This window comes from Trifolium pratense, linkage group LG7, assembly GCF_020283565.1.
Source record: "Trifolium pratense cultivar HEN17-A07 linkage group LG7, ARS_RC_1.1, whole genome shotgun sequence".
Taxonomy (NCBI): Eukaryota; Viridiplantae; Streptophyta; class Magnoliopsida; order Fabales; family Fabaceae; genus Trifolium; species Trifolium pratense.
In genome coordinates, this window is record NC_060065.1 from 14,674,455 (window position 1) to 14,746,543 (window position 72,089).

Here is a 72,089-nt window from a genome sequence, read left to right on the forward strand (position 1 = left end):
TTTTAAACCAAATTGCTGCATTTAATTTAAAATTCATTGTCTTTTAAAATCCAATAAATCCATAAAGTCTTCCAAATCCTATAAAATCTTACCATATAAATCCATTGAAATTCAAATTAAAAATCTTAATAGTCTTTTAAAATCCTAAAAGTTATTAAAATCATGCACAATCTTTTAAAATCCACATGACTTTTTTATGCAAAAATTGTCTTTCAAAATCCTAATCCAATACACCCCCCTTAGACAATTTGTACTTGGGACAAAAAGTTTTGCTGTAATTTAGTGGAGGACAAAATCTTTTTTGTCTTGTCCATTGCCTCCCGATTTGTCCAGTTCCTAAAACAGTTTTACAATTAAGTCCCGATTTGTCCAGTTCCTAAAACAGTTTTACAATTAAACACAGTATAACATAGCTGTAATGTCCAGTGCCATATTTTTTAGTGGATTAAACGCATCCTTAAGTAATTATATCTTGTCAATATGAATTGGCGTTTTATGCCTTGAGCTTTAAATGTATTGGGTTTTAATCCGACTATGATGATGCCATAGTCAATTATCCTAACCAGTACCCAATTCCAGTGCTAAATATTGCTAAATAAGTCTTAACTATTATTTTGTGGTTTGTAAATTTTTTAACACGTCCGGTGAAGATATGATGTTAAATTGTGGTTGCGGATGCGGTAACGCTTGTAGTTATTGCGATTGCGATCATTATGGTTACTCCAACACGTAATACGATTATTGCAGCGTAAAATCATTTTTAAATTTCACAAACTATATAAAAAAACACCACTATGCCACAACACTATTAGTATTTACTCATCATTGCAGAGTCTTTATTTATTCCATAAGTACCGATTCAAATGTGTTTAAAGTACATGGTTAAGATATTATTAAAAGTAAGATTTTTTTATTAGATTTGACGCAAGTTAAATTTGGATTTGTGGTTCATAATTTTTTATTTTTTTCATGAAAAACATTGAGCAAACATGGCGGAAATTATGCGATGCGGCTTCTGTTGTAGTTACGATGCGACCGTACACGTGAATAAAAATCATGCCACAATTGTATATGATGCGGTTGCGGAGGCTACTACACCCACAATTTTGTATACAGACAGCAATTTAAAACCTTTAGTGCTTGGTATACAAACATATCATTCACTTTTCCTTTTCAAATTATAAGAATAGTGTTCTAATGGCGGTGAAATTAACTAACTATTCACTGCAATGTAATATAACTATTGACAAACATCGCCTATTGAACCAAACTATATTAGCCTCAACGGGCTTCTAAAACAATATCTATATCTGTATTGAATATAAATATTCTTTGATATAATTGTAACATAAACATCTTTCTTAAAACCCTGAAAATAAGACCAGACTTTATATAATTTGGTGAATGCATGTGATCTTGCAAACTTAGTTGCTTCCATGTTTTATATCTAAAGTTAAGTCACGTTCAATCGCAACTGAAATGGCTAGTAGTATTGTACAATTATAGGCAAGAGAAAACAACATATTGAATTTCTTAGAATTGGGAGTTAAGTCTAACTCAACCCTACAAAACCGACTTGTAAAGTGAAAATTGTTTCTGCTTATAAACTCGTGTTCATCACACCTCACATCAGGTGTAGGACTCTTAACTGAATTCAAATCAATTAGTAATCACAGTCTTGTGCATTGCATGAATAACAAATAATTTTCTTCTCATTTTATTGACAATGATATCATGAAACATAAGAATTAAGACAACTAAATAACTAGATAGGTAAATGAATCAAACACATACCTAAAAATGTTGAAAAATAGAAATCCCTAATGAAACAAAATACAAATGATAACTTAGTAAGTTGCGAGAGGATAAATAAATCTTAAACATTCTATCTAGCTAGGGAAAGATTTCTCTTGGCAAACTAATGCACTTCAAAATTCATTATATAATAAGCTCCAAGTCTCCAACAAGCTGAATCTGCAAAACCCAAATTTAGAGGCAATATATATGTTGTAAATCAGATACCAATAATAAAAAGGAAGCAAAGCAATTAGTGAGGCAAAAACAAAGAAGGCAAAAACCAAATTAGAAAAAATTGTGTTTAAAAGCTGAATGCACATTTACCTTGACAAATCTATGATTTTATACTCTGCTGATGGTGTGTTCTGAAGCAAAGAGTTTACAACTCCACCAGGTATCCATGTAGGGTTCAATGTTTTTACTTTCAGTGACTTCAAGTTACATAAGTAAGGGAAATCGACCTTCCCTATAACTGAGTCGAGAATCTAAGCAATGATGGTGAATTATTTTCAATTTAATTAACGCAAGTCATTTTTTTCTTAAAGGAAAAAGTTGTAGTAAAAAGTGAAAATTAAAATAAAAATGCAAAAAATTTCTTAAACCAAACATGCAGCAAACTGAGCAAAGTACCTGAAGAATATACAAAGAGACCGTCAATGACTCCATATTAACGAGCTCAGTCAGCCAATTGAGTAGAACCGCAGGATAATTTTCATCAATTGACCACATTGGTATATCAATACTTACATGTTTGATAGAAGAGAGATTTCTATTGCTCCCACCGAGTTTTTGAACAGGTTTGCCCTTAAAATCAAAGTTACAAAGACTTGGAGTATATAACTCGAGTTTGCAATAGTCATCATCAAATGATTTTATTGTTAAATTAACAAGTGTGACATTTGATACGAAGAGTTGTTCATCAAGAATTTCGAATGAGTAAATGGTCAAAGTATTCAAGTTGTTAAATGTCGAAAAGGGCTCTGCACGGCCATCATTACCACTGCCACACCCACAAAAGGCAAAGCCCTTTAGACACAAGCTGGTTAGCGCCGGCAAATACAGAGAATTGGGAAATATTGGTCGTTGACGATCAATAACATTGTTTGCAGAAAGGTTAAGAGACATTAAAGTGTGACATGAAAGCGACGAAAGGTAACAAAGTGAAAAGTGTTCAATATAACAAGCGGCAGATATATTTAATTGTTGGATATGATGTGAAACTGCGTATTTGAAAATTCTATTGAGTAAACTAGACTGCATGATACCTTGACTGTTAAAATTGAGAGCTTGCACCACGGTTCTCTTGTCCCGTAGAGACAAAAGCCGAGACACAAATTTGTTGAAACATCCAAGAGTTTTGAATTGGCTAGAATTCAATGAAAGAATGGAAAGTTGCTTCCAGAGATTCTTCCATCTCGTGGAGAGAATGCAAGTTTGAACGGCTTCCTTGATGTTCAAAATGGACAATATGTGAAGCAAAACACAATCGGATAAATCACTAAGTCTGTCTTTCTTTTCATCTGCATTGTTATTTCTTCTTTGTATTTTCATTGTCTTGATACTTGAGAGTCAGAACAAGCAATTGTGTGTGCGGCTGCAAGTTTTTTCCATAAAAATAAAAACAAAGTGAGAAATAAATAATACGCAATTGTGCAAAATCCCTCCTTACATTTTGTGCATAAATCTCCAAATAGACAGCGAAAATCTCAAATAGGATTAATTAGGATTGAATGATTCGGACAAAAAATATAATCATTAATTTTTAAGATTGGATGATGATGTCGTTCGAGAGAAATTCTTAGATGAGTCTTCACCTAAGCATTAATGATTAGGCACAATCAATCATATAATTAGAAATAATTAAAATATTAAAAAAATTACAAATAATTAATAGTGTAGTAATTAATAAAACCAAATCTCTTTAACAAAAAAAAATTAACAAAATCAAATCTTTATAAATAAGGAAAGGAAAAAATATAATCATTAATTTTTAGGATTGGATGATGATGTCGATCAAATATAATGTCATCCTCCAAATATTTCCTTATTTGTTTTGCTTCGTTCTCCTACGTACAAGCACAAGTATTTTATTTTAAGTATTTAAGATTTTTATTTTTTTTTAACTTTCAACTATTTTATTTTTATGCTTCAAAAAAAAATTATTTTAATTATGATAGAATAATGACGGGCTAAAGATATGACATGGACATGAATAAGAAACTAAATACCTAGAATGGTGATAGAATAAACATTTATCTTTATGCGTTTAGTGTAGACATGATGTCAGAAACATTATAGCATTATTTACCATTATAAATAATGTTTTTTTTATTTTTAACCAGGATAACCTTTATAAAACAATTACATATATATATTTTCTTGAAATTAGTTTTCAAATTTTTTTATAAGGCGAAGAGCATCTAGACATGAGGGAAAAGTAGGCTTCGCCTCCATCTGCTATATGGAGTGTTTTTATTTTTCGGCTTTCACCACCAGTTTAATCGGGTTCGAGAGTCGGTTTTGGTATCAAGTGGTTTCAGTCCCCTTCTGATCACAGTTGCGGGGATCGAACCGTGGTCCTTCCTACTAAGTTCAACGTCAATCACCATTTAACCGACTAACGATTGGTCCCATAGGTTGTTTGTTTAAAATACACGATCAATAAGTCAATCGTTAGTTGGTTCAGTGGTAATTGACGTTAAACTAGGTAGGGAAGACCATGGTTCGATCCTCCGCAACTGCGATCCAGAGGGGCCAGAATCACTTAATGCCAGAACTGACCCTCGAACCAGATTTAAATTGGTGGTAAAAAAAACAAAAAAAATACACGATCAGTACAAAATTGCAATCCAAAAGCACTTGCAATGAAGATGGTGAAGAAAATAGTGGCATGAACCACAATTGCAATCCAAAAGTACTTGCAATGAAGATGGTGAAGAAAATAGTGGCATGAACAAATGTGTATTATATTATGGGTGGTTGTGAGAAGAATATTTCAAATTGACATGTGTTCTTTTTTTCTTTTTCAAAACATCTAATATGGATATCAGGATATGGTCGGTGCCAACTACTCACTCCGTCCCAAAATATAAGGAAAAACGAGTCAAAGAAACTTGACGTATTTGGTTAAAGATTTGCACCAAATACATTTACTTTTGTTGGCCAACTTTTGCTTATATTTTAGGACAGAAGGAATACAATCATAGATATTCTGTCCTCATTTTGTCATTTAAGGAGTTTCGCGTTGGATCGCGTTGGATTCGACGTCTTTACGTGAGTTAATTTGTTATTTTTCAAAATATAAATATTCTATTAATAAGAAATTTAGGGTCCGTTTGGTGCACAGGATAAGAGACAGGATAGGATAACTGTATCATATCCTGCCGCAATCCAGTGTTTGGTGATACAGCAGGATATGATAAGTTAATCCTAAAGCTTATCTTATCCTGTCTCTCTAGTTATAATTCTTATCCTGAATTTGAGCTGGGTTACCAACAGGATAAGATATGAAAAAAAAATTATTGATTTATTTTATAAAATATATTTTAAAATACATAAAATAAAATTAATAAAATATAAATAATAAAATAATTAATTTTTAAATATATGTGATTTTCTCACAGGGATAATTTTGTAATTTATATTTCCTAAAAAATCAAAATTTTACTAAAATTACAATATTTTAAAGTAAAATGATTATTAAAAAATTGACAAATAGGGATATTAATTTAAATTTTATAAAAAATTAAATATAATTCTTTTGCAATAGTAGTTTTATTATTTACGTATGAGATATATCATATATTTATTTGGCTTATCTAACATGTATATATTATTGAGTTATTTATTTGATCATGATTCATATAAAAAATTAAACTTGATTATTTTCTCATGATTTTTATTTTAAATTATATAAAGTTATTTGATTACTTATTTATATTTTTTATTTATAAAATTTAAAGTATTACAAAATAATTTTAAAAAAATAACAATTGTTTTACAAGAGTAATTTTGTCATTTTAATATGTTATATATCTTATCATATTATTATGAGCAAGTATGTATTAAAAACAAAATATAATAGTTATCATGTTTGTTATCCTGTGTGCACCAAACACAGGATATGATAACTGAGTATAACTGTTATCTTGCTGTTATCCTATCATATCCTTATCCTGTTTTATATCATATCCTGTCACTATGTTATCCTGCGCACCAAACGAGCCCGGATGGATGAAAAACTTAGAATAATATTTTACACTTTTTTCTTTTTCTTTTTAATATTTTACACATGTTAGCATAATAGAAAAAGCGGACACAGAAGACATAGAAGTAAAGGCGATTTAATCCCTCCGTCTCAAATTATATGGGAAAAAACAAAAATCACATTTATTAAGAAAAACCAAAACATAATAATTTGGAGTGTATTTATTTTTGTATTTTTCTTGAAATAAGTTTCATGGGAATATATACAAATAATTTTCATTGGTTATTTCTTATTGATAAAAGTAGAGAGAGAGAAAATTAAATTCAATCTACATTCAATTTTATGAGAATGAGTAGAAATAATTCTTAGAAAGAGAAATTTTGGTTTTTTTCTCTTATAATTTGGGACAAAGAAATTGAGTTTTTTTCTCTTATAATTTGGGACGGACGGAGTATATTTTATCAACCGAAAAAACAAAAAAAAGTAAACGCTTCTTAAATGAATTAATTAATCCATGATTGATGGATTGATCTCATGAATGAATGAATAAGTCCATGGGACTGAATTTTCTTCTGTTGAATTTTCTTCGTACGTATGGTATAATGAATTTGCTTGGATCACGTTATTGGTTTTCAAAGTCTTCTCAAACAAATAAATCATGTGAACATATTATGTGTAAGATTTTGAAAATAGGATTGTGGACTAATTAACATGGCACAAAGTTCTGTCCTTGATTACTTGCTAATGTTCATATTTTATTGGTTGAGTTTGTTTTGTGTGAATGCAACTACATACAGAGAACTCCTACAAATCGGTCAATCGATCGGAATCTCAGACACAATTGTTTCCAAGGGTGGAAGCTACGAACTGGGATTTTTTACCAGAATCAAAGACAACTCCACCAAGTACTACGTTGGTACATGGTTTAAAAAAGTTCCAAATGACAAGATTGTGTGGGTTGCAAACAGAGATTATGCATTTCAAACTACCTCAGCGGCACTTACTATTAACCCTGCTGATGGTAACATCGTCATCATAGACGGACAGATCACATATCATGTAACAGGTGTTACAGACAACAACAATAATATTACCTACATGGCGCTCTTTGATTCTGGAAGCCTGCGACTGCAGAACAATTCGAACCAAGTGATTCTCTGGGACAGTTTTGATAATTCCACAGATACCATTCTTGCTGGAAATGGACTGGCTTTAGGAAACAGCTGGTCAATCAATTCATGGACAAGTGCAGACGACCCTTCCCCCGGACAATTTACTCTCAAGTATGGTGCTGTTCTTAAGAGACTAACTATCAACAATCGTCCCATTCATCGAGCAGGTTTGGAATTGAACAAAATTAAGGACTATTATACTCTACTAGATGATAGAAATTCCCGGTTGGTATTGGAAGTGTCTGGGGATCTTAATTACCAGTATTGGTCAGAGGAAAATATGCGTTGGGTTTCTGTACAGTCATATTCTACGTGTGGAAACAATATTACGTGTGGACTTTTTTCCCTTTGTGATCCGCAAGCTCTTGATCCTTGTCACTGTTTGAAAGGTTTTGAACCCGTGGATGGATCCTTACGCTACAATGAGTTTCAACAGAGCAAGGGGAAGGGAAGAAGGTATGCTGGCTGTGTGAGGAAGACAGAGTTGTTGTGCCACAACATAAGCAGTAATAGTAACGATCAATTCCTACGCTTTGATAAAATGGAATTACCTCCAGATGAAATGAGGCTGAAGATGGATTCGACAGAAAGATGTGAAAGCACTTGTGTAAAAAATTGCTCTTGTATTGCTTACTCTTATTATTTTAATAGTTACTGCATGTTGTGGTATGATAGTATATTGAGTCTGAAGAACATCTCGAGTGATATTGAAAATGGTAATAATAATCATCCAGCTTTTTATCTCAGACTTGCTGCTTCGGAATTTGTTACAGCATGTAAGTTGAAAGAACCTCCTTTCTTTTCCCCCCTGTTCCCTTTTTTGAGCTATCTTAATAAAAACTGTCCACATCAATGGTTTTATATTATTTTTAACACGCCTCCTTACGCAAGAGCCCACTTGGGCTTGAAGCGTGAATAATGCATAGGTCCATCTTACATATGCTTAAATTCCACTTTTTAATTAGAAAGTAAGGGAAGCGGGGATCGAACTCTAGACCACTTAGTCATAGAGGCTCTGATATCATGTCAAATAACCGATTATCCCAAAAGCTTAAGTTGTTAGGATATATAGAGTTATGCCTAAAAAAAAGGATATACAGAGTTATCTATTGTACCTGTACATTGAAATTTGATGGGTATACCATAGAATTTCCCAAAACAAATACATCTTCAAATTTAGACCCTTGTAAACTAGCACTCTTTAATAAATAGTATAGTACCTAAACTACATAGAACCGGTCAATTTAGTTTCTAAAGTTTTAAAAGCAAAGAATAAATTCAGGATATTTTATACTTTAGTTTGAATCTAGTGTGATAATGAATTATGAGATCATATGCGTTTATTAAATCTAACGGTGGATTTAAGCAGTACACCGGTGAGGACTTGATAGAGCCCTCACCCTCTACCCACCACTTACATATGATATGTTATGTGTGTATATTTATAGGACTAAATTGGTCAGAGAGAGTGATAGTATATGGACTAAATTGATAGTTTATTCTAACGAAAATATATCATACACGCGGAGACCCAAAGTAAATGCAATCATTGGACGGGTTAATTGACAATTTTGTTTTGCAGATTCTAATACAACGAAAGCGGTTGACAAACATAGAAGCAGGAAGAGAAATCTACTTCTAATTGTTATACCGATCTCAATTCTTATAATGCTTTTACTGCTGTGCCTATTCTTTTTCTGGACTAAAACTCTAAGAAAGGAAGGTAATAAATAATCTAGTTTGCATTGTAACTAACTCGTTAGTGTATTTATCAGAAACAAGTTAAAGTTAGATAACTTATCAGTATATCATCCACCAGCTCACTTTCATTTGTAGGGGATGACTTGCTGCATTTTGAAGTAGGCATGAGCGTTAAAAACTCGGTGTTTTTTAAAGAAGACAAGGGTGCGAAACTTAAGAAGAAGGAAGTCAAATTGCCATTATTCAGTTTTGTGAGTGTTTCAGCAGCTACTAATAACTTTTCAGATGCAAATAAGCTTGGGGAGGGTGGCTTTGGACCTGTTTACAAGGCATGATCGGCAGCAATATTTCATCAATTATAATAAATAGTTACACTCTATTAGAATGTTATCGATGTAGTTTTGTTGAATCCAATTTTTACATTTGTGCTGCTATTTTACTTTTATACACTAAAAATATAATCCAGGGTAAATTATTGAATGGAGATGAGGTTGCTGTAAAAAGACTATCTCGAAGATCAGGTCAAGGATGGGAGGAGTTGAGAAATGAAGCAACGTTGATTGCAAAACTCCAACACAATAATCTTGTTAGACTTTTGGGCTGCTGCATCGAGCGAGATGAAAAGATGCTTATTTATGAATTTATGCCTAATAAAAGCTTGGATTGTTTTCTATTTGGTATGTACTTTAATTTTTAGTCTAATTTTTCTCCTAAATATGCTGCATTCTTCTATTTGATTTGGAAATCATTTTGATGCAAACAGATGCCACAAAAAGAAGCATCCTAGATTGGAGAACACGAGTTCGGATAATTGAAGGAATTGCTCAAGGACTCCTTTACCTTCATCAATATTCTCGATTTCGCATCATTCACCGAGATTTAAAAGCTAGCAACATATTGTTAGACATCAACATGAATCCTAAAATATCAGATTTTGGGATGGCGAGAATATTTAGTGCAAATGAAGTTCAAGCAAATACAAATCGAATAGTTGGAACTTAGTAAGTCCCACAAATAAATCGTATTTTCTGCCTGTAAATTCAAATTTTCGGATGTATGAAGTATGATCAATCAATAAATAATATTTCTGTTATTGGATTTCAGTGGTTACATGTCCCCTGAATATGCAATGGAAGGCCTTTTCTCAATTAAATCCGACGTGTTTAGCTTTGTGGTCCTTTTGTTGGAGATTGTAAGTGGCAAGAAGAATACCAGATTCTTTCAAACAAACTCCTTGAATCTCCTTGGTTATGTATGTTTCTATTTTCCACATAACTGCTCTTCATTTGCAAAATTGAAAACAATCTTATAAATTGTAAATTTAATAATAATTTTTGTTTTACCGAATATCGAAGGCTTGGGATCTATGGATAAGCAATTCGGGAATGAACCTGATGGATTCAGCTTTAACTGATACTTACAGCAAGCATTTAGTGCCAAGATACGTAAACATAGGACTTCTGTGTGTACAACAAAATCCAGCAGATAGGCCTACCATGTCTGATGTAGTATCAATGATCGGCAACGACACTGTATCCCTTCCTTATCCTAAGTCACCAGCATTTCAAAATGTGAGAGGTATTGATAATTCAAGACTCTCTAGGGTCATAGATGAAACCTTTTCTTTGAATGTTATGACAGAGTCACTCATGGAACCAAGATGAGTTTTGAGAGCAAGACTTGTAGATATATTACATTTCATAGTTTGTTACTTGTTTAGGTAATGCAAAGTGCAAACCTTGTTTTGTGAATGCTTCGATTGTTTTCCTTCCTTTTTATATATACCTCAATGTTCTTTTAATAAAATCATTTTTTTTTTTTTAATAAAATCATTGATACAAACGTTTGTATCCTATAACATACTTTGTATCACCGTAATACAAATTCAAACTTTGTGCAAGTCATTCATTAGTGGCAACAACTTATCGTGTGAGGCAGGAAATCCTCTAGTAGTCTGAGATAGGAAATCTAGATTTTTTTTTTGCCAAAAGTCCTTAAAAATATTTTTTTTACAACAATGTCCTATTTTGCCAAACAATTGATGTAATGTAATGTCCTACTTTTTGGACAGAATCTGTACGTCAGTACTATATCAGGTGGCGACACAGTCACTTCCACCATTCATGTGCAGATGGCGACATTGCCAACACACCTGCTTTTTTTTTTTTCGTTTTCTCTTTCTTCTTCATTCTTCTTCTCCATGGATTCCAGGAGAAACCAAGAAGAACAAAAGAGTAATAACTCCAATCGAACACTCGAATATCAGATTTTTAAGGTGAAAAAGATAGAGAACCAAACAGATTGTGGGTGGAGAAGAAGAATGAAGAAGAAAGAGAAACGGGAAAAGAAAAGAAAAAAGCAGGTGTGTCCATGGCGACACTGCCGGTGTCACCATCTGCACATGGATGGTGGAAGCGGCAGTGGCGTCACCTACGGTAGTACTGACGTAACAGATTCTGTCCAAAAAATAGGACATTAAAGCAATTGTTTGACAAACTAGGATATTGTTGTAAAAAAAAAAATTAGCGACTTTTGGAAAACAAAATCGGAAATCTATCTATATTCTAGTGATTGTAATGGGGTGATTATAATTGATGAAGTCCTTCTCGGGTAGGAGAAAAAATCACTCTGCATGGGTGGACTAAACTAGCGTACTAGTTGGGTATGTAGTAAACCAGTATAGAAAAAGGAAAATTCTATGTTACATTCCTTAGTTGGAATGTTTTGATACATTCCTAATCTGACCAATGAGAATACAGTGTTGACTAACTTTGAATTATATGGTACAACAACATATATGGTACTTACCATGTATCCTTACATCTATTAATATTTCAACTAAGTCCCTAACATATTAAAAGTTTCAAAATTACCCCAATGTTTAAATTGATATTAATTTTAATTGTGATTTGTGATAATTAAAACAAAATTACAACTAAAATTAAATAAAAAACAAAACGTCACAAAATCATATCGTTCTTTTCTTTTTTTCTTTGACGCAAACTTCATGGTTTACAACTTTTGAACTTTCGTTCTTCGCCAACAAAAAAAGTCCAAAATGGCTTCTTCCATTCCTATTCCAAAAAAAAAAAAATTGTCTTCTTCCATCACCAACAAAAGAATATTTCTTCATCCTCATCCTGATTAATCAGATCTGATATTAAAGGAAGTTCATGGTGTGATCTAATAATTCAGCTTATTAATGGAAAAAAACGTAAAAGAAAGTTACAAAAAATAATATATTTGAGTTTATTATAATAGATCTGGATTTAAAGTTACAGAATAAGAACGAACATACCACTTCATTAACAAATCAAATGCAACAAAGTTTGGGTAACGGCTGAGTTGTTTTCAAACTTTTGAAAAATATGATTTTAGGTTTTTTTATTTTAGACCATTTGAATCAAAATTAACATCATAAATGTATTGTAAATGATTTTTGTGATGCTTCTGGATAATTAATTGTTATTTTCGATGTTTAAATGGACCTGAAACTGTCGGGTTAAAGCTTGGGATCGCGGGTCTGAAACCGGGTCGGAGTGACCCAGATGGAGGTTGAAGATGAAGCTTAATATTTCTATCAATCGTAGTTGTATATATACTAAATACCGCAAACAATATTAATATTTATACACCTGGCCGAGCGGTTAACCTGATTGGCAATTGCTACCATGTTGCGGGATCAAATCCCTATTGCAACATTTTTTGAATTAATTTTTTTAAAATAGCCTTCAAACTATGGAAAAAGAAAAAAAAAATCGTAACAAGGGTTTCAAAATTCAAACCAAAGACCTTTAGAAAGTGGCAAATAACTCAATTAGTTAATGTTACGATTTTTAAGAAACCTTTAATTAATTAATTAAAGAAACCTTTTTGTTAAATATTAAAGAAAATTAAAGAAAGGTTTCTTTTTATTAAATATTTTTTTAAAAAAAAATGTTTTTTATTCTTGAAAAAAATAGTTAAAAACAAAAACAAAAAATCTCAATTATTAGAAAGATTTGATTGGTTAAAAAACGTTTTAAATTGGTAAAGGAAATATTTTGAATTCATAGAACATTTTAAATTGTGAGGGAAAATTTTAAAAAAAATTGTTTTTAAATTTTGTTTTTTTTCAAGAATAAAAAACATTTTTTTTTTAGAAAAAACAATTTAATAAAAAAAAATTGTCAAGATTACTCTCTCACCTCCTCTCCATCTACCTCGAACCAAACAGACCCTATATATATATATATATATATATATATATATATATATATATATATGTGGTGTTATCATTTTAATAATGTAATTATATGAATTAAAGTTTTTTTTAAGGAATTATATGAATTAAAGTTAATTGCTTAATGTTTATGCAATTTAATTATCCATCTACATCTAATATAATAAAATCAAGGCGAAGGCTAACATGGACGGGTACCACAAGTGGTCCATGATGGACTATGAGTTTTCAAAAAAAAAAATTTCAATTTCAACCATTGGATTGTAGAAGTGTATAGAGATTAACATAAACTTTCAACATAAACTACAGCACAAATATAGAAAGAATAAAATAAATAAAACAAAAATATTATACATTAATCTATGCATAAAAATATGAACAAAACAGAAACAATAAAAAGATCGTAGAAAGCTTAGTCAATAAAAAAAATTATAGAAAGAATAAGATGAATACAACAAAAATAATATATACATTAAAAAAAAGTAGTATATATTTAGTCACAAAAAAACAAAAAACAAAAATGGTATATATGAATCTATGCATAAAAATAACACAATATATTCACTTATATTTTAACAATATTATATAACAAATTTTTAAATATTTTATTCCAAATAAATTCATACCTTAATATAATGACAAACTTAAATATCGAATAAAAGTCAATAGACTCGTGTGAATGCTTCGCACGGGTTTGTTAATTAGTTATAAATTAAATGTCAATATGAGATTTTTTTTTTATAAGCGTCAATATGAGATATATAGTTTTAATTGATTAGAGAGTAGCCGCAAATCTTTAATTATGTAAAATTATTCTGAAGCACTATTGATTGTGATTTTCGACCGGTAGTTATAACCCGGTTGAAGTTAATTACTTAAAATTATTCAAATCAAATTTAAAATTAACTTATTATTTGACTTAAGATTATACTCCGATTGACTTAAACACTATTAACTCTAGTATTTGCCTAATGATTAAACTCCAATTGAAGTTAATGATTTAAATTTTTATAAATAAAGTAATATTTAAAAATAGAATATAATTTGACTAAAGATTATACCTCGATTCAACTAAAGCACTATTAACCCGAGTATTTGACTGATGATATACTCTGGTTCAACTCAAGCACTATTAACTCTAGTCTTTGATTGAGAGTTATACTCTGGTTTAACTGAAAAAATATTAACCTTAGTCTTCGACTGAGAGATATACTCCGGTTGAATTAATGACTTAAAAATTAAAAAAATAAAGTAAAATTAAAAAATTTAATTTAATTTAACTTTAGATTATATTTCGGTTAAACTAAAGAACTATTAACCTTAGTTTTTTGACTAAAGGTAATACTCTGGTTGAAGTTAATGACTTTAAAATTATATAAATAAAGTAAACTTTAAAAGTAAATTATAATTTGACTTAAGATTATACGTCTGTACATTTGAAGCACTATTAATCCTAATGTTTGACTGAAGATTATACTACGGTTCAACTGAAGCACTATTAATCCTAGTGTTTTACTCCGTGTGAAGCTAATAACATAAAAATTATAAAAACAAATTAAAATTTAAAAATAAAGCATAATTTGACTTAAGATTATACTTTGTTTCAACTGAAACACTATTAACCTTATTATTTGACTTAAGATTGTACTCCGGTTCAACTAAAGCACTATTAACTTAGTCTTTAATTGAGTGTTTTACTCCGGTAGAAGTTAATGACTTGAAAATTATAAAAATAACTGAAAATTTTAAAATAAAGTGTAATTAGGCTTAAGATTATACTCCAATTCAAATGAAGCACCGTTAACCCTAATATTAAAAGATTATACTCAAGTTCAAATGAAGTACTATTAACCCTAATGAGTTATACTCTAGTTGAAGTTAATGACTTAAAAATTATAAAATTCATATACTGTAAGCAAATAATTTTAATTCATATAATAAAAATTATTACATCAACCAAAAAAATAATATTACAGCCGGATAAACCGAAATATATAATTATGTAGTGCATAGTGTAAAACCCGACGATTTATGGTCATTTAAACGTCGAGAATAACGATTAATCACCCAGAAACATCACAAAAACGATTTGAAATATATTTATGATTTTAATTTTCATTTAAATGATCTAAAACAAAATACCTATACTTAAAATTTTTAGAAACTTCAAAACGAGATCTTGCCACCGCCGCATATTCCACCACTAATACTACTCGATTTAGATGAATCAAATCCATTAATAATACTCGATTTTATTACTCTGTTTCAAAATCTTATGAGTTTGATAAAATTTTCTGGAAACAATGAATCCTGAGATTGGAATTTTGAGTTTGAAATCTTATGGAATTTAAGATTTTCTGGTATTATACAGCAAAGTTGAATAGAAATGAATGGTATACAACAAAGTTGGGTGTTGAGGTTTGATTTATTTAAGATTTGGCTTGGTGTTGAGGTGCTAGTTTTTGTAATTGTCGCAGATTTTTTGTTACCTGCTTGTTTTTTCCTGTGTATATCTTGTACCAAGGTGATTTCTAATAAAATATGATGCTTCTAAAAGAAAAAAAATTGCAATATAATATATACTTAATATTAACTTAATGAGGGATTGATGTGCAATAAATAAAAGTTTCACAGGGTTCACCATGGACTTGCGCTGATGTGGCATAAGTTGGTATTCTATTGGTCAATTAAATGGACTGCACCAAAACAGTCCAAAACTGGAATGCACCATAGAAGCTCCCATAATAGTTTGAGATTCGATTCGGTAATTAATTCGTTGAACTTGGCTCATGAACCAAATGAGTCAAACTTGAGTTGAAAATTAAACTCGTTAAATAAATTATTCGAACTTGAGTTATGGACAATTCGACTCGACTTGATTTAAACCCATTGGAGCGACCCGTTTGACCCACCATTTTTAGTTGGCCGGACTGAGTTTTTTGGCTCAATACCTTAAGTTGACCCGTCCCACCTAACCCGCTTAAAAAAGAGGCAATGTCGGGGCAGGTTTTGCCCGCGAGCTTTTTATTTATTTTATTTCTCACTTCGGTTTTTGGAAGTATTGTTTCATATACTCTTCCAAAAAAACTAGGTTTTCTTCCTTTTGGTGTTACTATTTTTAGTTAAGTTGTTTTTTTTTTTTTTTAGCCAAAAAGAAAAATATGTTAAATAAAACAAAGAGATATTAGGGGACATTAGACCTAACCCAGGTATAAAAACACATCATGATAAATCAAAAACAATCCTAAATCAAACGTAACTGATAAACACTCTTCTCTAGCGTAACACAGCGAACCCGTGTACGGGCACAAAACCAAGTTATAAAAAAAGGAGAAAAGTGTGGAAATCTGCAGCGAGCATCCAGGATTAAACAGGCGAATGAAACGACCGCCAACACGGAATCTAGAACCACGTACCAACAAGTCAACAACTCCCTGAACGAATCAACAAGCATCAAAGCTCTTTCGAGCCGCCAAACAGTCCGAGAACAGTCACAAGGACTGAAACGGATAAGCACCTGGTATTGGAGTGGAGGAAAACTTACGCCTCGAGATCTGCAGATCTCAACAAATCTAGAGCATCAGAGAAACAAAGAGAAAATGAATCCAACACAACGAATAACACCATTAAAACCAGAAATCAGATGTGTGAACCCAGATCGAGGGATGGGTTTTGTTTATGTTGAAGAATATGACATTAACATTAAGACTTTTGTAATTCTATTATGCGAAGTTAAAAAATATCTTTTGTCGGTCTCTTTGGTAATGATTAATTTTTTTTTTATAAATTATGTAGTAAATCAAATTGTAAAAATAAATAAATAAATTTTTGACAGTGTGACCCGTCAACTTATCAACCTGTCAATAAACTGAAGCAGGGTGGAGTTTTGAACCCGCACACCTAAGTTGACCCATTCTACCGCGCCTCAGTTTTGACACTGTCTTAAACGGAATAGGTAGACGGGTTCCCAGCTTTGCCGCCACCCTACATAGACCTTTATGAAAATGTTGTAGTGTAGGTAGACGGGTAAAGAGAAACATATATCTATTTTACTAATATATTAAAATTGATTACCACCAAAATTACTTATTTATCGTTATTGCTTTTAACCACGTTGCAAGTTTTATATCTTTATTGTAATCTCACAAAAAAATTTTAAAAAATAGAATGAAAAAATATAAGATAAAAAGAGTCGGGCTATCGGGCCGACCCATTAGCCCTATCCTTTTATACGAGCCGGGCTTCATATAAAGAGGGCCGGGCCTTATCGGGCCAGACCTTATCGGATCAGGCTTTGTCATGGGCCGGCCCATAGACTTTTGGGCCGGCCTCTTAAAGAATTAAAAAAATTATTTTAAAAATTTTTATAATCTTTTTATTGTTATATTTTGGTCTTATTTTTATGCATAAATTCATATATAATTTTTTTTATTTTTTTTGTTGTTTTATTGTTATTATTTGTGTTTTGTTCCTATCTATAATCTGTTTTATTCCTATTTTTAAGCATATCATCTTTTTATATTTTTTTTGTGCAATTACAACGAATGATATAAAACTTGGAATATGGTTATTTTATGCCTATCATCTTTTTATTGTATTTATTTTATATTCTTTCTATATTTTTGTTTTTTTTACTTATATTACAATGGATGAATGTAAGATATAAAACTTGGATTTTTTTTTTGTAGTAATAATAAGAGTAATAATAATAATAATAATAATATGGCAAAAAATTTATTGGATTAGAATGAGATTATTTGTTAGAGATTTGTTTGTTTGTTTGATGAGGATAAAGAGAAAGATATTGTTGTTTGAGAGATTATTTGAGAAAATATAGGGATACGAATTACTTTCTTGAAGATTTAGTTGAGAAATATAACATAAATTTAGTAGAATATGTTTTTTTTTTCAAAAAAAAAAATTCTATGAAAATTAGTGGGCCGCCCATCGGGCCTTGTAGGCTTTTACTTATCGGGCCGAGCTAAGCGAGCAGGGCCATGAAGTTAACGGGCCGGACCGGGCCGGCCCCATATATATATATATAAAGAATATAAGATAAATAAAAAAATGATATGCTTAAAAATAGAAACAAAACTGATTATAGATTGTATCAAAACAAAATAATCTATATTCATAAAAATAACAACAAAATAGACGAATACGATGAACTCAACAATTTCACTAAAAAAATTTGAAAAAAAAACATAAAATAAAAGATGAATACAATAAACAGATTATATACTTAAAAATAAAAATAAAATAGATTATAAGAATATAAAAATTGAAACATAAACAATATTTTTCATATAAAAAAAACATAAACAATATACTATTAACTATTAAAAATAATAATATAATAATAATAATACAATATAAAAGTTAATTACTATCAAATTTACTAAATTATCAAAAATATTCCCAATCAAATTTCTAATTTTTCTTATTAAAAAATTAGCGGGTCAGGTAGACGCGTGTCTAACTTATGTTAAAAAAAAATATGTCTTATGCTATGGTCAGTTTGTTAATAAGAGATTTTTGCTGCTAAAAAAAACAAGATGTGTCTTATAATATGATGAGTTTGTTAATAAAAGATTTTTGTTACTACTAAAAAAAATCAACGGTATTGTTGGTATTATGAAAAGTCCACACCAAAATTCATGTATTTTCTTTATATATAGTATAGAAGTATAGATAGATATACACTGAACCATTATTTGTGACGAATACATAAAAAATTGAATAATTTATCATTGATAATTATAATCAAATTTATATATTTACTAGCGGGTCAGACAAGCGCGTTCCGTGTTTGCATGTGTCTAACTTATGTCCAAAAAAAAATGTCTTATGTTATAGTAAGTTTGTTAATAAAAAAATTTATGCTAAAAAAAAAGACGTGTCTTATGTTATGGTGAGTTTGTTAATAAAATATTTTTGTTGCTACTAAAAGAATCAAGGATATTGTTGGTATTATGAAAAGTTCACATCGAAACTCATTTATTCTCTTTAAACTAAATTTATTATAAAAAAGAGAAACATATATTAAAATTTTAATTTTTTTATAATAAAATTTTAAAATCTTATATAAAAAAAAAGATAATAAAATTTTAAAAAATTAATGTATCAATATATATTTACAAGTATTGTTTTAGAAAAAGAAAAAAGTACTGTATTGTTTTTTTTTTGTTGAAAGATAGTACTACTGTATTGTTTTAGAGAACGATACGATATGTGTTCACTCAAATTAATACTACAGTATTGTTTTAGAGAACGATATGATATGCTTTCACTCAAATTTGGTAAGCTAACTTCATTAAAATAAAAATTAAAAAAAAAATTGGTAAGCTAACTAGGGCTGGGCACAACCGACCCAATCCGATTGAAACCGTTCGGCCCAAACCGAAATAGAGCATTCGGGTCGGTTTCTGTGGAACCGCGGATTGGAATTGTGTAAACCGTGGATATTAAGGCATTGAATGGGTGGTTTACGGTTGGAAGGTTTCGGCCCATCGCAAACCGAAACCGAACCGTTATTAATTTATTATTATTATTAATTATTAATTATTATCAAGCATATAGCTACTAACAGCATAATCATTTAAAAAAATAAGTAATTAAAAATTTAGACCAAAGATTTAGACAAGATATTTGGATAAAAAAATAGAAAATAATGGGCTACGAATATGGCTAAGTTTAAAGGCCCTGAAATTGGGAAAAAAACGTTTGGACAAAAAATGACACAAGTAACCTGCAATTATATTAGGCCAATTTTAATTAAAAATTAGAGAAAAACAAAATTTTTTAAAAATGGTTTAAACCGTTGAACCGAACCGAAACCGAGTCAATCCGAGAAACCATAAACCGACCAAACCGAGTATTTAATTGGTTCGATATGGTTATGCATATGTCACCCATCGGTTCGACTGGTTCTAAGGTTTGAGCCCGAAACCGAACCGAACCGAACCGATGCCCAGCCCTAAAGCTAACTGACAGTAAGGTCCAACGATTCGTAAAAAAAAAAAAAAGATAAGTCCAACAATATCTTATCCAACGTTTGTATTTTTAAATTGCATCATTACCGTTGAATATTTCACCATCCGCGTTATCTTAGCCATCTATGCTGACCCTGCCTTCTATATAAACCGCCTCTGCGATCAATCAAGTCTTCCTCATCCTCGTCAAAGGAGCACGCTCTATATCTCTCTCGTTTGTTCTTCATCCTAAATTCTTAATTACTACTTTGTTGATAATCTTGAATTTTTTCATTGCACAGTTTTGATTGTTCTTCTTCTTCAGATCGGCTTCTCAAACTCGATTAAATGACTCGATTTTAGGGTTTGCAGTTCTTGATTTCTTCGATTTCATGGATATCGTTGTTGAATTGCGTTTTCATATGCTATTTTCGGATTATAGATATCAAGAATTTCACAATTCTTCAATGGTTAATCGAGATTTGCGTTTATCGATTTTGCAGCAAGCTGAAACGTTTTAGGGTTCTTGATTCGATGCATGAGAACGGAGAACAATCAGATAGGTAAATCAATTTTCTTCGATGAGTGTCCTTCTTTATGGTTTTTATTTTTTCTTTGGCCTTGATGCAAGATAATCGAATTGAACCTTGAATGTGTTTTTCTGCAGCATGATTCTTCAATAACTTTCTTATGGAGCCTCTAGTTTGTTGTGATTTGGTGATCTCTAATAAAAAAATATTCTTTCAATCTTTTTTCATCAATTAAACTTATTCTTATTCTCACAGTTTATATTTCTTGATTTCTTGATATGTTGGCCAGATTCTCTGCTCCGTGATTGCTTAATACCATATTGTAGGCATCAAGAATCAGAATTTTACACGATCACATTTTCATGAATCTTTTACTTATCAGTCATTAGGAATTATTATTTGTATAAATTTATTGTTATAATTCTTCTGTTAGATAATAGATAATTGAGACGTGCATTGTTGGTTTTGCAGTGAACTGAAGTCAAAATACTAACTTGCTTCATAGCATGGTGCCTCGAGATTTGGTTTGGCTATCTTTAATAAAAAATTTGTTTCAACCTTTCTTTATTGATTCTTATATCATATTTCTTGATTTGGTATTTACTATTTGGTTCTTTGGTAGAAGATATGAATATATGATTTAAAATATTTTATTCTAAAGTTTGCTTGTTCTTGTGTTCAATTTTCTTTTGTTTCTTGATTCCTTGATATGTTGATTTGTTGGCCAGGTTGTGTTTTCCATGGTTGCTATAAACTAGAACAAGAGATTGTTAGTGATATATGCTTTTTTCCTATTGTAGATAACAAGAAATTGACACAATCAACACTTCTCTTGACTCTTCTTTTAAATCGGTTATCAAGATTATTTGTCTAAATTTTGTATATAATTCTTCATAATTGGATAATCAAGATACACTTTATCCATTTTGCAGTTATATTCTAGCAACATAAGAACGGAGAATGACACCAATAGATAAATCAGTTTTTTCATTGAGTTGTTCTTCATTTTTTTTTGGCTCAAAATATATGAATTGAAGTTTGAAATTGTTTTCCCTCTAGCGTGATTTGTCAAATTAATAAAATTCTACAAAGCATGGAGCCTATCATTTTTGATTTGGTAATATCTATAAAATTCTTTTCTGTTTTAAAATTTCTTCATCCAATCTGAGAGTATATATATGTTGATTTTTTATTTACATTTTGGTGTTTCAGGAGAAGTAATTAGTGAACATAGGATTTCTTCGGTTTCTATATCTCCCTCTTCTGTGATTTTCATGTGTTGCGTTCTTATTCTTGTTGATTATTTTATTCTCTTAATTCTGAAGTTTGATTGGTTTATTGTTGGTTTCAATTTTGGAGTTTGTTGTTCTTATTTTAATTTTAATGATCTGGTTGTTGTGTTTGTTAGAGTTTCATTTACGGTTCTTCTAACTCCTCATTAGTAACAAATATTATACTATGTAAACTGGTGTTCTGCATTTAATTTGTTGGCAGAATGCTGGAGTTCTCATTTGAATTTTCTGTTTTAAGGTGTTTCCAATTGTGTATGAGTTATTCTCTGTTGGCAAACTTCATTTTCATTTCAGTTATTCTCTGTATTTTAGTGTCCAGTCTTTTTTGTTTTCGTTCCATGGTTGTTACGTGCGAGAGATATTGATGTGCGAGTAGGGTTGCTGGTTTTATCTGAATAGTTCAGCTCACTACTGTTTCCTTACATTAATGTTTCTGTATGACATCTTTCTGTATTACACGATTCTGGAAAAGTTGGGACAACTTTGTGGTATTGTATTTGTGATATGCTGATCAGAGGCTTGGTTTAGAGAATTATGCTAATCTTTTGTCTTTTTTCTTCTTTTTTTTCTACAACTATTTGCCACACTACCCCATCATTGTACTGTTTTCTTATATTTAGGTTTTTGACATATAATTGACAGTGCGAAAGTTTACTCAATTCTGAAGAAAGTGGACAGCTTTGTGGGGTTTTTTTCTAGCCGTGATCTAAACGTCTTGATATGAAGGTGTCCCCTGCTAGTTTAGCAGTTTTTGCATCAGGAGTGTGAGTGTGTAACATACAAGATTCTAAGCCTTTTGAATTTAATGGGTTTTGTTTCTTCCTTGAATGTAGATGCCCATCTCTTTCTTGGATAATCAAGATATACACGTCTGTTTTGCAGTAAGCTGATGACCTTGGAGGTTGCTGTTCTTATTTTAATGACCTACTGCTATTAACGTATCAATTTTCTTCAATGAGTGTCCTTCTTTGTTGTTTTTATTTTTTCTTGGGTTTGATGTAAGATAAATGAATTGAATTGTGAACGTGTTTTTCTGCAGCATGGTTCTTCAATAACTTTCTTATGGATCCTCTGCTTTTGTGAAATGGTGATTTCTAGTAAAAAATATTCATTTCAATCTTTTTTCATTAATTCTTATTATTTATGCTTATTCTCATATTGTAGCCATCAAGAATTATTTCTATAAATTTATTGATATAATTCCTCATTAGATAATAGATAATTGAGACGTGTGTTGTCGGTTTTGCAGCGAGCTAAAGTCCAAATAGCGATTCTTGATTGAGTAGATAAAGAACAGAGAGAGAACAATCAGATATATAAATCTTGATTGAGTAGATAAGAACAGAGAACAACCAGATAGATAAATCAAATTTCTTCAATGAATCATTCTTTTTTAATTTTTATTTCTTGGCTTTGATGCAAAATAAATGAATTGAACTTTGAACATGTTTTCTGCAGCTTGGTTTGTCAAAATAATAACTTTCTTCATAGCATGGCGCCTCGAGATTTGGTTAGATAATAGATAATTGAGACGCGTGTTGTCGATTTTGCAGCGAGCTGAAGTCCAAATAGCCATTCTTGATTGAACGGATAAGAACAGAGAATAATCAGATAGATAAATCGAATTTCTTCAATGAATCGTTCTGTTTTAATTTTTATTTCTTGGCTTTCATGCAAAATAAATTAATTGAACTTTGAACGTGTTTTCTGCAGCTTGGTTTGTCAAAATAATAACTTTCTTTATAGCATGGAGCCTCGAGATTTGGTTTGGCGGTATTTAGTAAAAACATTTGTTGCAATTTTCTTTATTGATTCTTATATCATATGATTTGCTATTAACTCTTTGGTTCTGCAGGAGAAGATGTGATCTTAATTTTTCAATTCTAAAGTTTGCCTGTTGTGTTCAATTCTCTTTTGTTTCTTGATTTCTTGATCTGTTGGCCAGGTTGTTCTTTCCATGATTGCTTAATTTCGGGGTTGCTATAAACGAGAATAGGAGATTGTTAGTGATATGCTTTTATCACCGTCGTTATCAACAAATTCAGCAATCACACTTCTCTCGACTCTTCTTTTAAATCAGTTATCAAGAATTATTTGTCTAAATAATGTATATAATTCTTCATAATTGGATAATCGAGATACACTTCTTATCCATTTTGCAGTGAGCTGAGAAGTCTTCTATTCTAGCACAGATAAGAACGGAGAATGACACCAATAGATAAATCAGTTTTTTTTTCCCATTAGTTGTTCTTCATTTTTATTTCTTGGATTCACATATATGAATTGAAATTTGAACATGTTTGCTATGTCCGTGATTTGTCAAGTTAATAAAATTGTACATAGCATGGAGCCTATCATTTTTGATTTGGTGATATCTGTTCAATATTTTTTTGTTTTAAAATTTCTTCATCCACTCTGAGAGTATATATATGTTGATTTGTTATTTACTCTTTGGTGTTTCAGGAGAAGTAGTCAATGAACATATGATTTCGTCGGGTTCTGTATCTTCGTCTTCTGTGATTTTCATGTGTTGCGTTCGTATTCTTTTTTTGTTGATTATTTGGTTCTCTTAATTCTGAAGTTTGATTTGTTTATTGTTGGTTTCAATTTTGGAGTTTGTTGTTTTGTTTAATTTGTTGGCAGAATGCTGGAGTTCTCATGTGAATTTATTGTTTTAAGGTGTTTCCAATTGAACATCAGATAATGGTAATAATGTTTTGCGAAACTTGACACATGATTACCACGCCAGGTTGAATTGTGAATTGAAACTGTCTGTTTTCTACCATGTAGTTTTTTTTACATTCTTCTTGATTGCGAAACTTGCTATGTAGTATCAAGCAATCAGGTTCATTTTGGCAAAATCTTCTTGATTGTGAATCATTTTACTCCTTTACCCCTTAGGTTTTCCTTACATTTAGCTTTTTTTACACCTTAGGTTTTCTTACATTTAGTTTTTTGACAATGTAATCTGACAAAAATTATCCATGATTCTGGACATATGATGTTCTTCACAGGTAAGTGTTACATGGGTTTGGTGTGCAATAGAAGCCTCTTTTATCAATCACATCGCACCTTGTTAATTTTTGTCTGAAGTGGGGAAAGTAGAGATAAGTGCCTTTGCCCCTTCTGGACTTGTTCTTTTCGTTTCAGTCTTTCTTTGTTGATTCTGAGAGCAAATATTTATTTTTGATTTACTATTTGGTGCTGTAGGAATTTTATGATTCTAAAGGTTTTGTTTGTTCTGGTTTCCTCTGTGATGACTTAATTTAAGGGTTTGCTGTTCCTTTTTTTCATGGATCTGGTTTTATAGACAAAAATTATTCGGGATCTACGTTGTAACATCCTTTTCTCAGATCTGTTATCACATTTCTGTTGACCCTTATTTTACGGATAGGTTTCCAAGATTTTGCAGCGAGCTGCCGGAGATAATCGAGATTGGATCTAAAACGTTTCGCGATACTTGATTCGACGCATAAGAACGGAGAACAATCAGATAGATAAAACAAATTTTCTTCAATGAGTGTCCTTCTTTTATGGTTTTTATTTTTTCTTTGCCCATGATGCAAGATAATCGAATTGAACCGTGAATGTTGTTTTCTGCAGCATGATTCTTCAATAACTTTCTTGGGGAGCCTCTGGTTTTGTGATTTGGTGATCTCTAGTAAATTATATCCTTTCAATCTTTTGCATTAATTAAACTATTTTTCCTGTTCAAAAAATTGAACTTATTCTTATAGTATATATTTTTTGATATGTTGTGCTCCGTGATTGCTTAAATCTGATATTGTAGCCATCTGATGATTGCTTCTCATAAATCTCCGTTTACCTATCAGATAGATAAATCAATTTCCTTCAATGAGTGTCCTTCTTTATGGTTTTTATTTTTTCTTGGCTTTGATGCAAGATAAACGAATTGGACTGTGAACGTGTTTTTCTGCAGCATGGTTCTTCCATAACTTCCTTATGGAGCCTCTGGTTTTGTGTCTCTAGTAAAAAATATCCGTTCCAATCTTTTTTGATTAATTCTTATTATTTTTTCTTATTCGTATAGTATACTTATATTTCTTGATTTCTTGATATGTTGGCCAGATTGTGTGCTCCGTGATTGCTTAATCTCATATTGCAGCCATCAAGAATCAGAATTTTACACGATCACACTTCTCATGAATCTTTTTTTACTTATCAGTCATCAAGAATTATTTGCATTTATTGATATAATTCTTCATTAGATAATAGATAATTGAGACGTGCGTTGTCGGTTTTGCAGTGAGCTGAAGTCCAAATAGCAATTCTTGATTGAATGGATAAGAACAGAGAACAATGAGATAGATAATTCGAATTTCTTCAATGAATCGTTCCTTTTAAATTTTTATTTCTTGGCTTTGATGATGCAAAATAAATTAATTGAAGTTTGAACGCGTTTTCTGCAGCTTGGTTTGTCAAAATAATAACTTTCTTCATAGCATGGTGCCTCGATATTTGGTTTGGCGGTCTTAGTAAAAACATTTGTTTCAATCTTTCTTTATCGATTCGTATATCATATATTTCTTGATTTCTTGATTTGGTGTTTACTCTTTGGTTCTGCAGGAGAAGATGTGATTTTAATTTTTCAATTCTGAAGTTTGCCTGTTGTGTTCAATTTTCTTTTGTTTCTTGATCTGTTGGCCAGGTTGTTTTTTCCATGATTGCTTAATTTCAGGTTTGCTATATACGAGAATAGGAGATTGTTAGTGATATGCCTTTCTATATCAAGAAATTCACGCAATTACACTTCTCAACTCTTCTTTTAACTCGGTCATGAAGAATTATATGTCTAATTTTTGTATATAATTCTTTATACATTTTATACATTTTGCTGAGAAGTCTTCTATTCTAGCAACAGATAAGAACAGAGAATGACACCAATAGATAAATTAGTTTTTTCAGTTTTTCATTAGTTGTTCTTCATTTTTATTTCTTGGCTGATATACAAATTGAAGTTTTTAAAATTCTTCTTTGTTTTTAAAATTTCTTCATCCACTCTGAGAGTATATATATGTTGATTAGTTATTTACTCTTTGGTGTTTCAGGAGAAGTAGTCAGTGAACATATGATTTCTTCGGGTTTTATATCTTCCTCTTCTGTGATCATGTGTTGCATTCTCATTCTTTTTCTTGGTGATTATTTCGTTCTCGTAATTCTGAAGTCTGATTTGTTTATTGTTGGTTACAATTTTAAAGTTTGTTGTTCTGCGTTTAATTAGTTGGCAGAATGCTGGAATTCTCATGTGAATTTTCTGTTTTAAGGTGTTTCCAATTGAGTACCAGATAATGGTAATGTTTTGTGAAACTTGATACATGATTATCACCCAGGTTGAATTGTGAATTGAAACTGTTTGTTTTCTGCTGTCTAGTTTGTTTCAAAGCGATATCATGCTATGTAGTATCAAGCAATCAGGTTCCTTTTGGCACAATCTTCTTAATTGTGAATCATTTTACTCCTTTACACCTTAGGTTTGGAGAAATATTTATTGTTTTTCTTGATATTTCTACGATGATTTGTCGCGGCATAATTTTTCTACACATGTATCATCTGGTGTTCACAGGGTATGTCTTACAAGAGATTAGTGTGCAAAAGACATCTCCTTTCTCAATAACACTGCACCTAGTTAATTTTGGTCTGCGAAGGGGAGAAATAGGAGATAAGTGCCTTTTCCCTTTGTACTACTAATCTTCTGTCAACCAATTTACATGTATCAACCAGTTATGTTGCTAGGCTTAAAGGATATCCTGTTAATAACAGTGGCCCAAGCACTTCTCTTTATTAGGAGGAATCTGAAATTGTCTGTTCATATGGAAACACAACGACCTTGAAATTTGATGCAAATTTGTTTTCATGAATCATCATCTCTACAGGCTGTGTCGTATACTCTCTACTGTCACTAGGGTATAGTTTGGTCATCTCTACTGAGGCTCTTTACATTTCAGGCTTTGTTTGATAATAATCAGTATCTACTTTTGGCTATTTCTTTGAGTTTTCTATGTGGGTTTGACACGGGATATTTGTGGCAGGCAGAGAGCTGAAGTATGGTTATTATCAGAGAGATGAAGATTGGTTATTATTGGAGAATGGGTTTAGATAATCCACATTTTTTCCATGAGTCATTCTTTATTTTAAATTTTGTGCTTTTGAGTACATGACATATAAAATTTTGTGCTTTGAGTACATGACATATAAATTGAACTTGAGCTTGCTTTTTTTTGACCAATGAATTTGCTTTTTCTGCCGTTTGGTTTGTCAAAATAATAACTTTGATTTGCTGTTGCCTAGTAAATTCTTTTTGTTTCAATCTTTATTGATTTTGAGAGCATATATTTCTTGATTTTTATCCTCCTAAAGGTTTCTTTTGATTTGCTCCTTGATGGATGAACTTCAGTGTTTGCAGTTCTATATTCTTTGACTTGCTTCTATAATCTAGATATCTAGCGATTTACATAGTAACGTGAGTTTCTCAGATCTGTTATCACACTTAGAATGACTCTTACTTTACGAAAGGTTATCAAGAATTATTTGTATAATTTTTATAATTCATCATTTGATAATCGAGAGATCCTTTATCCTTTTTGCAGCGAGATATCCTTTCCTCTTTCCAGCCAGCTGTGAGATCCTGATACAGTGGACAAGAATGGAGAAATTGAATTTTGAATATATATTGTTTTTCTGAAGTGTGGTTTGATTTCTCAAACTAATAACTTTCTTCATAGCATGGAGCATAGCATTTTGATTTGGTGATTATCTATTAAAATTGCCACAAATTTGTGGGGTTCACTTTGTAACTATGATTCCAGAGATAGATAAAATTCCAGAGAATGGTTCCAGATAGATAAATAAAATTCCTTCAATGAATCGTTCTTATTTATTTTAATTTATGGGATTCAATTACTAGACATAAATTGAATTGTGTACATGTTTTTCTGCAGTGTGAAAAATTGCGACAACTTTGTGGGGTTCACTTTGTAACTATGATTCCAGGGATCAGTGGCTTGGTTTGAAGAAATCTTTTTGTTGTTTTTTGTTTATTTTCTACAACTATTTGTTGCGGCGTAATATTTCTGCACATGTATCATCTGTGGTATTCGCAGGGTCTGTGGTATACATGGGTTTGATCTGCAACAGAGGGCTCCTTTCTGAATCACACCGCACCTTGTTAATTTTTCTGTTTGGAGTGGAGAAGTAGGAGATGAGTGCCTCTTCTTGTACTATGTGTCTTCTATCAAGAAATTTAAATGCTACTTGGTCCTTTCTCATTCATCCTTGTGATATAATTGGTCCTTTTTACATATATCTGTTTCTGTTCCTGAATAGTTGTCCTTGAATCGTGTTGCTTAATCTCATATTGTAGCCAATCAAGAATCAAAATTTTACACGATAAAACTTCTCATCAATCTTCTTTTACTTATCAGTAATCAAGAATTATTTGTATAAATTTATTGTTATAATTCTTCTGTTAGATAATAGATAATTCAGACGTGCCTTGTCGGTTTTGCAGCGAGCTGAAGTCCAAATAGCAATTCTTGATTGAATGGATAAGAACAGAGAACAATCAGATAGATAAATTGAATTTCTTCAATGAACAATCTTTTATAATTTTTATTTCTTGGCTTTGATGCATAATAAGTGAATTGAACTTTGAATGTGTTTTCCGCAGCTTGTCTTTCTTCATAGCATGGAGCCTCGAGATTTGGTTTGGCGATCTTTAGTAAAACATTTGTTTTAATCTTTCTTTATTAATTCTTATATCATATATATTTCTTGATTTGGTAATTTAGTCTTTGGTTCTGCATGAGAAGATGTGATTTTAATTTTTCGATTCTAATGTTTGCTTGTTCATGTGTTCAATTTCTTTTGTTTCTTGATTTCTTGATCTGTTGGCCAGGTTGTTTTTTCCATGATTGCTTAATTTCAGGGTTCCTATAAACGAGAATAGGAGATTGTTAGTGATATGCTTTTTTCATATTGTAGATATCAAGAAATTCACCCAATTACACTTCTCTTGACTTGTCTTTTAATTGAAATACTCTTTTTATCCATTTTGCAGAGAGCTGAGAAGTCCTCTATTCTAGCAACAGATAAGAACGGAGAATGACATATACGAATTGAACTTTTTTCATTGAGTTCTTCATTTTTATCGAGTTGTTCATTCAATTTTTTCATTGAGTTGTTCTTCATTTTTATTTCTTGGCTCGACATATACGAATTGAAGTTTGATGTTTTCTCTGCAGCGTGATTTGTCAAATTAATAAAATTCTACATAGCATGGAGCCTATCATTTTTGGTTTGGTGATATCTATTAAATTTTTTTTTTTTTTAAAAATTTCTTCATCCACTCTGAGAGTATATATATGTTGATTTGTTATTTACTCTTTGGTGTTTCAGGAGAAGTAGTCAGTGAACATATGATTTCTTCAGGTTCTATATCTTTCTCTTCTGTGATTTTCATGTGTTGCGTTCATATTCTTTTCTTGTTGATTATTTCGTTCTCTTAATTCTGGAGTTCTCATGTGAATTTTCTGTTATAAGGCGTTTCTAATTGAGTATAAGAAAATGGTAATGTTTTGCGAAACTTGATACATGACTGTTTTCTCTCGTGGAGTTTGTTTTGAAGCTATAACTTGCTATGTAGTATCAAGCAATCAGGTTCATTTTGGCACAATCTTCTTGATTGTGAATCATTTTACTCCTTTACACCTTCGGTTTTCTTACATTTAGTTTTTTGATAATGTAATTGACAATAATTATCCACGATTCTGGACATATGATGTTCACACTGTTATCACATTTCTGTTGACTCTTATTTTACGGCAAATTTGTTTTAATGAATCATCATCTCTACATTCTGTGTTGTATATTATCTACTGGTGCTAGGCTATAATTTGGTCATCTCTACTAAGGCTCTTTACATTTCAGTCTTTGTTTGATAATAATCAGTATCTACTTTTGTCAATTTCTTTGAGTTTTTTGTGTGGGTTTGAGTGTTTGACACGGGATATTTGTGGCAGGCAGAGAGCTGAACTATGGTTATTATTGGAGAATGCATTCAGATTATCCACATTTTTTCAACGAGTCATTCTTCATTTTAAATTTTGTGCTTCGATTACATGACCTATTACAATGAGTCATTCTTTATTTTAAATTTTGTGCTTCGAGTACATGACATATAAATTGAACTTGAGCTTGCTTTTTTTTGACCAATGAATATGCTTTTTCTGCAGCTTGGTTTGTCAAAATAATATCTTCTGTCAACACATGGAGACTCAAGTTTTGATTTGCTGTTGCCTAGTAAATTCTTTTTGTTTATTGATTTTTTTTTGACAAGCAATCTTTATTAATTTTGAGAGCATATATTTCTTGATTTATGATCTACTCTTCGGTGCTGTCAGTGTTTGCGGTTCTACTTTCCTTGATCTGCTTCAATAATCTAGATAGCTAGGGATTTATATAGTAACACGAGTTTCTCAGATCTGTTGTCACACTTCGAATGACTCTTACTTTACGAATAGCTTATCAAGAATTATTTGTATAATTAATATAATTCATCATTTGATAGTCGAGAGATCCTTTATCCTTTTTGCATCGAGGGATCCTTTCCTCTTTCCAGCTAGCTGAGAGATCCTGATACAATGGACAAAATGGAGAATGGCTCCACATAGATATATCAAATTTCTTAAATCAGTCGTTTTATTTATTTGAATTTTTGGGATTTTATTGCAAGACATACATATTGAATTTTGAACATATTGTTTTTCTGCAGTGAGGTTTGTCAAACTAATTACTCTCTTCATAGCATGGAGCATAGCATTTTGATTTGGTGATATCTATTAAATTTTTTTCATTTTCAAACTTTCAAGTAATTTGTGAACACACAATTTCTTGATTTCTTATGGTTATATTTATCTCCCTCTTACTAATGCTGAATTGAAACATGTACCCGTTTTCTGCAGTGTGTGTCTTGGAACAACAAAGTTCTGTTAGTATCAAGCATACAGGTTTATTTTGTAGAACTTCATTTTTATTTCAGTTATTCTGTGTTTTAGTGTCCAGTTTTTTTTTTCGTTCCATGGTTGTTACATGTGATAGATATTGATGTGAGAGTAGGGTTGCTAGTTTTAGCTGAATAGTTCAGCTCAATACTGTTTTCTTACATTAATTATTTCTGTATGACATGTACTCTTTCTGAATTTACACGATGCTGATCAGAGGCTTGGTTTGGAGAATTATGCTAATCTTTTCTCATTTTTCTTCGTTTTTTCTACAACTATTTGCCACACTACCCCATCATTCTACTGTTTTCTAATATTTATGTTTTTGACATATAATTTGACAAGTTTACTCAATTCTGAAGAAAGTGCGACAGCTTTGTGGGGTTTTCTTGTAGCCATGATCTAAACGTCTTGATAAACTGGACAAGAGTAGAGAATGGTTCCAGATAGATTAATAAAGTTCCTTCAATGAATCGTTCTTATTTCTTTTAATTTCTGGGATTCGATTGCAAGACATAAATTGAATTTTGTACATGTTTATCTGCAGTGTGAAAAATTGAGACAACTTTGTGGGGTTCTCTTTGTAACTATGATTTCAGAGATCAGCGGCTTGGTTTGAAGAAATCTTTTTGTTGTTTTTTTTTTCCTACAACTATTTGCTGCGGCGTATTATTTCTGCACATGTATCTTCTGTGGTGTTCGCAGGGTCTGTGGTATACATGGGTTTGGTGTGCAACAGAGGCCTCCTTTCTCAATCACACTACACCTTGTTAATTTTTCTGTCTAAAGTGGAGACATTACTTTGTTCGGGGAGGTTTACACTATAATTGTCTTTCACTGTATTGTTGTCTTGACTCTTGATTATTTTTCATTCCCGATGATACTTCTCAAAAGATATACTCTTCGTTACAGTGGCCCAGGGACTTCTCTGTATTAGGAGGAAGCTGAAATTGTCTCTTCATATGGGTACACAACGATCTTGCAAATTTGATGAAATTTGTTTCAATGAATCATCATATTCTGCCAGCTGTCGTATACTCACTGGCATTCCAAGGCTATAATTTGGTCATTTCTATTTGAGAATCTGTTACATTCAGTCTTTGTTGGAGAATAATAAATTAATAATCAACATCTACTTTTCTCAGCTCCTTTAAGTTTTTTGTGTGGTTGTTACAGGGGAGATGGCCTATAAATGTGTGGCAGGTAGAGAGGTTCACTTACGTTTCGTTCAGCAATGAAATAAAACTGGTCATCCCTCTTACTTTCTGTTCATCCCTGGGATAAAACTGGTCATGCCTCTTAACTTTTCCGTTCAGCCTTGAATAAATAAAACTGGTCATTTTATACTTACATGTGTTTTGTGTTGGGATTTGGGATAATGGTCCTATAAAGGTGTTCCCTGCTAGTTTTGCATCAGGAATGTGAGTATGAAGCTATGTTGCCAAGGTACGGGTACGGTACCCGATACAGGTGCGGGTACTGGTACGGGATACAGCATTTTGAAAAGATTTAAGATACGGGTACGTTAATACAAAATATCAAAATAATTATATTTTGAGTGAATTTGTCCACCACCTCAACTATTTTCATCAAAAGCAAGATAAATAATTAATATGTAATAAAAAATTAAAACATTTTATGCTATTTTTAAACCATCTGCACATTTTTGCCGTATCCACCACCCCGAATCAATCAAATAACAATGGATTTTGATTTGTAAGTACCCAGCGAGTACCATGCAAGTATCCGGTACTGGTGCGTACCCGGTACGGGTACTTCACCATTTTAGGAGTACCCATACTATGAAGATTCGGTATTTTACCATTTTAGGAGTATCCATACCGGTACAGGTACTTCACCATTTTAGGAGTACCCATACTATGCAAGTATCCGGTATGATACAAGATTCTGAGCCTTTTGAATTTAACGGGTATTGTTTCTTCCTTGAATGTAGATGTCCATCTCTTTCTTAGATAATCAAGATATACACGTTTGTTTTGCAGTAAGCTGAGGCTTAGACATCTAGAATGTTGGGATGCTTCATAGAATGGATAAGAAAGGAGGGTCAAGTTAAATCCAATTACTTCAACATGGTGTTTTTCAGTTTTGGGCTTTGTGATCAAGACATTCACAAATTGAATTGCGAATCTTTTTCTTTTCAGTATATCAATTATGAGTTCATATATATTTAAGTAGTTATTTTCCTCTTTGGTGTTGCAGGAGAGGTAATCTACAAACACGCAATCCCTTATGGTTCTGTCTTCCTCTTTTTGATCTTCAAGTTTTGTATTCTCACTTTTGTATTGTCACTTTTTTCAAAAAATAAAAGTTGTGTATTCTCACTTTTGTATTCTCACTTTTTTCAGAATTTCTTGAATGAACATTCTTTTTAAATTTTTATTTCTTGGCTTTGATGCATAATAAGTGAATTGAACAAATTTTTATGAGAGCAAATTTTTTTTTTATTTGCTATTCAGTGCTGTAGAAATTTTATGATTCTAAAGGTTTTGTTTGTTCTGGTTTCCTCTGTGATGACATAATTTAATGGTTTGTTGCTCGGGATCTATGTTGACATCCTTCTCTCAGATCTGTTATCACATTTCTCTTGACTCTTATTTTACGGATATCTTTCCATTAATTCTTCATTTGGTAATCCAGATATCCTTTATCCTTTTTTGCAGCGAGCTGAAAGTCTTTATATTTGAACTTCTTAATACAATGGACAAAAACTGAGAATGGCTCCAGATAGATAAATCAAATTTCTTCCAATGCGTTGTTCTTATTGATTTTAATATCTGGGATTTGATTTCAAATATAAATTGAATTTTGAACCTTTTTTCTTTCTTTTTTTTTCTTTTTCTGCAGAGTGATTTGTCAAACTAATAAAATTCTTCGTAGCATGGAGCCAGCTTTTTATTTTGGTGATGTTGATTAAATTTTGATTTCAAACTTTCAATTCAGAGAGCATATATTTTGTGTACATAGATTTCTTGGTTTCTTCTGGTTCTATTTATCTTCTCTTGTTTGATCTTCGTGAGTTTTTTTTATTCTTTTGTTTCTTATTTCGTCTTTTGATTCTAATGTTTGATATGTTTATGGTTGTTTTCAATGATAAAGTTGTTGTTCATATTTTAATTGTCTGAATATTGAGCATACTGGAGTTCTCATGTGAGTTTTTAAGTTTCCAATGTTTTCTCATAAAATGATAATAATTTGTGGATTGGTACATATTATCATCCCGGGTTGAATTTGAATTCAAACAGGTATCTGTTTTTTGCAGTGTGTCTTGGAACAGTAATGTTGTGTGGTATCAAGTATACAGGTTTATTTTGGCACACTCTTCATTTCATGGTGAACTGATCAAATCATATAGACTCTGAATCATTTTCATTCATTCTATATTTTAGTGTCCAGTCTTCTTGATCTACTCTTTTATGATCTTTAATTGAGATTAGTTTATTTGATATGCGAGGAGGGTTGGTGGTTATATCTGAAAGGTTTATCCTTAGGTTTTATTGCCCTATCACATGACTGTTTTCTTACATTGAAGATTTTGACATGAAATTTGACAGTGTAAATTTTTTCACAATTTTTAAAAAATTGGAACAGCTTTGTGGGGCTCTCTCTCTGTAACTGCGATCTGCAGATTAATGGTTTGGTTTGGAGAATTATGCTAATCTTTTTCGTTATATTTTCTACAATGTGTCACTACCCCATCATACTATTGTTTTCTTACATTTTGGTTTATGACATGTAATCTGACAGCCAAAGTTAACACAATTGGGACAGCATTGTGGGGTTCTTTTCTGTAACTATGATCTTTTTATTAGTGGCTTGGTTTGGAGAAATATTTCTTTTTTTTCTTGATATTTCTACAATTATTTGTCGCTACGTGATTTTTCTACACATGTATCATCTGGTGTTCACAGGGTATGTGTTACTAGGGTTTGTTGTGCAACTAATCTCCTATCTCAATAACACTGCACCAGGTTAATTTTGGTCTATGAAGTGGAGAAATAGGAGATAAGTGCCTCTTCCCTTTGTACTACTAATCTACTCTCAACCAATTTACATGTATCAACCAGTTATGTTGCGAAGCTTAAAGGATATCCTCTTCATAACCGTGGCCCAAGGACTCCTCTGCTGGCTGTGTTGTATACTATCTACTGGTGCTAGGCTATAATTTGGTCATCTCTACTGAGGCTCTTTACAATTCAGTCTTTGTTTGATAATAATCAGTATCTACTTTCGTCAATTTCTTTGAGTTTTCTGTGTGGGTTTGACATGGGATATTTGTGGCAGGCAAAGAGCTGAACTATGGTTATTATCAGAGAGATGAAGATTGGTTATTATTGGAGAATGCGTTCAGATAATCCACATTTTTTCAATGAGTCATTCTTTATTTTAAATTTTGTGCTTTGAGCACATGATATATTTCAATGAGTCATTCTTTATTTTAAATTTTGTGCTTTTTCTGCAGCTTGGTTTGTGAAAATAATGTCTTCTGTCAACACATGGAGCCTCAAGTTTTGATTTGCTGTTGCCCAGTAAATTCGTTTTGTTTCAATCTTTATTGATTTTTTTTTACAAGCAATCTTTATTGATTTTGAAAGCATATATTTCTTGATTTATGATTTACTCTTCGGTGCTGTTGGAATTTTATCCTCCTAAAGGTTTCTTTTGGTTTGCTCCGTGATGTCAGTGTTTGCGGTTCTACTTTCTTTGATCTGCTTCAATAATCTAGATTGCTAGGGATTGACATAGTAACATGAGTTTTTCCAGATCTGTTGTCACACTTCGAATGACTCTTACTTTACGAATAGATAATCAAATTACTTCTACATGTTCTTTTCAGTTGGAGGGTCAAGATAAATCCAATTACTTCAACATGGTGTTCTTTTCAGTTTTGGGCTTTGTGATTAAAACATATACAAATTGATTTGCAAAACTTTTTTCCTTCAGTATATCGATTCTGAGTTCATATATATTTTGGAGTAGTTATTTTCCTCTTTGGTGTTGCAGGAGAGGTTATCTACGAACACGCAATCCCTTATGAATTGCTGTTTTCAAATTACTGCTACATGTTCTTTTCAGTTGGAGGGTCAAGATAAATCCAATTACTTCAACATGGTGTTCTTTTCAGTTTTGGGCTTTGTGATTAAGACACATACAAATTGAATTGCGGATCTTTTTTCCTTCAGTATATCGATTCTGAGTTCATATATATTTTTGAGTAGTTATTTTCCTCTTTGGTGTTGCAGGAGAGGTTATCTACGAGCACGTAATCCCTTATGGTTCTGTCTTCCTCTTGTTTGATCTTCAAGTTTTGTATTCTCAGTTATGTATCTTTTTGTTGAGGTTTGATTTGGTTCTTGCTGGTTTGATCTCGGAGGTTGTTGTTCTTATTTTAATGACCTACTGCTATTAACGAATCAATTTTCTTCAATGAGTTGTTTTTATTTTTTGTTGGCTTTGACGCAATTACACTTCTCGACTCTTCTTTTAAATCGGTTATCAAGAATTATTTGTTCAAATTTTGTATATAATTCTTCATAATTGTTTAATCGAGATACACTTTTTTATCCATTTTGCAGTGAGCTGAGAAGTCTTCTATTCTAGCAACATGAGAACGGAGGATGACACCGATAGATAAATCAGTTTTTTCATTGGGTTCTTCATTTTTATTTCTTAGCTCGAGATATATGAATTGAAGTATGAACTTGTTTTCTCTGCAGCATGATTTGTCAAATTAATAAAATTCTACATACCATGGAGCCTATTATTTTTGATTTGGTGATATCTATTAAATTCTTTTCTGTTTTAAAATTTCTTCATCCACTCTGAGAGTATAATATATGTTGATTTGTTATTTACATGATTATCACCCCAGGTTGAATTGTGAATTGAAACTGTCTGTTTTCTGCCGTGTAGTTTGTTTTGAAGCTATAACTTGCTTATGTAGTATCTAGAAATCGGGTTCATTTTGGCATAATCTTCTTGATTGGGAATCATTTTACTCCTTTACACCTTAGGTTTTCTTACATATAGGTTTTTGACACTAAAATCAGACAGAAATTATCCACGATTCTGGACATATGATGTTCACAGGTAATGAGTTAGGTGTGCAATAGAAGCCTCGTTTCTCAATCACATTGCACCTTGTTAATTTTTGTCTATAGTGGGGAAATTGGATATAAGTGCCTTTGCCCCTTCTGGACTTGTTCTTTTCGGTTTAGTCTTTCTTTGTTGTTCTGAGAGCAAATATTTATTTTTGATTTACTAGTTGGTGCTGTATGAATTTTATGATTCTGAAGGTTTTGTTTGTTATGGTTTCCTCCGTGATGACTTAATTTAAGGGTTTGCTGTTCCTTTTTTCATTGATCTGCTTCTATAGACTATATTGTTCAGGATCTATGTTGACATTCTTTTCTCAGATCTGTTATCACATTTCTATTGACGCTTAATTTACGGATAGGTTTCCAAGAATTCTTCATTTGATTATCCTTACATCCTTTATCCTTTTTTGGTCATCTCTACTGAGGCTCTTTACATTTCAGTCTTTGTTTGATAATCAGTATCTACTTTTGTCAATTTCTTTGAGTTTGTTGTGTGGGTTTGACACGGAATATTTGTGGCAGGCAGAGAGCTGAACTATGGTTATTATCAGAGAAATGAAGATTGGTTATTATCAGAGAAATGAAGATTGGTTATTATTGGAGAAAGCGTTCAGATGATCCACATTTTTTCAATGAGTCATTCTTTGTTTTAAATTTTGTGCTATGAGTACATGACATATAAATTGAACTTGAGCTTTCATTTTTTTGACCAATGAATATGCTTTTTCTGCAGCTTGGTTTGTCAAAATAATAACTTCTGTCAATGCATGAAGTCTCAACTTGTGATTTGTTGTTGCCTAGTAAGTTCTTTTTGTTTCAATCTTTATTGATTTTTTTTTTTTACAATCTTTATTGATTTTGAGAGCATATATTTCTTGACTTATGATTTACTCTTTGGTGCTGCTGGAATTTTATCCTCCTAAAGGTTTCTTTTGGTTTGCTCCTTGATGGATTAACTTCTTTTGGTTCTACTTTTCTTTGATCTGCTTCTATAATCTAGATTGCTAGGGATTTACATAGTAACATGAGTTTCTCAGATCTGTTATCACACTTCAAATGACTCTTACTTTATGAATAGGTTATCATGAATTATTTGTATGATTTTTATAATTCATCATTTGATAATAGAGAGATCATTTATCCTTTTTGCAGCGAGATATACTTTCCTCTTTCCAGCTAGCTAAGAGATCCTGATACAATGAACAAGAATGGAGAATGGCTCCACATAGATATATCAATTTTTTTAAATGAGTCGTAATATTTATTTTAATTTGTTGGATTTGGTTGCAACACATACAAATTGACTTTTAAACATATTGTTTTTCTGCAGTGTGGTTTGTCAAACTAATAACCTTCTTCATAGCATGGTGCATAGCATTGTGATTTGGTGATATCTATTAAATTCTTTTCATTTTCAAAATTTCAAGTAGTTTGTGAACATATAATTTCTTGATTTCTTCATTTGATAATAGAGAGATCCTTTATCCTTTTTGCAGCGAGATATACTTTCCTCTTTCCAGCTAGCTGAGAGATCTTGATACAATGAACAAGAATGGAGAATGGCTCCACATAGATATATCAAATTTTTTAAATGAGTCGTATTATTTATTTTAATTTTTGGGATTTGGTTGCAACACATACAAATTGACTTTTAAACATATTGTTTTTCTGCAGTGTGGTTTGTCAAACTAATAACCTTCTTCATAGCATGGAGCATAGCATTGTGATTTGGTGATATCTATTAAATTCTTTTCATTTTCAAAATTTCAAGTAGTTTGTGAACATATAAATTCTTGATTTCTTCCTGTTATATTTATCTTCCTCTTTTTATATTTTAATGATCTGATTATTTTGTTAGGGTTTCAATTGTTTTTCTTCTAATTCCTCTTTTGCGACAAATTTTATTCTTCGTTTCATTGTGTACATTCCTAGTCTTTTGCGATTAACTTCTTCGTTTCACTACTGTTTTCTTACATTAATGTTTATGTATGACATGTAATCTGACAGTGAGGTTTTACACGATTCTGGAAAAGTTGGGACAACTTTGTCAGGCTCTCTTTGTGATCTGCTGATCAGAGGGCTAGGTTTGGAGAATTATGCTAATCTTTCCTCTTTTTTCTTCGTTTTTTCAACAACTATTTGCCACACTACCCCATCATTCTACTGTTTTCTGATATTTAGGTTTTTGACATATAATCTGACATTGAAAGTTTGCTCGATTCTGGAAAAGTGCAACACTTTTGTGGGGTTTTCTTGTAGCCATCATCTAAACGACTTGATACAATGGACAAAAATGGAGCACGGTTCTAGATAGATAAATAAAATTCCTTCAATGAATCGTTCTTATTTATTTTAATTTCTGGGATTCGATTGCAAGTCATAAATTGAATTGTGTAAATGTTTTTCTGCAGTGTGAAAAATTTGGGACAACTTTGTAACTGTGATTTCAGAGATGAGCGGCATGGTTTGAAGAAATATTTTTGTTGTTTTTTATTTTTTTTCTACAACTATTTGTTGCGGCATAATATTTCTGCACATGTATCATCTGTGGTATTCGCAGGGTCTGTAGAATGCATGGGTTTGGTGTGCAACAGAGGTCTCGAGATTTTTTTCTACAACATTCTTTTTTAATTTTTATGCCTTCGCTTTGATGCATTATAAGTGAACTGAACTTTGAACGTGTTTTCTGCAGCTTGGTTTGTCAAAATAATAACTTTCTTCATAGTATGGATTCTCGAGATTTGGTTTGGCGATCTTTAGTAAAAACATTTGTTTCAATCTTTCATTATTAATTCTTATATCATATATATGTCTTGATTTGGTACTTACTCTTGGGTTCTGCACGAGAAGATGTGATTTTAATTTTTCGATTCTAAAATTTGCTTGTTCTTGTGTTCAATTTTCTTTTCTTTCTTGATTTCTTGATCTGTTTGCCAGTTGTTTTTTTCCATGATTGCTTAATTTCAGGGTTCCTGTAATCGAGAATAGGAGATTGTTAGTGATATGCTTTTCTCATATTGTAGATATCGAGAAATTCACCCAATCACACTTCTCTTGACTCTTTTAAATTGGTTATCAAGAATGATTTGTCTAAATTTTGTATATAATTCTTCATAATTGGATAATTGAGATGCACTTTTTATCCATTTTGCAGTGAGTTGAGAACTCTTGTATTCGTATGTGTTCTTTCCGTTTATTCATTTTTTCCATTGAGTTGTTCGTCATTTTTATTTCTTGGCCCGACATATATGAATTGAAGTTTGAACAAGTTTTCTATGCAGTGTGATTTGTCAAATTAATAAAATTGTACATAGCATGGAGCCTATCATTTTTGATTTGGTGATATCTATTAAATTCTTTTCTGTTTTAAAATTTCTTCATCTACTCTGAGAGTATATATATGTTGATTTGTTATTTACTCTTTAGTGTTTCAGGAGTAGTCAGTGAACATATGTTAAATTCTTTTTGATTTGGTGATATCTATTAAATTCTTTTCTGTTTTAAAATTTCTTCATCTACTCTGAGAGTATATATATGTTGATTTGTTATTTACTCTTTAGTGTTTCAGGAGTAGTCAGTGAACATATGATTTCTTCAGGTTCTATATCTTCCTCTTCTGTGATTTTCATGTGTTGCGTTCTTATTCTTTTTTTTGTTGATTATTTTGTTCTCTTAATCTAAAGTTTGATTTGTTTATTGTTGGTTCCAAGCATTTAATTTGTTGGCAAAATACTGGAGTTCTCATGTGAATTTTCTGTTTTAATGTGTTTCCAATTGAGTATCAGATAATGGTAATGTTTTGCGAAATTATGATTATCACCCCAGGTTGAATTGTGAATTGAAACTGTCTGTTTTCTGCCGTGTAGTTTGGTTCGAAGCTATACCTTGCTATGTAGTATCAAGCAATCAGGTTCATTTTGGCACAATTCATTTCATGGTGAACTGATCAAAGCATATAGACTCTGAATCATTTTCATCTCATTTATTCTATATTTTATTGTCCAGTCTTCTTAATCCACTCTTTTTATGATATTTAATTACGATTAGTTTTTTTTATATGCGTGGAGGGTTGGTGGTTATATTTGATAAGTTCATCCTTAGGTTTTGTTACCCCCATCACACAACTGTTTTCTTACATTGAAGTTTTTGACATGTAATCTGACAGTGCAAATTTTTTAATAATTCTGGAAAAATTGGAACATCTTTGTGGGGCTCTCTCTTTGTAACTGTGATCGGCTGATCAGTGGCTTGGTTTGGAGAATTATGCTAATCATTTTCTTGATTTTTTCTACAACTGTGTCACACTACCCCATCATACTACTGGTTTCTTTCATTTTGGTTGATGACATGTAATCTGACAGTGGAAGTTTACACAATTCTGGTAAAGTTGGGACAGCATTATGGGGTTCTCTTTGTAACTATGATCGTTTTATCAGTGGCTTGGTTTGGAGAAATATTTATTGTTTTTCTTGATATTTCTACAATTATTTGTCGCGACGTAATTTTTCTACACATGTATCATCTGGTGTTCACAGGGTATGTGTTACATGAGATTGGTGTGCAAAAGAAATCTCCTTTCTCAATAACAACACTGCACCTAGTTAATTTTGGCCTATGAAGTGGAGAAATAGGAGATAAGTGCCTCCTCCCTTTGAACAATTTACATGTATCAACCAGTTATGTTTCTAGGCTTAAAGGATATCCTCTTCATAACAGTGGCCTGAGGACTTCTCTTTATTAGGAGGAATCTGAAATTGTCTGTTCATATGGAAACACAACGATCTTGAAATTGGATGCAAATTTGTTTTCATGAATCATCATCTCTACAGTCTGTGTCGTATACTCTCTACTGTTGCTAGGCTATGATTTGGTCATCTCTACTGAGGCTCTTTACATTTCAGTAGTTGTTTGATAATCGGTATCTACTTTTGTGAATTTTTTTTAGTCTGCTGTGTGGGTTTGACATGGGATATTTGTGGCAGGCAGGGAGCTTAAGTATGGTTATTATCAAAGAGATGAAGATTGGTTATTATAGGAGAATGAGAAGATTGGTTATTATTTAAGAATGAATTCAGATAAATTTTGTCCTTTGAGTACATGACATATAAATTGAACTTGAGCTTACTTTTTTTTACCAATGAATATGCTTTTTCTGCAGCTTGGTTTGTCAAAATAATAACTTCTGTCAACGCATGGAGCCTCCAGTTTTGATTTGCTGTTGTCTAGTAAATTCTTTTTGTTTCAGTCTTTATTGATTTTGATAGCATATATTTCTTGATTTGTGATTTACTCTTTGGTGCTGCTTCTATAATCTAGATTGCAAGGGATTTACATAGTAACATGATTTTCTCAGATCTGTTGTCACACTTCGAATGACTCATGCATTGTGGTTTTTCAAACTAATAATCTTCTTTATAGCATGGAACCTAGCATTTTGATTCGGTCATATCTATTAAATTATTTTCATTTTCAAACTTTCAAGTTGTTTGTGAACTTACAATTTCTTGATTTTTTCTGGTTATATCTATCTTCCTCTTTTTATTACTTCAGTCTCTTGATTCTAATGTTTGATTTGTTTATTGTTGGGTTTGTTATTAAAGTTGTTGTTTTTATTTTAATGATCTGATTATTGAGTTTCTTAGGGTTTTTGTATCCAAGCATACAGGTTTATTTTGGCAAACTTCATTTTCATTTCAGTTATTCTCTGTGTTTTAATGTCCAATCTTTTTTGTTTTCGTTCCATGGTTGTTACATGTGAGAGATATTGATGTGCGACGAGGGTTGCTGGTTTTATCTGAATAGTTCAGCCCACTACTGTTTTCTTACATTAAGGTTTATGTATGACATGTAATCTGACAGTGAGGTTTTACACGATTCTGGAAAAGTTGGGACAACTTTGTGAGGCTCTCTCTGATCTGCTGATCAGAGGCTTGGTTTGGAGAATTATGCTAATCTTTTCTCTTTTTTCTTCGTTTTCTCTACAACTATTTGCACACTACCCCATCATTCTACTGTTTTCTGATATTTAGGTATCTGACAGTGAGGTTTTACACGATTCTTGAAAAGTTGGAACAACTTTGTGAGGCTCTCCTTGTGATCTGCTGATCAGAGGCTTGGTTTGGAGAATTATGCTAATCTTTTCTCTTTTTTCTTCGTTTTTTCTACAACTATTTGCACAACACTACCCTATCATTCTACTGTTTTGTGATATTTAGGTTTCTGACATATAATCTAACAGTGGAAGTTTGCTCAATTCTGGAGAAACTGCAACAGCTTTGTGGGGTTTGCTTGATACAACGGACAAGAATGGAGAACGGTTCCAGATAGATAAATAAAATTCCTTCAATGAATCGTTCTTATTTATTTTAATTTCTGGGATTCGATTGCAAGTCATAAATTGAATTGTGTACATGTTTTTCTGCAGTGTGAAAAATTGGGACAACTTTGTGGGGTTCGCTTTGTAACTATGATTTCAGAGATAACCAGCTTGGTTTGAGGAAATCTTTTTGTTGTTTTTTGTTTTTTTTTTCGTACAACTATTTGTTGCGGCGTAATTTTTCTGCACATGTATCATCTGTGGTATTCGCAGGGTCTGTGGTATACAAGGGTTTGGTGTGCAACAGAGGTCTCCTTTCTCAATCACACTGCACCTTGTTGATTTTTCCGTCTGAAGTGGAGAAGTAGGAGATGAGTGCCTCTTATTTTCCCTCCTGTCAAGCAATTTAAATGCTTCTCGGTCCTTCCTACAGGCTTGGGCTTGGTTTAGTGCACACTTTCTCATTCATCCTTGCGGAACTTGAGTACTACTCTCGCTTATCTCTTCGCCCTTCCCAAGATGAGTGATTATGATCAATTTGATTACGTTTTACGTGTTGTTTGTTCTGGTGATTTGTTTCTGTTGGGGGCGACATTACTTTGTTCGGGGAGGTTTACACTATAATTGTCTTTTACTGTATTGTGGCCCAGGGACTTCTCTGTATTAGGAGGAAACTGAAATTGTCTCTTCATATGGGTACACAACGATCTTGCAAATTTGATGAAATTTGTTTCGATGAATGATCATCTTCTACAGGCTGTCTTATACTCCCTAGCATCGCAAGGCTATAATTTGGTCATTTCTATTGAGAATCTGTTACATTCAGTCTTTGTTGAATAATAATAATCAGAATCTACTTTTGTCAGCTCTTTTAAGTTTTTTGTGTGCCTGTTACAGGGGAGATGGCCTATAAATGTGTGGCAGGTATAGAGGTTCACTTACTTTTTGTTCAGCATTGGAATAAAATTGGTCATCCCTCTTACTTTCCGTTCATCCCTGGGATAAAACTGGTCATGCCTCTTAACGTTCCCGTTCAGCCTTGAATAAATAAAACTGGTCATTTTATACTTACATGTGTTTTGCGTTGGGATTTGGCATAATGGTCCTATGAAAGTGTCCCCTGCTAGTTTAGCAATTTTCGCATCAGGAATGTGAGTATGAAGCATACGAGATTCTGAGCCTTTTGAATTTAACGGGTATTGTTTCTTCCTTGAATGTAGATGTCCATCTCTTTCTTGGATAATCAAGATATACGCGTCTGTTTTGCAGTGAGCTGAAGTTTAGACATCTAGAACGTTGGGATGCTTTATAGAATGGATAAGAAAGGAGGGTCAAGTTAAATCCAATTACTTCAACATGTTGTTCTTTTCAGTTGGAGGGTCAAGATAAATCCAATTATTTCAACAAGATGTTCTTTTCAGTTTTGGGCTTTGTGATTAAGACATATACAAATTGAATTGCGAATCTTTTTCTTTTCAGTATATCGATTCTAAGTTCACATATTTTTTTTGAGTAGTTATTTTCCTCTTTGGTGTTGCAGGAGAGGTAATCTAACATGCAATCCCTTATTTTCCTCTTAAAGTTTTGTATTCTCACTTTTGTATCTTGTTGTTGAGGTTTGATTTGGTTCTTGCTGGTTTGATCTTGGAGGTTGCTGTTCTTATTTTAATGACCTACTGCTATTAATGAATTATTTGGGTTTTAGTTAATTGTTAATCTCATTTGGTTATTTGCGTAGTTTTGGTAGAGTTATGCTGGTAAAAATAAAGGAATATTGAGTTATGTATTTATCCATTTTGCAGAAAGTTTATTTCTGGATATCCGCAGCAATTTGCAATTCCATATAATACAGATAATGGCTATAGATAGATAATTCAAATTTCTTCAATGAGTTGTTATTAATTTTAATTTTGGGATTTCATTGCAAGACATACGGATTGAATTGTGAACATTTTTATTTTCCTCAGGTGTTGTAGGTTGGAAACACGTGATTTCTCCTGGTTTTATCTTTCTCTTGTTTGATCTTCATGTTTAGTATTCTGATTTATTTGGTTATGGCTTTTATTGGCATTCACAAAAATATTTATTATGATGCTGTTTTCTTGCAGTGTAGTGTTTTTCAAACAAATAACATTCTGTTTAGTAACAAGGCTCGAGTTTATTTTGGTACTTTTTAATTGGATTGTGGATGATTATGTTTGTTTCATTTCTTTTCTTCCAATTTTTATCCTCTGTTATGCGACTTGGTTTGAAGAATTAAGCTATTATTCTTTCTTTCTTTTCAGTTCTTTTTCCTACAACCCATATGTCACAGCGTAATTTTCTGTACATTTTCATCTGGTGTTTGCAGGGTAAGTGTTACATGGTTTGGTGTACCACAATTGTTTCCTTCTGTCTCAATCAGAGTGCTCCTTTTCAATTTTCCGTCTAAAGGGGAGAAATTGAAGATGAGTGTATTTGCTGCTTTGCACTAATCTTTGTGAATGAGAACACATGGACCATAATGTTTGCTGTCTGTGTCATATATTTTCTAGGCTTTAATTTGGTGGTCTCTACTCAGATTATGAATTCTTTACATTTTCAGTATAGTCGTTTCAGCATCCATATTGAGTAATGGCCCAAGGAGTCCTCTGGTATTAGGTGGAAGCTTAAATTGTCGATTCATATTGAGTAATGGATCTTGCAAGTTGGATGTTTCTGCAGTCTGTGTTGTATGCTTTAATTTGGTATCTCTGCTAAGAATGACTTTACATTTAGTCGTTGTTTGTTTCTCAGTTCTTTTTGAATTTTGTGTGGGTGTTACAGGCGAGATAGAATATATGTGGCCTGTGGATAGCCAGAGGTACCATACTTTCCATTCAGCCTTGGGATAAGTGATATTCCTTTGATTGTTGTCCTGCTAGTGGAGTTTATGTGTTTCTGTATGAGGAGCATACGAATATTCTCATTGTTGTTATGCTTTCATTTGGTAACCACTACTCTAAATATGAATTCTTCAAGATTCTGTCTTCTTGGGGATCTAGTTTTCTTCATTCCTCAAGCTCCATGTGGGTTTCACAGGTAAATTGGGACTGTGATTTGTTGTTGCGAGATTATCAAGTTCTGCTCGGTTATTAAAGCAGAGATAGCCAATGAAATGTGGGATGCATATTATCAAGGACATGCTTTGAGCCTTGGGATAAAATGTTGTCCTCGTGTGTGATGTGGTAATGTTGATTTTTGTGTGTTGTTTATCAGTAATCTAAGTATTTGGAGAGCTTCATAATTTATGATTATTATGTCTTTTTCAAGAAGAGGAGTTGAATATGATTCTAGAGTACTTCAAGAATAAATCGCACATCAATAAATTCCTCGAATCAGTGCGGAGCATGACTTTTGAAGGTTTGATGTTGTTTGCCTTTGTTTCTTTATTGTTGAGTTCTGCTTGTTAGTCTGGACCTAGAGCACCGTGAGCCTTGTTTTCGAGTAGTTATTATCTGGTGGTTTGACCTTCCTGTATCTGTTGTAATCTGTGTTAAGGGGGATTTTCTATACTCTTCTTTTATTTGGTAAGAGTGAATCTCTTCTCCTAAGTGGATATTTCTTTGTTATTGCAGCACAAGAACCCATCATAATTATACTTCTTTTAAGAACCTGCCTGACTTCAAGGTGATTTCTACTCGGTTATATATCCTTTGTGCTTTCTTAGTTATTGCTAATGTAGGTGGATTGTCAATTCAGCTTTTGGACAAAACTAGTCATTTTCTTTACCTGAATCTAACACTGTGCTGTAATTCTCTCTATCAAGAACCACCAAGATTCTAGCATGTATGGGGACTCCTATATTTTTCCCTTTGTGCACAGTATTGGGTGTGGTTGAGAGTCTTATCAGATTGATTATACTTCACTATTTAACAATAGAGTGGTGGACTCCTAGCTTGTGAATCTATATTGGGTTGTGAAGTGGTGGCCGAGGTTACTACAAACGTACTGATCATTTTTCAATTTATATGTACTTTTTTCAGTTATCTTTTGATTGGTCGTTCCAGTGATAACTAGTGTTAAACAAAATTCTGTGGAAATCTCTTATTGTAGGATGAGTTTTGGGGGCAGCTTGGTTGAAGGATTTTGTTTCAATGAATATTCTGTGTAAATAAGTATCCTCTATGTCACAGTTGGCACAAGAAACTCGATATGGCATTAGGAGGACAGTTAAATTTTGTCTCATTGAGGTGCAATTTAATGGTAATTTGTCCTAAACCTAAATGTTATTTAGGTTGTGTCATATATTTCCACTACTTTTGGGCTTGATTTGGAGATCTCTACTATTATGAATACCTCAACTTTGGTCAGCCATTCTGAAATCTGAACAATGCATTTGTCTGTTTTATTCAGCGTAGGTAAGTGAAGGTTGGATCGTGATCTGATTTCCCGGAAAATTGAGTCTAGTCTTCTCAATTTCTGTGATTACGCTAGTTGAGAAGTTGCTGCTATATATTAGAATTTGACCTCTACCATTGCAATTCATGTGCCAAATAGAACCTTATATATGTTTAAAAAATGAAGCAGCTATGTATTAGTTTGAAAATACTAGAACACATGAACCTGATGTTGTTAATTGTGTGAAGGATTTTGGAGGTTTAGTCCCATAGTCTTGTAATCAGAGACACTTTAGGGGTAATTAGAATGGCTAGAAGAAATTCAGGTTTCACCTCTTTATGACATTTTAGCTTTTCATAATAGTGTTGCAATGTTAGTTTTTATGACACAGAAAAAACAAATTGATTAGGAGTACTTAATGCATTGGTTGATGACAAACATAGAATGCAATCATAGTAGAAAGGATATGTGAGAGTAGAGGAATTGATTGACAATATGATGTTTTTTTTAATTATTCGGCTGAGTGATATCTAAGTAAAGTTGTGAATTGAGTTATAATTTTTTGGCTGATCCTCCTATTTTCAAAAAAATAAAGTTTTGGTCCCCTTATTTTAAAAAACAACTTTTTAGTCCCTCAATTTTAACTTTTTTTGAGTTTTGATCCCCCATCCCATTTTAGGGCTAATTTTGTTGATGTGGCATTGTTATTAATGCATATCAGTGTCCACATGGACAAATTTAATATCCATGTCATTATTTATTTTTAATTTAATAAAACTTATTTTATAAAATATTTTAATTATTGAAATTATAGTATTTTTTAAAAAGAAATCAATAAAAAAATAATTCAAAAACATCAAAAATCACATCAAACAATCATAGCCCCCATTAAAAATATATAATAATGACATGGATATTAAATTTGTTCACATGAATGTTGTCACATCATTAGTTAGAAGGCCACATCAACAAAATTAACTTCAAAATGGGATGGGGATCAAAACTAAAAAAAAATGAAAATAGCGGGGCTAAAAAACTGATTTTGAAAATAGGGGGACCAAAACTTCATTTTTTTGAAAATAGGGGGACTAAAAGTGCATTTAAGCCTAATTTTTTTTTAAAAGTTGAATTTAGTTATTCAAGATGTGAAGGTGCATATAGAGACTAGGAGGAAGTTGTTAACACTTAAAATAACAAGTAGGACTATTAGTTTATCAGAGTATGCAGCGGCAATTAAGGTTGTTGAGTAGTGTGAAATTTTGTGGACGAAATTTTCATAAGGGGGTAAAATGTAATATCCTGAATAATTAATTAATAAGTTATGATATTTGTTTTATTAAGAAATAGATTAAGCTAGTGAACAAATAGTAATTGTGTTGGAATTTTTTTTTGTAATAGACATTAAAGAAAGTACATTGATCCATTTTTAAAGAAATAAAAAATATACATTCAATCTCTATCTCTTCTTCTCTATCCTGAACACGCACCACTTTCACCTTATGAGTTATGACTACTTTCGAGAAACTAAAAAAAGGGATAGCCGCCAAACCAACTTCAGGCCAGCTCTATAAGCAAAGTTTTGGCATCCCTTAGCAATAAAATTAGCACCATTAAATTCTTCTCTTCCTCCTTAACAAAACCCCTAAATTTATTTAATCATTTGAGTATCTTCCTCTGGCGACCACCGCGCCGGAAATCGTCTCTGCTGCACCGGAATACTACGGCCATTTGAGAACGATTCCTTTTAACGATTCCTTTTTATTTGATTTGATTTCTATACTTTTATTATTCCAAATTTCAAACTCTATAATGATTTGGATCGAACGTTATTTATATTATGTAGTTACTACTTTACAATAGTTGTTACAAGCTTTCTAAAAATCAAATGTTTGTGCCTTTGTGTGTTTCCCATCTAGTTGATAATGGTTGTTATCTCTCACTAAGTCCTTGTGACTTACTCCTTCATCTTCTATTTTTTTCAAATTCAAAGTCAACTAAATAGAAAGCTTCTAGCAGAGTTAAAATGTGTCAATGTCACTCTTTTGGTAGGTCTCCTTGATGAAAAGTTATTTTGTATATGTATATTTTGAGTCGATCGAGTATTTGTAGCTATTTGAGTCTAGGAATATATTTATTTTGGGATGTATGAATTTAAAAACATGTATTTCTTGAAACTCTGGCTGATGATGTATGCTATAAATCAGGTTTTATTTTGATTTTGGGAACGCTGCAATTGAAGTTATCAGAAAATGTTTCAAACGGTTTTTAATTTTTATAAAAAATTGTGGAGTTGATCTACTCAGTGAGATCTTTGAATTCAACGGTTGGATTGAAGAAATATAATGGCGATATCGAGTTATTAAGCGGAGTAAGTCAATGGATCCTTACTCTTAATATATATATATATATATATATATATATATATATATATATATATATATATATATATATATATATATATATATATATATATATATATATAAAATATCAAATCCCTATATGTAGTCGAAATATTAGGATTTAGGCCTTATATATGAAGTTTTCCTCCATACCCCAATCACCCCTCCCCCAAAGATGGCTGCATGTCCTGGCTGCTCAATGTAACTTGAAAAATGTTGATTCTGTCGATATTTCGTTCTAGTTAAAGCATGCTTACACCTTGCATTTGTAGACTGTTTTCCGTCGTTAGAATTTATGTTGTGTAAATTATTATTTTTAAAATTGGTTTTTCGTATTTGATTGTTAATTTGAAATTTATATCAGTTAGAACTTATTTCCGTGTAAAAATAAAATAAGATTATAAGTTATAAATGATCTTCAGTGGTAATTATTTTGAAATTTTCATAATTAGAATTTGTTCCATATAAGATAGATTTTATAAAATTATTATCGGTTAAAATTATACCAGTTAGAACTTATTTTATGTAAAATAGTTTTTTTTAAGTTGATTTGGGATTTAATAGGAGTGATATGAAGATGATGTTACTCTTTTTTTTTTTTACAAAGATGATGTTACTCTTGAAAATTGAGTATCACGTGATTTCTTTCGGTACGTTTTTATTTAATTTTTCATTTAAACCGTTAGATGGCAAAAAAAAAATGTGAAGTTTTTTTTTTTGAACTGGGGTAAAAGGATTTGCAGTCCCCCGCCTTACCAGTTACCACTCGGTCATGCCACAAAAATGATACAAAAAAATATATAAGAATATCCCTCCTCTCAAATAAAAAAACCAAAAGGGGGTTCTAAAATTAATTTTTTGATGTGTTTGAAAAATGTTAAGTATAAAATAAAAAATATCTTTGGAAGTTGTAAGGGAATGAATCATACTAAATAGCTAGGAATAAAAACACCTGTGTTTTATTTTGGCCCCCATTTCATTAAGTTAAAAAAAAAGTAAAAAATATAGAATCAAGATAGAAGATAGATTCATTGGCATACTCTTATTTGTGCATCTCTTTTTCCCATTGACTTGTTGATGTGAAGTTGAAACACTTAAGTGGCTTGTCACATTATCATTGACTTGGTCAAAATTGACCTTTCAAAAAGGAGTAAAGATAGAGGGTTAGAAGTGATATTTTTAAAATTAAGCGGTTAAACTTTCAAGTTTCTATAAAATTTAAGAGGTCAAAAGTACAATTTAATCAAATTTATATCAATTAGAATTTATCTTATGTGAATTAATTTTTAAATTGTTATTGATTCGAACTTGCATGAAGTTTGATATTTATTTTAATGTTGTGCACAACACAGTTGTGCATAACACATATGATAATTATTTTGACAGTGACAATTTGTTCTATGTATGGTAGTTATTTTGAAAATTATATCAGTAATAACTTATCCGTGTAAAATAATTTTTTAGTGAATACAAATTTTATAGAGTCTATCATTGAATTGAAAATTTATAACATATAGACCATTCATGCAAAAAAAATAAATTACAAATCTATAATTATTGATTCCGACCAAAATTAACAGTTTATGCATTTTTACTAAACATCGTTAATCTTGATGGCTCTTAATAACATATCAAATTGTTGTAGATTTGTGCAATTTTTTGCATGAACGATCTATCTACTACTAATATATTAAAATTGATTACCACCAAATTTATTAATTTATCCTTATTATTTTTAACCATGTTGCAAGTTTTATATCCTTTGTTGTAATTTCACAAAAAAAAAATATAGAAAGAATATAAGATAAATAAAAAAAATTACAAAACATATAAAAAGTATAAGATGAGTTTAAAAATTAATATTATATAGGAATCTATGCACAAAAATAGGAGAAAAAAATATATTATAGAGTTTAGTTAATAAAAATAAATTATGAAAAAAATATTGAAAAAACAAGTTGAATGCATAAAAATAAGAATATATAAATAGAAACATAGAAAATAACTATATTAAAAAGAAAGAAACATAAACAATATTTTTCATTAAAAATAAAATAAACAAGATTACTACCAATTTTACTACCAACTATTAATAATTAATAATAATAATAATAAAATTAAGTTAATACCTATCAAATTTACTAAATATCCAAGATATTGCTAATAAATTAATTTTCGATTAAAATATATACGGGACCATTATTTATTAGTGAAACATAAAAAATTGGATAAATAAGTTTTACAAAAAATAATACAATAGTTTCACATTCACTTATATTTAACAATATTTTATAACAAATTTAAATATTTTAATCTATCTTATAAAAAAAACATTTTATTCTAAATAATTTTTCTACATTAATATAATGATAAACATAAATATTGAATTAAAGTTAATGGACCCGTGCAAATGCACAGATCGATAAACTAGTAATATATAAACTTTCAATCCAACGATGAATTTTGTAAAATTTGTAGAGAACTGTTATTGTCAAACTTTCAAACACACATTTTCTATCACACTCTCTTTGATTGGGCCACGTCATTCACATTTTCTTTTAATTAAAAAAATAAATAAATTTGTCTTCATTCCCTTCCAACACCACACATGTTGTCTGCTTCTACCGCTGGTGGGGGGGGGGGGGGGGGGGGGGGGAGGGAAAGGGAGAGAGAGGGAAATAGAGGGAAAACAATTACAATAACAACAACAACCACCTTGCAAAATAGGATTCGAACTCACGACATGGTGTTGGTAGATGAAGCCATCAACCGCCAATGGCGGACCTTGAGGTGAGCTGAGGTGGACCACGACCCACCCCCACCCACAAATTTTTTTATGGGTAGGGTATTAATTAAATGTATTATTAATTTTTTTTGGTTACCTTGATATTGGTACGAAGTTTTCACCGTTGGTAGCGATGATTAATCTCTGTCGAGAAATCTGTGGGACACACAAGGTGGATTCTCCCTCTCAACCGAATTTTCTACATATGCACTACTGACCACATGTTTAAGATGATCAAAAGTCTTGCCACTTGATCCAATTTATTTTCGGTGAGTAAATACGTAAGTAAATACTCTTTCTTTTTTTTTTTACCAAAGTAAATACTACCTAAATTGTCAAGCGGAAATGTAAGTAAGTTTCAACAAATATCTTTTATTTTATTTTTTTATAATAATAATAATAATAGGCGCCTCACCAAAATGTTAAAAGAAATAGGTGTAAAATTCAAACACAGTTTTTTAGAGCAACGAGAGCCTAATTTTAAAATATAAAATTAAATAGAAAAAAACAAAGTATCGAAAATGATATCTATTTGGTAATTTCAAACGTTGTTTAACGTCATTATTATTAGCTTTTGTTTCTTTCTTTCTTTTTGTTCTTTTTCATTTCATTCATACAGCGCCCTCTCTCTCTCTCTCTCTCTCTCTCTCTCTCTCTCTCTCTGCAACAAGACACCCCCACCGGCGCCCCCCGACCCTATTTCAAATTTCGAAAACAACGCCATCTTTCAACCGTTAATTTTAACATTTGGTTATGTCGTCGCAACAAGGTGTTGGTGGTGGTGGTTCAGGAAACAACAATGCAGTGGATTTTGACCTATCTGACGAAATTCTGGCGGTTATACCAACGGACCCATACCATCAGCTGGATCTCGCTCGGAAAATAACTTCCATGGCAATTGCTTCTAGGGTTTCATCTCTTGAATCAGACACCGGTCGCCTTCGTCAGATTCTTCTAGAAAAGAACCGAGTTATCAATGACCTAGAGGACCGTGTTTCTACTCTCACTCGCGCTTCTCAACAGGCTCATTCTGCCCTAAATAATGCCGTTGAACAAAATGTATGTGCTTCTCAATTCTCTTTTATTTTACTTTTTCAATTTTATTATTATTATAATTGAGTTCTTTTTTGCATTCACTGGCTCTTGTGTTATGTGATTTGTAATGTTTGTTAATATCTACTAGTGTCATAGCTTAACGTTAAACTACTTATTTTTTAAAATTGGGGAAGGGGGGAATTTTTATTAATTCAATTTACACTAATCACTGTTTTACAACTATCCCTGAAGCGATTTGAACTCGGCATCTTGAGGCTACAAGGCTAAGCTCTTACCACTAAGCTAGCACCTCGAGTGTGTTAAACTACTTATTTTCAAAATAAGTTGAATAGGGGTTTTATGTATAGTGTTTGTTTAATATTTAATGGTTCAAAAGGTAAGGTGAGAATTGCTAAACTTTTTTTTATGTAAAACAGTGCAAGTTGTGCAACACAGAATTGAGGAAATGAATGAAGTAGATGTGTTAAACTTAGATTGTTGTTCGGTTGATAAATGTAGAATAATAAGAATAAGAATAAGGAATATCTCAATATCAGACAAGTTTTTAAGAAACTTAACATGGTGGATAAGGTTCCTTGGGGCTTGTGAAATTGTTTGAATGTTTGGTTAAATTTTTTGAAGTGTAAATATTTTGCACAGATTAATATGATAGAAGATGATTTTGTATTCTACTCTTTGGTTGTAGGCAAAGCTTACAAAGGAGAGGGATGAATTGGCAGCAACAGTCAAGAAGCTAAGTCGTGACTTTGCTAAGGTGAATGTTTGTTTCATTTCTGCATCCTGTCTTGTGCGGTTTTGATAATTTTCTGTGTGTATCTTATCTGTCTCCACTCTTCAAAATTTTCAACTGCTTCCGTACTTTGTGCTAGAGCTTCATTTGGTTTCAATGGCTTTAGATGTTTTAAATTTTTTGAAATATAGTGAAATGTCTGACATGTGTTATAATAAGTTATCAATTAGAAATGTACGTAGACAAGTAATATCAACTCATTGTGTTGAAGTTGAATGCAATGTTTGAGGTGTCATAAACTGATAATTACATTGAAAGGCATAGGATATTATTTACATAAGCAATTGATGGAAGATGTTATTTATCATGAACACATAGGTATGAATTATTTGGGAGTGACTTGGTCAACAGGAAGTTGAATATAAACCCTGGGAGGACTGTTATATCACACTTGAACTTCGTGTGTCCCTTTCTGTTAAAGCATTATTTTCTCTTGAACACATAGGGATGTGTAACACTTGTTACAAACTTATCAGTTCAATTTCTGTCTGTGCATATTTATTTTTGGCCATAAATTACACTATCCTCCCCAAACATATGCTCATCATATTGCACTACAGTCTTTTCTCTTATTAAAAATTACACCCTCCTCTTTCATGAATATAATTTGTTACACACATACACTTCAGTGTGTTTATAATGTAAACAAACTTCTAAGGCGTGATAAACAATTATGAGCAAGCACCGAAGGCCATTTCTCTTCTAAGAACTTTTATGGTCACATTATTATTATTATTATTATTATTATTATTATTATTATTATTACTATTCAGTACACCACGATCAGTTAGTTTATAATTATTAGGTCTGATATATCTTTTTCTTCACTTCCATGATCTTAAACTCATAACTACTGACATATGTGTATACAAATTTGGCCTTTTTTATCTGCATGCATCTTTTTTCTTGTATATATGTTATTTGTTCTGTACTGATAACTTTTTCTATATATCTGACAACTTCTTTTCCTTTTTTATTTGATAGTTGGAGACATTCAAAAAACAACTGATGCGGTCGCTAGCTGACGACAATCCACCTGTAAGACATCAATAGATAAACTTAGTCATAATTATCATAGTTACTATTGATTTTGTTACTGAAGATGATAAATAAACTTTTCCCCATCATTTTTTTTTTTTAATTACTATTGGAACAGCAAGCTGAAACCATTGATATTAGAACCTGTGACCAAGCAGTTCCAAAGGCATATCCTGATAAGGGTAATTCTTAGCTCATTGATGAATTATATTATCATATTCATATACACAGCCTTGTTAGCTAGTTGATTTTTCCATAACTGTACATGCTAAAGTTGTTTACTGGTTTATTCGCATTTCTCTTGTTATTTATTGCTTACAGATGATGATGGAAATGGCTATACAACACATCATTCATACAGTGGCTCAGCAGATGTGGGTAAAACAGTTGATGAAGGTAGATGTGTTTCTAGATACTTAACTGATTGCAATGTACTGTTGATCACTTTGCAGAATTCAGCTTTATTTCTTGATATAAGTCCATTCCTGCATACAAAATTAATTATGCAAGTTGGTAATGTATTTGGCTAATTTTGACTATCATATATTATCTGATAGTATTTCCTCTTTATGTGGAGAGAGAAAGAATGAGTAATCACCATCAATTATAGAAAATGAAATTAAACGCATGAGAGAATTTGTAGTGAATGAAAATGAGGAAACTTCTCATAGCCACCTATTGTTGGAATGCTCTGGCTATAAATTCATTTTCATGTTTTCATTTCTATCATCGGACTGAGAAGAAATCCTTTTGAGAGATAAAAGCCAAAAGAGAGTGTAAACCACCATTTGTGTTGGTGAGATTTGTAATAATCAGTTTGTATTATTATTCACTTAAACAAGAAATTCTTGTTATTCCATTGTTATTGTTATTATTATTATTATAGTGGGAAAATTTTGATCCAGGGATATAATCAATCATCCACCGACCTTGTATTAGGTGTGTTTTGTGTTATCTTTCCCAACAAGTGGTATCAGAGCTTCGGCTCGTCACCACACATTTTAACTTATTATTACAATGGATGAGTCAACCTCTGTGGGATCATCGACGATGATCAAGTTAACTTCAAATTACTCCATTTGGAAACCCAGAATGGAAGATATCCTCTATTGCAAAGATTTGTATCAACCTTTGCAAAATGAAGGGACGAAGCCTACCGGAAAGTCTGATGATGACTGGAATGTCATGAATAGGAAAACTGTCGGACAAATTCGACAATGGATCGATCAAAGCGTGTTTCATCATGTTGCGCAAGAAACAGTTGCGTACACATTATGGACGAAATTAGAAGCTTTGTACGAGAGAAAGACAGCCCAGAATAAAGCCTCTACTATTCGGCGATTGGTGAACCTCAAGTATAGAGAAACTAAGAGTGTTTCTGAACACTTGAGTGATTTTCAAAGATTGATAAATCAACTCACCAATATGAAGATTTTGCTTGAAGATGAATTGCAAGCATTATTGTTATTAAGTTCCTTGCCACACAATTGGGACACGCTTGTGGTTTCATTGAGTAACTCAGCACCTGATGGGTTTATGAATTATGAAAATGAATGAAACAGTAAAAATGAAGTAGAAGGGAAGAAAAGCTTGCAATTGATATTAATGGAGTTTCAATTACAAGATAGAAGATAACAGAATAAAAGAAATAACAAACTAGTAGAGACTCTACTAGCCCCAAAGCACTAAAAGTGATCCCACTCAATAACAGAATTCCTCCATGATTCTTTCTCATTCCTTCTAGCCACATATATAGCACTGACTCATGCTTCTCATGCACACACATGCATTCCTCCCCTCAATTAGACACGTCATGCTTATTCTTTTTCCTTGTATGCACTCTCCAAACTTTAGGCTTTAGGCCCACTGTCAAGGCCCAACTCTTGATCCGTGTTTCTATCAGCACCACAAGGTGTTCTAACATTGGACATAGTAAAAGATAGCATGTTTAATGAAGAAGCTAGACGGAAGGAACAAGGAATGTCGTCAGAGTCTGAGGCGCTTGTCACTGAGTATCGTGGAAGAAGTATCCATAAGAAGTTCAATACTAAGGACAAGTCAAGGGGGAATTCTGGAGATAAGTTCAGGGGTAGGCCGTGGACAAGAAAAGACGTAGAGTGTTTTTATTGTCACGAGAAAGGTCACATGAAGAAAGAATGTAGAAAGCTCAAAAGAGAGCAACAAGAAAATGGTGATGCGAGTAACATAGCCGCTACCATTTTTCAAGGCAATGAGGTAATCTTCGTTTGTGATGATGGTCATGTTAATTTGACATCACAAGATACATGTTGGGTGTGGATTCTGGTGCATCATTCCATGTAACCTCACGAAGGGATTTCTTTTCTTCCTATACAAGCGGTGATTTTGGTTATGTGAAGATGGGGAATGATGATAGATCCAAGATTGTGGGCAAAGGAGATGTTTGCCTAGAAACAAACACTGGTTGTCGCTTAATGTTGAAAGATGTGAGACATGTTCCTGACATGCGTCTCAATCTAATATCAACAGGACTTCTAGACGAAGAAGGCTATACTAGTGTGTTTGGAGATAGGAAATGGAAGCTGTCAAAAAGTTCCTTGGTAATAGCCCGAGGCAAAAAAGTAAACACTCTTTATGTGATAGAAGCCAAAGTCAATAATGGGTGTGTTAACGCTCTCGGAGAAGACTCATCGGTCGAGCTATGGCATAAACGGCTCAGACATATAAGTGAGAAGGGACTTCAAATCCTAGCCAAAAGAGGTACTTTGGCAGGTGTGAAGGGATTGAAAATGTCGCTTAAGCCATGTACACATTGTTTGGCTGGAAAGCAACACAGAGCTTCATTTCAATATAAGGCCCCACATAGAAAACCAAATGTTTTAGATTTGGTGCATTCTGATGTTTGTGGTACAATGACCGCTAGTACTCTTGGAGGTGCAAGGTATTTTGTCACCTTTATTGATGATCACTCCAGGAAGGTCTGGGCTTATGCCCTCAAAACAAAAGATCAGGTGTTTGTTGTATTCAAACAGTTTCATGCTAATGTTTAACTGGCAAGAAGTTAAAATGTGTTCGTACTGACAATGGAGGAGAGTTTATGGAAGATTTCAAACATTACTGTATTAGTAATGGAGTGGCTGAGAGAATGAACTGAACTATTGTTGAAAGAGTGAGAACAATGTTATCTCATGCCAAGTTACCGAAGAGTTTTTGGGGTGAGATTCTGATGACTGCAGTTGATTTAATCAACTTATCCCCTTCAGCTCCATTGAATGGCGATGTTCCAAATATGTTTTGGACAGGTAAAGATGTATCCTACAATCACTTGAAGGTGTTCGGTTGTAGAGCGTTTGTTCATGTTCCAAAAGATGAGAGATCAAAACTCGACTCAAAGTCGAAGGAGTGCATCTTCTTGGGATATGGAAATGAAGAATTCGGGTACCGGTTATGGGATCCTGTAGAGAAGATTATTAGAAGCGGAGATGTTGTCTTCTTGGAAGACCAGAATATTGAAGATATTCAGAAGGGAGTCAAGCCTGTTATTTCTAGAGAACATTCATTCAACTTGGATCCAATTCCTCTTCTAGAGCATTACGGGGGAGGTGAAATAGAAGATATTGGAGAAGCGGAAAATGAACCTCCAATTGGTAATGATCCAAATGAAGAAGTAACAGATGGTAATGGAAGCAACAGTCATAATGAAGATATGATTGAAGACTCTGATGATGAAGAACAAGTTCCCCAATTGAGAAGGTCATCTAGGATACCTAAACCACAAACCAAATATCCTGCAACGGAATTTGTGTTACTCACTGATGGGGGAGAACCAGAGTGTTATGAAGAAGCTATGGTGGATAACCACAAAGAAGAGTGGTTGAAAGCCATGCAAGAAGAAATGCAATCCTTGCATGAGAACCTGACATATAAGTTGGTAGCTTTACCGAAAGGTAAAAGAGCACTCAAAAACAAATGGGTGTACAAGTTGAAGACTGAGGAGAATAACTCACGACCCAGATACAAGGCAAGATTAGTTGTGAAAGGCTTCAGTCAAAAGAAAGTCATTGACTTTGAAGAGATTTTTTCACCCGTGGTTAAGATGTCGTCAATCTGGGAAGTTCTTGGTTTGGCTGCAAGTTTGGATCTAGATGTGGAGCAGCTAGATGTGAAGACTGCATTTCTTCGTGGTGATTTAGAAGAAGAAATTTACATGGAGCAGCCAGAGGGATTCAAAGTCAAAGGCAAAGAAAACTTGTTATGTCAGCTGAAAAAGAGTTTATACGGACTTAAGCAGGCACCACGTCAATGGTATAAGAAGTTTGATTCCTTCATGATTGATCATGGATACTGAAGGACGAATTCTGACCATTGTGTGTTTGTGAAGAGATTTGATGATGGTGAGTTCATCATACTCCTCTTGTATGTTGACGATATGTTGATCGTTGGACTAAATAGTGAGAAGATCAGCAAGTTGAAGGATGAAATGAAGAAATATTTTGCTATGAAAGACTTGGGACCGACAAAAACATACTCTTGGTATGTCCATCCGTCGTGATCGGAAGGAGCGCAAGCTGTGGCTATCACAAGAAAAATATATCGAGAAGGTGTTAGAGCGGTTTCACATGGAAAAGGCAAAACCAGTTGCTACTCCACTTGCTAGTCACTTTTGTCTTAGTTCAAAGCAGAGTCCGACAACTGAAATTGAAAAGCATGAGATGAACAAGGTGCCATATGCTTCAGCTATTGGATGCTTGATGTATGCAATGGTGTGTACACGAGCTGATATAACACACGTGGTTGGTGTTGTTAGTAGATTCTTGGCCAATCCAGGAAAGGAGCATTGGAATGCTGTGAAGTGGATCTTGCGATATCTCAGAGGAACTTCCAAAATGAGTTTGTACTCTGGAAGTAGAAATCCTGAACTAATTGGCTACACAGATGCAGATATGGCGGGAGATATTGATTCTAGGAAATCAACTTCTGGATTCTTGATTACATTTTCAAGGGGAGCTGTATCATGGCAGTCAAAGCTACAAAAGTGTGTTGCTTTGTCTACCACAGAGGCAGAATTCATTGCAGCAACAGAAGCTTGCAAGGAAATGTTATGGATGAAGCGGTTCTTGCATGAATTAGGGCAAGTCCAGCAGAAGTACGTCGTGCATTGTGATAGTCAAAGCGCAATCCACCTGAGCAAGAATTCAAGTTTTCACTCGAGGTCAAAATACATCGATGTGAGATATCACTGGATACGTGATATGTTAGATTCCAAGCAACTACAGCTTGAGAAAATTCATACTGATAACAATTGCTCAGATATGATGACCAAGTCCTTACTAAAGGACAAGTACGAGTTCTGCAGGAGAGCTGCTGGACTGTTGGAGCCCTCCACCTAAATCGGAAGGGGGAGATTGATAGTATTTCCTCTTTATGTGGAGAGAGAAAGAATGAGTAATCACTATCAATTATAGAAAATGAAATTAAACGCATGAGAGAATTTGTAGTGAATGAAAATGAGGAAACTTCTCATAGCCACCTATTGTTGGAATGCTCTGGCTATAAATTCATTTTCATGTTTTCATTTCTATCATCGGACTGAGAAGAAATCCTTTTGAGAGATAAAAGCCAAAAGAGAGTGTAAACCACCATTTGTGTTGGTGAGAATTGTAATAATCAGTTTGTATTATTATTCATTTAAACAAGAAAATCTTGTTATTCCATTGTTATTGTTATTATTATTATAGTGGGAAAGTTTTGATCCAGGGATAATCAATCATCCACCGACCTTGTATTAGGTGTGTTTTGTGTTATCTTTCCCAACATTATCCTCAATGATATTTGGTTGGATTCTTGTCTAATGTTCTTATATATTATATGAAACCATAAATGTGGAATCAGAGTATAGTATTGGAAAGTAGAAAGTGTTTGGACCTTTCTATCTTGAAATAAAGCTAAAATCATGTTTTAGAAGTGTAGCTGGAACTATCTATCAATTAGGAAAAATGGGCTAAAATGACGCATATTCCTTTTCTTTTGTTCTACAGCTCCCAGGTATTCAGGGCAAAAGTTTTCCTTGACCCCATATATAACACCACGTCTTACACCAACTGCAACTCCAAAAGTTATCTCAACGGCTGCTTCTCCAAGAGGATATTCTGCGGCTGTATCACCCAAGCAAACATCTGGTGCCACCTCTCCCACAAAAGTTTCATATGATGGACGGTCATCTCTCTCTTCATGGTATCCATCAAGTCAACAGTCATCAGCAGCAAATTCTCCACCTCGAGGACGATCAATTCCAGGTTTTGAAGAAGATTCATTGTTATTGTTAACATGCTAAAAAATTGTTTACTCTCCATCTTATTAAGATCGGTCCTTTAAGTTTGTTAATCTTCTTTGCTCTTCGTCCTGCTGCTAAAATTCTTGATTGGAATGTTATCCTCATTATGTTGATGCTTATAGTATTATTCAATATAAATCGTAAAATGGAGGGGCCACGAACCTCTACGACGTGTTTAATTCTTAAATTATTCAGTTGTTTATCCATCATAACTTTTAAAAATTTGGTCAGGTCGAACTCCAAAGATTGACGGAAAGGAGTTTTTTCGTCAAGCCAGGTGACTTTCTTTCTCCCTTCTTCCACAAAGTGGCTTTTAACTTCAATTTATTTAAGAAACTGATTGAATTAATTAAATGTTATCACTTTTGCAGGAGTCGCCTTTCATATGAACAATTCAGTGCATTTCTTGCTAACATAAAAGAATTAAATGCTCAGAAACAAACACGAGAGGTAAATAAATATTGAGCCTAACTGCCTAAGTACTCGGTTTTGAACAGAAATTGTTCCCAAGCAGTTAATCATCGATCCACTTGTTTTGTGCTCTTTTAGGAAACTTTGAGAAAGGCAGATGAGATATTTGGGTCTGATAACAAAGATCTTTACCTATCTTTTCAAGGATTGCTTAACCGGAATGTACGCTAGGACTGAAGGCAACATTGCTTGTAATTGTATAAGTTGGTAAGCAAATAATTGATCACCATTTATTTCATTCCTGTCCTGTTTTTGTTTCTGCACATTTTCTCCCATTTATTTCATTCTTGCAGATCAATTTTGATTACAACTACAGATACTTCATGTATGAAACAATTTTTTTTAAATTCTTCAAAGTATGCATCGCGTTACTTGAAAGTTTTTTTAATCTGATTTATGGGAATGCATTCGCAAAATAGGTCAACATCTTTTACTGTACATTTCAATTTATTGACATTTGTTTCCTGTCTTGGTTAATGGTTGATAATACTATGCTCTTGGTAGTGATTTTTCATTTTTATTTTAGGAAGATCAATTGCAATGATTAATTGATGTTTAATTGACTATTTTACAGGTCACTGATCCAACTCAGCACTCTTGGGCTGATTTTTCAACTCATTTCTCTTTGATTCATTGAATCAAAATCCTACTAAGCACTGATCTGAGCTACTGAAATCGAGATGTATACATTTTCGGGCTTGTTTGAAAACTGTTTTCTTTTTTAAAAAATTGAAACCCTGTTTGAATATATTGTTTTGCAAATTTGTTTTTGAAAACAATTTTCAGTTTTGCTGCTTTTAGAAGAAAAAATGGGAATTTCTAACCATTTGACTACTTGATTAAAAAAAGAAAAGGAAAGAAAGGGAAATGGTATATGGTGTTTTGCTTTTTAACTTTTCCCTTTTCAACTGTTTAGAAACGAATAAAAAAATGGAAAACGGACAATTTTCATTAATGATAAAGTTGTAATATATTGCAACTTTGATTTTTTAAATTTCAACTGTGAAGTTCTTAAAAGTTTTAACCCACATACTCTGGTTAATCACAATTTCGGTCTTTTAAAGGGGAACTTATTTTCACATTTGTCTTTAGGATGTATTGAAATTGCAAAGGCACAAGTGCCTCTTTTATGCCTTTTTTTATTATTATTTTTATATAAAGCCTAGTGCAGGGCAAATTATATGGTGATTCTTGAAAGCATCCACCATTAGTTTGGAGTCGCATTCCAGCCAAAAACTATGCCAATTATTTTGATGAGCAATTTCAATAGCATGCATAACTACTGTTACTTCGGCAAAAAGAGAAGATTGAATACCCAAATATATGTCAAAGCAACCTTTCATTCCTCCACTTGAGTCACGAAAAATGCCTCCCACTGAGGCATGCCCCGGCGAACCCCTCGCTGCACCATCAGTGTTGGCTTTAATCCAATCAGTCGGAGGAAAATGCCAAATAACCTCTTGTATCTTCGGAGCAAGACCAGGATGACTCACAATATAGTGCCTCTTTTATGAGTTATTTTATTCATCAAATATAATTTTAGGAGTTAATTTGGTCATCAAATATGATTTTAATTCGGTCTTTAATTTAGTCCATAAAATTACTATAAAAAAAACTAAAATTTTTTAAATTATCAATGTGAAGAGTTATATTTTCAAGGATAAAAATGGTTATTTATCATTGTTTATAATAGCTTAATTTGCGTTTAAGGCTTTTAAATCAAAAAGATTGACCAATAGATAGCTATTATCATTATTATTATTATTGTTATTATTATTATTATTATTATTTCCTTTTTAAGTGTGGTTTTAGAATAATTTTTTGTTTCTATTGACCAATAGATAGCTATTATTATTATTATTATTATTATTATTATTATTATTATTATTATTTCCTTTTTAAGTGTCGTTTTAAAATAATTTGTTGTTTCTATTTAAGTGTCGTTTTAATAGTTTAATGTATAATTTATCAATTATATCCTTACTTTCTCAATAACTTCTCTTCACATTTTTCATAAAATTTAATGGAAAGAGGAATAGTATATATGCTAAATTTATTTCAAAAGAGAAAGTAAAGAGTAATACTTAGATAGACACAAGCCTAAATAGTAAATATTTAGGCACGCTCACACAACTAAAAAAAATAAAGATAAAATAATTGAGTGATGTGACTAATTTATTTTTCTTTTAAATTCTTTTCATTTATGAGTGTGTGTGCCCAAATATTTTCATTTAGGCTTGTGCCTATCTAATTGTTCCTCACTTCTTCGAAAGTAAATGATGGATTAAATAAGAGTAGAATTGGAAAAAGAATACAACAATCAACTACCTTGATTGAAGAGCTCTATGCTAAAACGACATTTAAAAAAGAACCGAGAGAGTAACATTTATATATAGGTTACTACTAGACTTTTTTTAAAGAATTTGAGTCAAACATTTCTATTAAATGTGTCTTTTCGAGCCATACGTGGGTCAAAGTTATAAGCCCCTTTCGGGTGGCCTAGCCTATTTCTAATCTATTTCTTCTTTTTGGATTGGTTTGCGACTTTTATTTGAATTAGTTTGGATTTTAGCACCCCTTAGTAGCAAATAATACAAAGGTCAAAAGGCCAAAAATATATTGAAGATAAAAAAGCACAAGAAAGGCCAACAAATACAATAAAATTACAAGAGGCTCCGTCCCTTCACAAAACAAACAAAGAAGCAAGACAATTATGTGCCAAGACAAAAGCAAACTTCTTTGCTACTAATTCTCTTTGATATACTTATTATAGTGCCGGCGCCAAAAACGCTATTAAAGGCCTCTGATAATTTTTTTTTGCTATCTAAGTAGCACTTCTGACAAGTGAAATACTACCTTCGACCTTATTTATAGGCAAAAGTATGTTGTTTCACACATATTAAAAATTTATTATTTTTACTAAATTACATTTTATAATATATTAAATTTGCATTGAGATTTGTAGTAATGTCAAAAAGTTGAACAATTAATTAGGGGTATTTTTGGAATAATAACATTTAACAAAGTTACTTTTGGTAACTTTTGCTCATATTTGTGGCCATATTTTTTCATTGACTTTTACTTATAAATAAGTTCGGAAGAAGTATTTAATAGCACTTGTGAAAAAACGCTATTATTTTTTTTTGGAACTAAGTGAAAAAACGCTATTAAATGTCTTATTGTAATCCAAAATTGTAGATATAACAAAAAAAATTACAATTTAAAAAGATTTTAAGAAACTTTAATGAACAATAAATGAAACAATTTAGAAAACCAAAATTGCTTCTAACATATATACCCATACTCTGCTAAATTCCATTCACCAAAAAATAATCTGCTAAATTCCATAACTTTGAAGCATACTATACCATAAAGAATATATCATAAAGAAATATGTGCACGTTAATTTAAGTTGTCATAATTATATGATTTTTTTTTCGTTAATCCTCTAGTTCCTAACGAAAAGGAATTCTTGTAATAAAGAGTTCGGTCGCAACTTAACAGAAATTATTTTCTTCCATAAGATGTTTTTTAGAGCACAACAATATATAATATAATTCATAAGTATGTAAAAAAAATACATAGAATCTTTTTTTTTTTTTTTATAAGCAAAAATTGAATTATAAGGAGTATAAGATGCACTCAACCCTTATAATTCAAACCAAAACCATTAGATGTTTTCGATGCAAACTAACATATCGTTACACCAAACAGAAAATACAAATAAAGTATTAACTCCTAAACGACATATAAACCAAAACCAAGAAATAAAGATAATTTGATCTATCAAAGCATGCAAATTAAACACACTCGAAACACAATATTATTCCGAGTACGCCATATGCTCCAAGTAGTTGCTAACCAAATGACATGACGAGTTATAACAAGAGTCTTACTCTTCACCAAATCACCAAAAGACATGAAGTGCTTCCACCCTTCTTCAAAGGGGATGAAATCCACAACCAACCATTTATAAAATACATAAGATCTTATATAGTTAAAAACCGACAAACTATGTAAATTTAAAGACAAACAAAAAAACTAATATAACAACCAAACAAACAATTTGAGTTCAAGTGATTAATCACCTCAAAACAAAGGAGATGCACCATTAGTCCAACAAAAATTTAATATTTAATATGATTCAATTCAGTTCAGAGAACACAAACTCAATATTTAAGAATAAAATCAAATAACCAATGATAATAAAATAATAATGGCCAAAACAGGGCACTACAATAAAATTCAATATTCAATAGGTTAATGGCCAAAATAGGGCACTACATTAACTTCTTTGCATCTAAATTAAGTCTCAAATTAAGCTTCAATGTTTCCAAAGAATTTTTAAATTCCTGAAGAGATTCTAAACTCATATCATCAATAGAACCATTCCACCAATCAGGAATACCATAACCACTCTTCTCTGCCTCATCATTGATAGCTTCCAAATTTTTCTCCTCTTCCTTGAGTTCCATAAGTTTATCTACGATTGTCTCATATTCAAGCCTTTGGATTTCCACAACCTCCTCTTTCTTCTTTTTGTCATAGTCCTCCGTGATGACCTTTCCAGTTAGAAACTGTTGAACAACAGCGTCACAATCGGGATAGCCACATGCATCCAGCTCGTTGTTGGACGATCTGACGATGAGTGCAGTTTTTGCTTTGCATAAGATAGAGAGCTCTGTTACTTTGTTGAAGAGCCCGAGTTTGCGTTTTGAAAAGTCGGCTTTCTTGATTTCATCAATCCTTCTCTTCCGTGGGTTTTCTTTTTTTGCAGCGTTGTTCCCCTCAAAAGCCATTGAAATTTTCTTTTGATTGAATAAAAGAGAAAAAGAACCTGAAAATACAAAAAGTAGAAAGTGTGTAGTATTTCTCAATATGTACAACCGTCATTCCTTTTTTATACACACACAATCACAATATACTTCTCTCTCGTCTAGCCTAATTTTTATTTTTTTAGAATCATCGTCTAAGCCTAAATATTTTTTTTTTTAGAATCATGTCTAGCCTAAAATTTTGGCAAGTAATAAATGCATAATATATGCAATTTTTTTTAACTTCGAATAAAATCTTTTTAAAATTGTAATTGAATTTTTCTTTTGATTTTATTTTTATATTAGTAATTAAAATTTAGCAAGTATTACTCAGATCTATATGTTAAATAAAGACTCTATTTGTCCTGTGAACTTAACTTAGTTGGTAGGGGTATTGCGTAATATATGGAATCGTTTTTTTTTTTTTTTTTTGACAATATATATGAAAGCTTTTTAATTTTGAATAAAATCTTTTTAAAATTGTAATTGATTTTTCTTTATATTCTTTTTATACTAGTGATCATTAAAATTTAGGCAAATATATATTTGTTTTAGTACTTTTTTAGGCAAGTAAAGTAACCATCCCTGTATCCATAAGTCCTAATTTAACTGACAAAAAAATATCAAAATTGTTAGACCGAATGTGATGACCATAAGTCCAAATTCTGGTTCTCCACCTATGTGTGTGGGTTAATAAAGGTTTTGTCATTTCGTCTATTAAAAAATAAATACTCATACATGTATGTTAAATAAAGACCCAATTTTTTTTTGTGACTAAAATATCGACAAATTCATAGATGTTTTTATACAGGGTGTTGTTAAACAGTGCACCTGGTGCACTGTTTCATGAATAATAAATGTTCATGGGACCCACTATTATTTTTACTATTTCCTGGATATCAACAATACTAAAAGGCAAATACATGTGCATTAATACATGTTTATAGCATCAATTGCTACATCAACCTAAAATTAATTCAAATGAATTAATACATGTTTATAGCAGCAACACAAACAGAAAAATGTATGTGATTGCAAATACAAAAACGCACTGCAGCAGCAAATGCAGCAACAACAAAACATCAAAACACGCAGCAGCAGCGAAACACCGTAACCATTAAAAAAAACACCATAAAAAAAATCATTGTAAAAAAATCATTGTTAATTTTCAATCTCAGTAGAGCCCACGATTTAGGGCTTTCGGCTAATTTTAAATTATTAGGTAAATTAATATTTTTCCGAAATAAATCATTTTTTATCATTTAAAATATTATAATAACTAAATACTATTTATCAAAATTATAAAAAAAATAAAATTTTTATCACTCATAATAGTCAATATTGATTATTTTTATGAAAAAATGTAAAAAACGTTTGTGTATTGCTTATAAAACATTGAAATTGTGTCTTTTCTTATGAAATTATTATCTCTGAAATACAATAACCGGCAAATAATTTTTTGATTTAATAAATAATTATTAATTTATTAATTAATTGATCTAATGTACCGGTAGATTGAATTTTTTCATATGTACCATAGAAACCCCCTAATAAGTTTGAGGGCTTTACTTACTTAAGCCTTCAACAAGTTTTATTAGATAATTGAGGTTTTCATGTAGTGTGTGATTCTTAAAAAAAAAAAAAAAAAAAGAGTAATTTCTACCAACTATGATTAAGGGTGCGTTTGATATGCTAAAACTTAAGGGACTTGACAGGACAACTTCAGTTGTATTGTACGTGTTTGATTTTAATTTTTTTCTCAAACAATTCAATACCACCTAATTGGAACGAGACTCATGACATTTAAATTTTTAGCAATATAACATTTCGATGTCAACTAATTGGATTACCTGTGAATCAAAAACCTAGTTATCAGAAAAGGATTATTAAGTTGCTATCAATTCTACCGATAAAAACCAAAGAAATAATTTGACCAAATTGAAATGTAAAACACTTAAGAATTTAAATGTCGACAATGTAACAGTTCAACATCAACTAGTTAGATTAACTATGACTCAAGAAACGTAATTCATATGAAATGAGTGTTAAGTCTCAACTAATTTTCTCAATTGTGACATAGGGAATCAATTCATCTCAGTTAATCTATTCAACTTGACCTAATTGAAATGATAAACACTTAAAAAGTTGAATTTCAGTTATTGTTGGATGAATTATTACACCAGAAACCTATTTATTATGAAAGGATTGTTAAGTCACAACCAATTAGACTGAAAGGAACTAAGAAGATCAAACATTCTCAATCTCACTATTCAACTTGACCAAGTGGGAATGAGAAACACTTAAGAATTCAAATTCTAAAATCAAACAATTCAACCTCAACTAGTTAGATTAACTATGACTTAAAAAAACATAGTTCAAATGAAATGACTATTAAGTCTCGACTAATAATGTCAATTGTGTCAACATAAATAAAAAATTTTAGATCAAACCCTTCAACTTGAAACATAGTTCATATGCAAACTTAACTAATTATACTTACTTTATTAAGGAATTCATTTTTTTCTCAATCAAGTCGTTCAATATCACTTAATTGGACTAACAATAACTTATGAATTTAAATTTCTACAATCAAGCATGTCTAGAACAATATCAAAAGTTCATTTACAAAACTTTAGTATTTTTTAATATGAGACGAATTAAATATGAATTTTGTAAATCAAAATATCAAGATAAAGGTAACGAATATTTTGACCTAGAAATCAAATTTTGTGCTCCTTACTTTTGGACAAACTTTTTATAATGCGCTATACATATTTGCAAAATCATCAGAAATATACATCAACTTTACAACATGACCAAAATTGCATGCATAAACATTTTGTGGGGATCAAAAACATGACATTTTCTTATGAAGATGTAAAATTAAATTTAGTAATTTTGTATCGATAACAAACTTATTTGACCCTGTAAAATATAACGAATCACTAAAAATTAACAATATTACAATAAATATATAAACATATTAAAAAATTTAAGTTTTTTTTACTAAAAAATATATATTTTTTAATAATTATATGCACTAATGATTAGGTGGTAAATGAATATTAATCTTTATAAACTAATAATATTAAAAAAATTGAAAGGTAATAATATTGAAATATTAAAATCGTAGTTGGATCAATCATATTAATAATTTTAAAAGTTTTTTTTGTTTGAATAATTAAAAAAGTTATTAAAATTATATTTCAATTTTTAAGAAAATACAAAATACTAAAATAATATTATTTATAAGATATTAGAATAATATTAAAATATTTGAATTCGTTGAAAATCATATATAAGTTGAAAGATATGATGCATGGTTTGATTTATTGTGGAAGGATACATTTGTCAATATTAAAAAGTAGTGTTTAATATAAAAAACTTAATAAAAAAATAAAATCTGCATTAATTTGTTTTTTTTTTTTGACAAATCTGCATTAATTACTATATTACTTGTTAACCACATCAGCGGTGTACCGGTACACATCCATATAATATGTGTACCGAAAAATTCACCTAATTTTCAATCTTTGTAGAACACTCCCTTTCTTACTTTTTATTTTTAATTTTTTTTTTTGGTACATGAAGAGGGCAAAGGCCCAAAAGAAAAATAAATTAAGGAACTAAACACACATTCCTAGGCATGCAAGCCCCGAAAAAATCATCAAAGAGGATATTCTGGAGCTCTCTAGGAGAACTCTCCAAAGATATTACATCA

At 31.8% G+C, this 72,089-nt stretch overlaps 3 protein-coding genes, 1 long non-coding RNA gene and 1 pseudogene across 53 annotated transcripts; 3 read left to right on the forward strand and 2 right to left on the reverse strand.

The window, feature by feature from the left end:
• Positions 1 to 2,117: 2,117 nt before the first annotated feature.
• LOC123895931 (F-box protein At4g22280-like) lies at positions 2,118 to 3,348 on the reverse strand. Its single transcript, XM_045946396.1, has 2 exons — positions 2,416 to 3,348; positions 2,118 to 2,282 (listed from the first exon to the last, which is right to left on the reverse strand). The coding sequence occupies exons 1-2, from the start codon at positions 3,346 to 3,348 to the stop codon at positions 2,118 to 2,120; spliced, it is 1,098 nt and encodes a 365-aa protein (XP_045802352.1).
• A 3,293-nt stretch (positions 3,349 to 6,641) lies between these two features.
• Positions 6,642 to 10,739, forward strand: LOC123893844 (annotated as a pseudogene).
• Positions 10,740 to 20,223: 9,484 nt separating this feature from the next.
• LOC123894869 lies at positions 20,224 to 49,046 on the forward strand. 50 transcript variants are annotated; one of them, XR_006803937.1, is made up of 8 exons: positions 20,312 to 20,633; positions 20,738 to 38,827; positions 39,180 to 46,509; positions 46,694 to 47,724; positions 47,940 to 47,991; positions 48,131 to 48,309; positions 48,418 to 48,567; positions 48,718 to 49,046. It is a non-coding gene; the product is annotated as an uncharacterized LOC123894869 (long non-coding RNA). The 50 variants fall into 50 exon arrangements; XR_006803973.1 differs by having other exon boundaries at positions 20,271 to 20,633; positions 20,738 to 22,618; positions 22,726 to 22,793; ... (1 more) ...; positions 23,142 to 38,827; positions 39,180 to 48,567; XR_006803980.1 differs by having other exon boundaries at positions 20,271 to 20,633; positions 21,072 to 22,618; positions 22,726 to 22,793; ... (1 more) ...; positions 23,142 to 38,827; positions 39,180 to 48,567.
• Positions 49,047 to 54,440: 5,394 nt separating this feature from the next.
• On the forward strand, positions 54,441 to 64,333 carry LOC123899111 (uncharacterized protein At4g15545-like). The gene is made up of 10 exons (XM_045950169.1): positions 54,441 to 54,945; positions 55,628 to 55,696; positions 56,717 to 56,770; positions 56,889 to 56,952; positions 57,092 to 57,166; positions 62,788 to 63,045; positions 63,315 to 63,360; positions 63,455 to 63,533; positions 63,633 to 63,761; positions 64,129 to 64,333. Exons 1-9 carry the CDS (start codon positions 54,640 to 54,642, stop codon positions 63,723 to 63,725), a joined length of 1,044 nt encoding a protein of 347 aa, XP_045806125.1. The 5' UTR covers positions 54,441 to 54,639; the 3' UTR covers positions 63,726 to 63,761; positions 64,129 to 64,333.
• Positions 64,334 to 67,834: 3,501 nt separating this feature from the next.
• Positions 67,835 to 68,353, reverse strand: LOC123895932 (agamous-like MADS-box protein AGL62). The gene has a single exon (XM_045946397.1). The coding sequence runs from the start codon at positions 68,351 to 68,353 to the stop codon at positions 67,835 to 67,837; it is 519 nt and encodes a 172-aa protein (XP_045802353.1).
• Between the last annotated feature and the right edge of the window lie 3,736 nt (positions 68,354 to 72,089).

What these genes read in the sequence shown, in the direction of transcription:
- LOC123895931 (XM_045946396.1), bottom strand. Translation starts at nt 3,348, where the DNA reads ATGAAAATACAAAGAAGAAATAACAATGCAGATGAAAAGAAAGACAGA. An exon ending in TTCTTCAGGTACTTTGCTCA is followed by an intron (nt 2,283 to 2,415) that starts GTTTGCTGCATG and finishes ATCATTGCTTAG; the next exon opens with ATTCTCGACTCAGTTATAGG.
- LOC123895932 (XM_045946397.1), bottom strand. Translation starts at nt 68,353, where the DNA reads ATGGCTTTTGAGGGGAACAACGCTGCAAAAAAAGAAAACCCACGGAAG.
- LOC123899111 (XM_045950169.1), top strand. Translation starts at nt 54,640, where the DNA reads ATGTCGTCGCAACAAGGTGTTGGTGGTGGTGGTTCAGGAAACAACAAT. An exon ending in TAAGTCGTGACTTTGCTAAG is followed by an intron (nt 55,697 to 56,716) that starts GTGAATGTTTGT and finishes TTTATTTGATAG; the next exon opens with TTGGAGACATTCAAAAAACA. An exon ending in GGGTAAAACAGTTGATGAAG is followed by an intron (nt 57,167 to 62,787) that starts GTAGATGTGTTT and finishes TTTGTTCTACAG; the next exon opens with CTCCCAGGTATTCAGGGCAA.